Raw genomic sequence first — 66,935 nt, forward strand, 5'->3', positions numbered from 1 at the left:
CAATGAAGCAGGATTTGATAAAACAGCCAGCTTAGGATTGCATTAGATCAGGAATAAATGACCCACCAGTCTTAGATTTATTGACGATCAATAACATGTGGAAACACCTGTTATATACCTCCCAAAGAGCGATTGCGTGCCGGTTTGTGTACTGTCCCTATACTTACATATATAATTAATTTTAATGTCGCTTTTTATTTCCAATTCAAGGTTTTCACAATACCTGGACCTAAAAGATGAGCTGCTTTTGATGCTGAAATGCACTGACACGGCACTACTTTGTGACATCACACATCAGGTAAATCCTCACTGTTTTCACAAACTGACATGTACGCATGTGGAGTCAGTTCCTGAAAACCGTGTTATCAATAATTTCAGTTTCACAAATTGACATGGGGGTGTGTGCACGCACTTTAATAGTACACTGACTCGTAATAGAATAATGTAGTTTTTTTACCCAATGAAACACAAGCATGTGATGGAAATACAATATAAAATCGCTTTGAAGGGTTCGACACAAATTTACGGCATCCATTTACTTGTGGGCTTACACAAAAAATGAATTTGAAACCTTTTAACTGATGACATTAAGACCGGTTTCAGTTCGTAAAAAATGAGTGTCAGTTTGTGGTGTCTTTGACAACATTTCGATGCCTTTGGTTTGCTTAGTATGTAGTTTTAATTTTTTTTCAGAACTCAAGAACTAATAAATTTAAAGGATAAAATTAATGGTTGACTTCACATCCCTGCCTGCATCAGTGATCAGTTGCTTAAACTTTATTCAAAGTGGTTGTTGCATCAACTATTTACTTGAAATGGATCAGTAGAGGTTTTAGGCACCATTAATGGATCAGATCCTTGCTTGAACATTGTAGTAACCAAGTTGTTGTTAGTGCACCTTCTTCAGACGGCTCTGTGAACAAGTTCACTCATTCTGTAACTTTCCATTCTGTGTATGTGTGCTCACATGTCTTTTCAGCACATGTTTGTTATCTTGTTTATTTACCATTTCACTTGTTTCATAAAGTCAGGTATTTATTCCGGATAATAAAACTAAAAACGGTTTCAGCAAGTGTATACTCAGTGACATGCAACCAACCCCAGTTACTGGAGATCGCTTGAAGTAGATGCATGCAAGTTGTTTCTTCAGTCAAAATGTCCTACTTGTGATAGCGTCAAAATCAAACAGTTGGCTGAACTTGCAGACAGAATAATGGATGTTGCTGCTCCACAGCAGTCAGTCAGGGTCAACTCAGTCGCATCTACATGCACCCCTGCATCACTGACAGAAGTGCAACTTCTTCACACAGAAAAGCCAGCTGTCACTGCAAATACAACCATTGTCTGCAGGACGTCATCGTTCTTGCAGTCATTCAAGCAATCCACCACGCTCCCTGTGATGGTAAAACATCTGAGGGTCTTGGACCTGGATGACGGAAAACAACTCTGGAGACAAGCTGCTGGAGAAGAATCACTACACGGCCAATCTCCAACACTCGGCGAAGGAACACTCATCAGACGCCCCTTTGGGCAACAGTAAGGCGGATAAGGGGAGGATTCTGGCTCTGGCCCAACACTCTGGATGCATGCTTGAGAACCCCTAAGGGTAACCATATCACAGATGAGGGTGTGACCGGGAAAGTGCCCAACACTCCGTGGAGGAATGCTCAGGAACCCTAGGACAAGGGCCAGGCCAACGCCTGTACGTGGTACTCAAGATCATTCCTATGGCTTTTGGACTCCATCGTTACAGGCACGGGTCCATTTCAAATCCACAGCCTCCAATTAGATATTCAGACAATGAGACCAATCTTTTCCTATCCTGTCACTGGAATTGTGTCATGTGTCGGGAGAGCTACCACTTGCAGCAGACACTGACACAACACCAGCAGTACATTCTCTAGTTTCCTTTCACCTTGTATGTTTATCAGTGGGAGTTTGACTCAGACAGGCTAGCTGTTTCCAACCACTACCAAACTCACAAGTGCAGTGGGTCCATTTCACCGATTGTCTGGGCTCTCCTGCGGCCTCATGACACACCTTCCAAGCCTGTGGATATAACGCTCCCAGCCCATGGCTTGGTTGGTCAATTAATTACGACTGTACTGACATCAGCCTAACACTCTGTCTTCCAGGAGCACGAATCAGGGACTTCCCAGCCGGGACTGGGATCAAGTGAGATCTGGCCATTTCCCAACACTCCACGGATGAATGCTGGAGTTCCCTGCGGGGTTCTTCTAGCGTGGATGAGAGAGTTGCCCTGGTGCTCCAACACTCCGTTTGGGGCCCTTTGGTTTTTCATATCACAGATGAGGGTATGTACATGTATGTGCTGGGGGAGCAACCGAATCCATGTGACTGATGTGCGGCGCTGGAATTCCATCACAGCTAGGTGAGGGAGCAGGCCAGGTTGCTTTTGGACTTGGCCAGCAAGCTGCGGCTTACCTTCAAACCAATGAAGTGTGTCACTCTGTCCCTGGAGTGACGCAGAGGTTGGTGAGTGCTTCCCTCAGTCTACAAAGTGCAAGGCAGCGATATTCCAGCACTGACTGAGGAATTATATCGTTACTGTCACGTCCGTATCGGGTCGCAGAAGAAACGAGAACCTTGAGGCAGTGGTGGCCAAGATGACAGAAGATCTGGGCAAGGTGGAATCCTCTCTCCTGGCTTTCTGGCAAACGCTGGATGCACTACAAACTGCCATTGAATAGTGCACCTTGTATGTGTTGCCTGCCAGCAATTGCCAGAAGAAAAGTCTGAAGTGGCCAAGGGATGAGGTGGTGAGGTTGGTGCGGAAAGTTTGCATCCTTCCGACGAGGACCGCCACCAATGACATCTTTGCAGACAGAATGGTGGGCGGTCTGGGTCTGACGGATCCCATCCAGGATGCTGCAGTCAAACAGTCACGCAAGCTGTATGAATTTTGTCTTCACCTGGCAATACCGGTTGCAGTGTCTCCACCATGCAGCTGACTTCTGTCTTCTGCCGCACCATTCAGTTCATGAGCGAGTCTACAGAGGGGGACCTGGCCAACTTCAGCTGGAGCAGACAGATCTGTACCCTCTGGTCCCAGGCTATTATGGTGGTTGGCCTGTTGCGTATCTCTTTCAGTGGCTGCTGTTATGGCTCAGTAGTCGCACGTACGGACAAGGGGAAGGAGATACTCTCCAAGAGCATTACCACGGTTCTGCGGGCCGCCGCCCGAGAGTTTTACTCTGGTCAATTTCTCTTGTTAACAACCGACCGCAGCTGGTAATTTGAATCAGCCCTCTTTGGCACCCTCACTTACTTGGCTGCAAACACGTACACACCACTACCTGTCATTCAGAGCATGGTCCAACGATTACAATGCCAACTCAAGCTCTGTGATGAACACTCAAATTGTTCTGTAACTTTCCATTCTGTGTGCTCACGTGTATGAAATGTGTATCGTTTTGCTTGCCTCTAAAAGTCAATTATTTGTTTCGGATAATAATAACCAATGTCTACAGCCTCACAGGTAATTTACTCTACCATAACTTATCTATATTTCGTTTTTTTTTGCACAGTCTTTGATAAGACAGGACCTGAGTAACCTGAGTAAGTCATCAGGCGCCTGTTATCAGAACCACAAGAAGAGGAACGCATGTGTTTCAGGTGAGTTAAGAACTTGTTCAATATACTTGAGTACTTGCTTTTGCAACAATGTTTATGTGAATTATGGGTTGATGACAAATTCATGCTAAAATTTTGCTGTAGATGTGAACGCAAAGGGAGCTAAAATTCTAAACTCTATCTTCAAAACTCCTCCCTACCTATATTCTACCTATTATTATAGTTGTTCTCCCATTTTTGTGGAGCCTCAAAAGCCACAAAATCATGCAAAAATCTGAAAAAGAAATCATAATCTGCATGTATATATGTTACGTATATTCAATTTTCAATTTTTAATTGAATTTCAGGTTTTCCTGCTCTTACCAAGAAGACGTTGCTCTTGATGCTGGAATGCCCTGAAACTGCACCACTTTGTGATGACATCAAACATCAGAGAAACTACATTCAAGGTGCCTTGGGCCTATTTAGAATGTACTAGGCTGTTAAATGAGAAAAAAAGGTTATATGGGCAATTCCATGCTGGTGAAGACCAAACAATTATTCTACGGTTTGTTCAAGTTTGATTTGCTGAAGTGACACAATATATCTTGGCGTTTTTAAAACTGAAATAGTTTCGTCCCATGCGCGCACTATTTTGTGAGTTATGGTACACCATCACATCAAAGTCTGCAATGACGTCATGATGACTTATGGATGCACTGGTAAGGAATTTTGAATTGGTCTTTTACTATCTATTCAGTAATAATTTCTCTCAATTTTTTTATGTTACCATTTTGAAGGCATCTTTGTGAAAATGAATATTATTTTTTAGATGTCAATATAAGTCAGATTTTGCTTGAAAAATGAGATACAAATTTAATTATTTATAAGTCATAAAAAATTGATTTTTTTTTTGTAAATACCAACATTTTCTGAGCAATGAATTATTCTGTTCAAAAATTCTTAGCAGTTTGTTTACATTTTTGTTTGATGCTTAGGCCAGCCATGAAATATAGTAATGTCAGCCACATGTAATGTCATGTAACGTAGTGTCAGTCACATTATTGCACAGTCCGTAGTTGAGGAAAATACAAGTACACATGTTATTTAAGTCCATACACATACAAGTAGTAAACTCTTTGAACCAAAATGCAACTGAGTGCCAAGCCACTGTCTGAGCAACTTATATATTGTTCACAAAACAAGTGTTTTAAAAATTTAATTTGGACATCTGTAACCCTTTGATAAAATGAAAAATATATTTGTTTTGCTTTCGGGCACAAGTAGTCTATCATTGTCCATTCTGATGGGGTGGGGTGGGGGAAGTCTTCCCTGTGAGAACTGAATTATTGTTTGGCACCAAATAGTTTGATTTTCATAATTCCCTATTTATTACTAAACATTGGCTAACTTATTTCATTTGTTTTGTTGTTGGTACATTGGATAACTTTGGTATTGCTAGAAAAATAGCAAGTAAAATTGTGTTAATGTAAACATGTACAAATTATGATTAATTCTGTTGAATATTTTATATTTTTCAGGAAAGATGTAGAGCCAAGTTGCAACTTACTGCAGCAGAAAGAAAGACACAGCAGAAACAAAACTTGGAGGAAAAGGATTGTATGAAGACCACAAGAGGAACAAATGAAAGAGGAATACACAGAAAAGAACAGAACATGAGGAGTTTCATAAGTGAGCAGGAATAAAACTAGGAGAAAAAGTACTTAAAATTGAGCTGGAAATTGTATTCCACATTGAGACCTCAAATTGTTAGTAACAAAGAAATATGTATTAATTATGCAAGTCTATTTGTTTAACATGTCTATTAATTATGCAAATTTATTTACACGACTTTAATATTATTTAGGTCACTGCTTTATGTTCATTTACTTTTAGGTGTTGATGGTATGTACATGTAGGTTTTTATTACGTTTTTATTATTATTTTTTGTTTTTCTTATATTTTAATACTCTCTGAGTTTGGATATTGAAAAATTATTTTGTTCTTGTATACAGTCACTGTTGGAAATTATAAAGAAAATAAAACCTGAATCTGAACAGAAATTTTTCGATACACAATGTCTTATTTCTTAATTATCATGATTAATAAAAACTTTCATTTTACATCTCTGTACATGTAAACACTGTTATACTGGTTATGACATATATGATAAATAAAATGACATCCATTAAGCCTTTAACATGAAGAGAAATTTCAAATTTGATCTATCATTTGTTTCCTGTGTTACTTTTAATGTAATGTCAGTCACAATAAAAAAAGAGTTCTGTAAGCGAAGGACAGAAAAGATCAATGCGCTTACAGGTTGGAAAATGTAAAGAATTATATGATACGGCTGATTAGTGTACGCAAACATAATGGCGTGTTCAAATTTCTGTTTTCGGCATGGTGTCTCTACGTAAACCTATTGAGAAAGTCGCGTTATAATTTCTTATAATTTCTTGTCGCAAAAATGCTCAAAATTCACCGTACATCTTGAAAATATCACTATTCAGCTTCTAATTGCAAAATGAAAAATGAGAGGTGGTTATAATTTTAAGAGAAAAATTTGAATTAAAAACCTATGCCACTTTATCGATTAGCGTACGAGAAGAATTGAAGTGATGGCGTCACACGTAAAATGTTCTGAATCGTGATACTGATGCGAATTTGAAACCTGCGCCGAAACTCTGTCTGTCACCATGGAATTGCCCATATACTTGCTAAAACTGTAGATTTTCTGGTTTTGCCCAATAAGTTAATTGACATTATTGTATTTCTGTTCATTTGTGTAGTTATCATTTGTTTAAATTTAAAATTGAGGTTATGTTTGTATATCAATGAGAGAAATTTTAAAAATGTTGTACACAGTTGTGCACCCTAGTTATGGTAAATAAAAATTAGTCTCAATGAGGAGCGCCCTCTATTGCCCATGAATTGCTAATGACTGTTTAATGAATGAATTAATGTATAATAATAATAAAATAATAATGGACATTTCTATAGCGTTGAATCCATTTAAAAAATGCTCCCTTGTGCTTTACCATCGAACTATTGATATAAATAAAAGGAATATAAATACAATTTTACTAATGTGATTATTTAAAACTCAAAGTGTATGATCCACACTAACAAGTGGTTTAAACATGATGCATAGGAGTGCTTTGTTACAAGGTGTAAGATATGGTTGACATGAATGAAATCAAGCCAAATTTGTGTGATGTAAAAGATGTTATCAAACAAAGTTAAACATTAGTAACTTCTTTGCAATATACAATTGAAACTGTCTTTTTTGTAAAGTAACATTTTGAAACTACATTCCTAACAGAAAAAAGTTCTGGGAGGAAAAATCCATGTTTTAAGGAAACAAAATCCATAAATATTTGCTTTTTGAGATGTCCTTAAATTTATGGAAAGAAAAGGGAAATGGAAAGTGTTTTTGAAATAATTTGAGCATTCTAAAATGAATTGGCATAAAAATCTAGCCAGATAGACACAGTTAAAATATTTGGTCTATAGAGGGCAGTATGCATATATTATCTGGAACATGTTTGTAAATCAATGTTGAACTTATTTAAATTTAGTTGTACAAGCAATAATTCCTGAAATGAGGCGTTACTGTATTGGAACTGGTATTGCTAAGTGGTTAAAATATTTCAGAATTTGAATAAAATAGTATAAAATTTGAGGCAAAAATCACTGACAATTTTAAATAAAATCGAGATTATCAAATTTAAAAACTCCATTTCCACATTTAAACAAAAGTTTGGCCTTTTATAGTTAAAAACAACTTTGTGTGCCCCCCCCCCCCCCGGAAGAATAAAATTTGAACAAATTTAACGTAGGACTTGCTATTTAAATATTGAGCATTGACAAATTAGGTAAATTAATGGACATTTATTAAACAGAATTGTGTTTCTTGTTAAATACATGTACGCATAGTTTACAAACTGTAATATTAAATTTAAAAAAAAAAGAGTGTGAAATAGGTTTGTAAAAAGTGTACATAATGGCCAACAATAGAAAGTATATGGAATAAATGGCTAAATTTGAGAATCAGAATTTTGGATCTGTTGTTTCCTTCTGAATATTCAGTTTTCTGCTTTTTATTATTCAATTATTCAAATGAGCCAAGGCGGCCATCTTTTTTCTTTTTTTAATATTGCGCAATCTAACCTTTAAATATAAGTTCCGAGAACAAATTTTCGAAGAGGCCAGTGGCCTGGCGGTCTAGCTCGCTGACCGCCAGGCGCAGGGTCCCCGGTTCAAAACCCAGCCGGGAACCCGGGAGGAGAATTTTTCCTCACAGCAGTGATAAAATTTTAAAAATATATAAAATAGTAGCATGGAGCAGGGTTGAACCGCGTACCTTCTGCATGCCAGCTCTCTTTTTTCCTGCTCTGCCATGGCACTTTCTTGAAAAAATCTCCGGTTATCGTAATTAAAACCCTTAGGTTCTTGGACTTAGACAATTTTTCAGCTTTGGCCAGAATTTCAGAAATCAAGGGGTACCCCTTGAAATTTTTTCAGATCTGAGGGTCTGAGGCTGGGAGGTTGAAAAGTTGGGAGCTGAAGGGGTTTGGAGCTGGAGGGTAGGCTTTGGGACTTTGGGCTGACTGGTTGATGGTTGAGAGGGAACTGGACTATTAGTTGAAAGGCTTCCTGACTGATAGGTCTGCAAGTTGATAGGACTAGGGAGGGTCTTGGGAATTTTTGGACTTAGGGTTTATTTGGCTGGACTTAGATTTGGGAACATAATTTCCTCATATTAGTTGGACTAAATTTTTGACTGAATTTTCAGACTTCTTTTTTGAAGCCCTACCCTGTCTTGTAAGTTCAGATCTGTCTTCGCAGCCAATCATCAGTCAGACTGGTAGTTAGCCTTTTCCTTTTTTGGGGATTGCTACACTTGTTGAAGCCTGCTAGAGACCACATAAGACTGCTGGAATGCTGGTTACCAGAGGTGTGTGAGGTGGAGGTAGACTTCTTAGCCTGAGGGTCTCGATACAACCTGGTTGAAGGGCCTTCCTCACTTGACCATGTAGCGTGCCGTCAAAATGGGTTTTCATGCTTCAATGATTTTGTATGGCTTATCGTACTCTCTTGTCAAGGTGTTTAGAGGTCACATGATAGTCTGGTGCCGGTAAAAATTTCAGGATTTTTAAACAGGAGTAATTTTTACACTTAATTTTTAGAGGTATGCCTAAATGTTTGCAAATCTTAGATTTGTTTCTCAGTGCAACAGTATAATGCAACGTTTTTACGGCTTTGATTATATTTTACATTAGTACTTTTCTAAATGTTTAATCATTTTTTAATTGTTACACGATTCCTCTTGAAATTTTATGGAGTTCTTAATTGAAGACTTTACTTTATGAACAATCGATGGACACATTTTTAATTAAGCTCAGCATATATTTCCAGAATTGTCGTCCACACAAATGTTTTGTTGTTGTTGCGTATTAGGAATATTTTTCATTCCGATTTAAATTTTCACACAGAACACACTTCGTTGTTTTTGTGATATTAATTGAATTAATTTGCTGTAGAAATTAAATAGGATTTTTAAAGACATCATCTCAAAAACCAGTGTGTGGGTTTTTATGGGGACTTATATTTTTGCATTATTTTGCATTGCAATTTTCTCGCTAGAAACAGACTATAATTGTTTTAGTAACATTAACTGTATTGTTTGATATTCCTGTTAAAATTTTTCAGGCTTCACAAAAACGTCATGATCAGTTTATAACGGAGGAAATTTCACTTTAATACAATAGGTATTTCTCATGATATCCTCTAGACAACGAGTACGTTCTGTTTCATTAGGTCGAGTTAAAAAAAAAACATGTTTCTCGTCTGGGTTTTTGAAAAAAAGGAGGAAGCGGGGCTTTTTATTTTTTTTTGTTTCAAGATGGCCGCCATATTAAAATTTCCTGCAACTGTTCGTGTTTCCACTGTTCAAAGACGCTTTTAAAATGAAAGATAAGTTAGACAAGAGAAATGAACATATTTACAGTGTCATTTAGACTTGTATTGGTCTACAATTTATTTTCCGATAAATTTGTGGACTCTTTCGGTGTTTTTGTACTGCATTTTTCAAAAATAAAAAATAATAAAAAAAAAATCCAGGTGGCCTCTAAAAAAGGAAGCGGGCGGGGACGAGAAACTTTTTTTTTTTTACTTTGCCATAATGGTTGATTTAATTCGCATTGTGCTTGTTTTCCTGCTGAATTAACACACTCTACAATATTAAATTTGACAATTCCTCTTCAAATTTGGGCTGTTTAAGATGCAAATTTTCGTGACGGGCATCGGCTGCGCTGTATTTTGGAGACATTCCAAGCAACAGGAGCGCATGTTTAGAACATTTTGCACACTACGCGCACATGGTGTTGAACACGCAGTTGTAATTTTCCTACAAAGATGGCGTCCTATGAGAGAGATCTATTGGAGAATCCGGGCCTCGTCATCACAACCAACCAACAAACAAAATTTCAATTGACTTGCATTCTGATTGTACTTTTTCCACTGAACACACTCCATTGTGTTTTGTTTTATTGTTGCAAGAAAAACTATTGCAATAAATTGTTACGCACTCCCTGTTATTCTAGATTTGTATCTGCACATGTGCACTTAATCAGGCCATAGAGCTATAGTAAATTATTAGAGAGCTTATTCATATTTGAATAGGATGAAGCTTGCTGGACGCATGCATCCATGTTTGTGCTTAAGTCATCAGAAATTAGCTTAAATGTTGTATGTTTATACATTTCAAAGCTGTTATTACAACTTTCATTTCATTCTGTGCTGCACGGATTTTAGAAATTGCTTTTTTTTTCATTGTAGATCACGTGCCTGCTCAGCCATATCTGTTATATTTTGGCAACACATTCAGCATACAAAACTCAAAAGAATTGATGTCATATTCGCGACGTGACTTGCACATTGATCTCGCTACATGTACATTCTTCAAGCACTGTGTTGAGCTCGGACAACTTTGAAGTGTGCAAGGGAATGAGGAGTAAATGCTCTCATAATTTACTACAGCTCTACGGAAATGAAATTTTAACTGATAAACTACTATTGAGACAACAGAGGTCAAAGGTCACCCAGGTTCACTGACCTTTAATGTTGTAATGTACATGTCAACAAAACATATCTTTAACTGACAGTTTCCAAGATCGGTTTCAATTAACTTCAAATATTTAACATTAGTAGCCTATCATCTTTTTACATACAAAATTAAGGCAACAAAGAAGCAAAGGATTTTTCAATTGTTTTACAGTAAGGGCAAAAAAAAAAAAATTAGTCAGTCTCTGGTCAGACCAAAGTTCCGGAATTGATGAGGCAACACGGCTTTTTTATTTTGCTTTTTTTTTTCGAAAAAAAAAGACAAGGTGGGATACTATTTTGCTTTTTTTTGGTGTCCTCATGTACATTGGTGTCCCCCATAATTTGCCTTGGTGCCCTTGATCATTTGCCTTGGTGCAATTTCCCATTTCTTGGTGCAATTTCCCATTCCTTGGTGCTCTTTGGTAAAAATTTTGAGGTGCGGCAATAGAAGGCGCTGTTGGAGCTACCGCAGAACATTTTGGAAAAAAAAAAGATTGACGCGCATGATTAAAATCGACACCCGCACTGACCAGAGACCTTGGCCTAACATAAATAAAGTTAAATACAAACTACTCCCAGTTTACAATAATCTTAAATTTCACAGAATTGATACAATTTTTTTTATTCCAAGGCCTAATTATTTCGTTTTCATTCTTTTCTCTGAATTATGCCGTCAGCAATTTTTTGGCAGGTAAGGCAACAAACCCACAGACATATAAATGCATAGACCGCCAGGTCCTATTCAAAACTACATGAGCATTTTATGATTTGCCTAGCGCCCGACTAAAATCAAAACTATGGGCAAATTCACCTCTCGGTATAGGATTTTACACACAGTTGACGAATTCCAGTCAAACATGCAAAAAAAAAAAAAATTGTGAAGTTAGTTTTTGATTGTAAACCAATCCCTAGTGAACTAAATATGATTTCCGTAGAATAAAAACAATACGGTACCAAACATTTTCTTGCAAAGTTTGAGTAATACAGCCTTTACCAAAATAATTTATGAACTGAATTTAAATGTATGTACTGTACAAAGCACGTTGGCGCATTGAGTGGCATCGCAGTTATGCGCGCTGTCAACAAACATTTTGCCCAATTATTAAATCACGGTTTCATGCGCACTACTGGCAGTCTATGTGTTTATATGTCTGTGAACAAACCAGATAGTATTATGGCGCCCTCTACTGGCCATTGAAGAAAAATTATTTAACTTAAATATCGCTTGTGGATGCTGCGGCTATGACGAACAGCGCCCTCTATAGGAATGGACAGAGAGGTGTTCTCATGTCACATGACTGACTGGCTCCTTGATGCTCCCCACACCTGGGAAAATAGAAGACAAAATTGCAAATTTAATAAATTTAACAAATTTAAATTAAAAAACATTAAAAGTCAAAAAATGAGGATTGTTTTGTTGGGTGACTGAGGGTAGTTGATCCCAACTACATGTAATGCTGTTGTGCAAATTTTAGTTCGGAACGTGTAGTTCATGTCAACAAACTTTTTTAGGGCCCCTCCCTGCAAAATAAAAAGTGGTATTCATGGGAATATTTAATTTTTTTGTTTCTGAATCAACACGCCTTAACACTTCTGTTTCTCTGGGAATATTTGAGTTTTCTGAGCAGCCACTTTAGACCTTTAATGTTTAACAACTTCAAAGATTGGGCATTCACTACATCAGGAACACATTGAACTTGGCCTGAAGAAGGATTAAGCAGTAAATAATCAAGGAATTTATGTTTAGAAATAAGGACAGATTTTCAGACTGTCTCCCAATTGCTGCAGCTAGCAATAATGCGCCGATATGAAAGCGGCTGATAGACACGTGTTACTGACGACCATATATGTGAGGCGTTCTGGCAAAATGAGACAGAACTGGGCAGAGGTTGAAATGAGGGTTTGCAGGTATTAGGAAAGAGAATAAACTTCTCCTTACAATACTGTTTGTTGCACTTCAATCGGACATTCCATTGACAAGTTATGGCTCACTTTAAAGTTTGCATTTATCGACATGTCAACAAAACAAAATACTAAGAAAAAGGCCTGTAAAGTTTCAAGTTTTGTATTCGTGAAAATGAAAGATGCCAATTATCTTTCCTTAAAAACTCTTGTATTCCATGATTTTTAGACTAAATGTTTTACTTACTTATAAGAATATCAATTAATCTGACAGTCGAAAAACAAAAATCACCCCCTATCATTTTGTTGCATTTTCCCTCCACTACGGCCTGTGCCCAGATCCGTCTCATTTTGCCAGAATGCCTCACATATATAGCCTGATAATATTGACACGGACTTAAGCTTTGAGACAGGACCCACCTTTGGATTGGTGCCATGAAGTTGCATGGTGGCTACAGGGTTCCAGACCGCTCCTGCCATTCCATGAGCTGTCACCCCTCCCCCATCTCCCATGGCCATGTTATGATGCATGCCAGACACTGGCTCATGTTGCTCACCAAACCGGCTGACAGGTGTCTGTAGGAAATAACCAGGGCAATAAAGTTAGAGCTCGCAAGCATGACGACATTTCAGTAATGTCTTGAGATACACAATTACATCTTGATGAGGTTTTGATTTCTCTATTTGATTTTCTCAATGATCGCTGTTCAGTTTGTGCTGGTCCCAAAGGGCCAGCCTACAGTCCTCTTTGTACCTCACGGATCGACTCACTGTCACTTGTGAGCTGGGCAGTGCTGTTGTATAGGATTACCCTGTACACCAATAAATGGGCTAAATCAATTGAATAGGACTGTGTGTACTCTGGAACCAACTTGAATTGCCTTGTGTTGTTGTAAACTGTTTTCAAGTCCTGAACTCATGCTGATTGAGTGTAGTGGGGGTGGTGGAGGGGTGAGATGCTTACTTGTTCATTTGGAAGCCATCCTCTCTTGACAGTGTCTTGATGGGGGAAGTTAGGCATCCTGTTAGCTGCTGTGCCTGGTATGTCCTCTAAGTTGCTACTTGGGATCCAGTCACCGCTGCTCCCTGGGGGAAAAATTCAGAAAAAAAACAAGAACTTTATTAAAAATCAGCCATTTATAGGAAAATATTCTCTTGAATGGATGACGACTAATATTTTGCTAATCAGCATGTCTTGTATGTCCATTGGGTTTAGAAATCACAGTTGTCTATTTTTAAATTCTATTTTCATGGCCTGAACTGAAATGTTATCGTATCCTTCTGAGTTGATGCTCCAGATATAGTCAGTTTTCATGCATCTAATGAAAGTGTGTGGTAAATGAAAACTGAGCTTACCTGGTGTATAAGCCCAGATGCTACTCCCTGGTGAACCAACAGGGTAACCCAGATCACTGACAGGTACAACAACAAAGCTGACAGGTGTCTTGCGTTGCCCTCAACTACGCTCATTGCTGATTGGAATTGGTAAGCGACGATCTTGACCAATGGCTGCTGGAGGCGGGGCCTGAGGCTGTTCAGTTGCCACGGTGACCGGTCTGGGCAAGGTGGTTGGTCAAATTTTATGAAGCAAGGCTCCAAGAGATGGAGTGAGCTGCTCAAAATGAAATTGAAATTATAAAAACTCAAAATTAATGAGAAAGATACATGTAATGTATGCCATAAATGATAGACTGTTTGGAAGGAACAAGTATGCACAGGTACATGTATTAACACCTCAAGATGAAACAAGTTTGGAATGACATGTACAATGCACATATGTATGGACACTGATGGTTGCAGGCCAGTAAATAGGCCCAACATTGCCTACGTCGGCCAAATCACGATTTGTACGCCCTCATATTTTTGCTATCATCATTTTGTGGGCGATGAAATTGAAGGTTTGTAAAAAAAAAAAGAAGAAGGGTGGAAGCCGTGAACAGGACTGCCAGCTTGTATTTCTGTGTAAATTGGATGAATTAAGCCCTAAAATTGCTCTACTTTGCAATGCAGCATAGGCATCAGTTTTCAAAATGGCGATGGGCTTCAGGATATACTTTCAGGGGTGCTCATCTTTGGATATAAATTTCTCACAAAAGTCAACTGATTACCAAAACAAAATTGAACACAAAATGAAAGTTAATGAAATCAGTTTTAATTTGAGAGTTGCGCGAGTATTTTCCCCTGAATTTTGGAAATGGGTGTATCTATCACTGGGGTCTATGGCAGTTTATTTAAGTAGTCTGCAACCTGATGGTGTACGTGTACATGTTCACGTATGCAAGTACAAAATTAACCTAACTCAGGTCCAAGGTACAAACTCAAGTGTAGAGTAAACATGTCAGCAAACAAACAAGATAATGAACTGTACATGACTCAGATCTGGGATCTGCCCACTCTAAAGGTTGCGACTATTCACACTCGTTGCATCAAAGTGGAACAATTCTAACAATTTCTCACAAAATTGGCTTTCAGTTATTTGGCTTCTAAATCCCTTCAAGGATGTCACACCTGGGAATAAACAGGAATCGAACCATGGGTCAATAGAAAAGAAAACAAGCAGTAGGATCTGAAGCAAAGATTCACCAGATTCAAACCAGACAGCCCTAACATGAAGCTTCCAAGACATTAAGTACATGTAGGATCACTAGTCATCAAATCTAGCTGATGCAGTGATTATTTCCAGACAACTTTCATTCTTACTTGACTTGAGACGTTTACCGGCCGTCATCTTCTTGACTCCTCATTGTCTTTCAGCCAACATTCTCTCAAGATCAATCTTAACTCGAAGTTGATTTTATTTTGGTTGGTTAAATGATAACTTCAAATAGACTGAAAATTCTTTATCAGTATTTATAGCACAAGATAAAAGAAATTTTAGTACATGTATGCGAAATATGAAAGAATTGAGGAAGAAATATTTTTATATATTTTTTATTTGATGGTTAAAAAAAACCTGGTGGGATTAAATGTATGGTGAGGTGTATGCGATTGAAATTTAACAAAGTACATCATGTACATGTAGATAGAATGCATGAACCTATCTAAGGTCCAAAACACAAGTGTCAAGTAAATATGTACACAGATAAGCAGATATACAGATTGTACGTGTGTGACGTACATGTACGTGTATGCAGCAAAACAAAAATCCCAAGCTCTATATATAAACCATGTCACGCGACTTGATGACGATGCTGTGTTTGCCCAGCGCCATCTTTACCAGAACCGCCCCATCAAAAGCCTCATACTGTTTGTGCTCTCTATGTCAAATTGGAAAGAAAATTTGTATTCAAGTGATTTGACTGGGAATTTAAAAGAGGTAAGGAAATATTGTCAATTATTTTGAGTGAGGTTAAAGGCTAGCTTTCAAGCGTAGGAATCACAGTTTGCTTTAGACTTCAAAACGTGAAGTGTACGCGCGAGTAACGTTCCAACAAAAACCCAATCAGTAATATTAGTGGAAAAAATATGGCGACTTGCATACAGTTTGTCCATTACAATATCTGAAATCATTTCAGAAGAGAATTAAAGATGAACTCTCAGTGCTCTTCAAAACTTGAACAGGAATTCCAAAAGGAAATAAAAGAGAGATTTTTTATTTGATATCTCGTTCAAAAGTGGATATCTTTTGTCTGGCTACAAAATAGCAATTCACAAGAAACGTTATACATGTACATGTACTTTTTATCCAGATGAAACTCGGACGGACATGTACATCTTTAATGTACATAGAAGTCACTTGTTTTGCTCAAGTTTTTTTCATTGCTCTTATAGTAACTGTTCCATTTTCTTTTTGAATACTATTTGAATACAGATAAAAATGGCTGCAGCTCTACAGAACATCAGCTCCCATCTTAACTGTGGCATCTGCCGAGATAGGTACACACAGCCCAAGATACTGGATTGCGTCCACAGCTTCTGCCAGAAATGTCTGGAGCAATACTACACTAGCAGGTATGGAGGTCAGCCTAAGATTCCTTGCCCTGTATGTCGTCGGGAGACGGTACTTCCAGAGACACGCATTCAAGGCCTAAAAACAAATTTCCATTTGATGGGAATAGTTGAGGAGGTCTCACTCCAAGAAAAGGTGGCTTGTTCAGAAAACACAAAGGTCATCTGTGAGATTTGTGATGAGGGAAATGAGGCTATGCATCGTTGCCTGGACTGTGCACAGAATATCTGCCCAAACTGTCGCAAGACACACTTGCGATTTGCTGCTACATCAAACCACACAGTGGCTACTTTGGAGGACATTCGTCAGGGGAAGGTAACAGTGAAAAAAACACCAGAAGAAGATGAGTCTAAATGCCACAAACACAAGGGGGAAGTGAAACGCTTTTACTGTGAGACATGTGAAGAGTTAATTTGCCGAGATTGTACTGTAGTAGACCACCGTGAACCGAAACATCACTACATTGACTCTGGAGAGGCTTCTTGCAAATACAAACAGTCACTGAAAGAAACGTTGCCAAATGTCACCACCGGCATAAAAATACTTCAAAAAGCTTTGGCCACTTCATCACAAGCTAAGCAGAAGTTTACACAGAACGTCACAAAGACTGTGAAAGCTGTGAAAGACAAAGCAGATAAAATGAGAGCTGAGATAACAACTCAAGAGACAAAGATGATTGAAGAAATCAAACAACTCCAGCAGGATCGCAGCAGAACATACGATAAGCATCAGGAAACAGTGACAATGATGCTACAAAGTAAACAACATTCCTTCAGTACAGCTCAGGATGTCATAAACACTGCATCTGACAGTGATCTGCTTTCCCTCTATCCTATCATCAGCAAAGACTTGAAATCACTCAAGAGTCAAAACACTCCCCAGATTGATCCCAAGCTTTCATATCTGAGCTTCGTCCCGGGTCAGAAGATTGGTGACATCAATCTGGGCAAGCTTGAGGTGGAAGCAGTCAAGTGGGAGATGTGTCGTGAGATTGGTAAAATGGGAAGTGGTCGAGGAGAGTTCAAGTTGGCTCGAGATATTACTGCTACTCAACCTGGTGAGATTGCTGTGGCAGACAGTTTGAACAGGCGAGTGGTCATCTGCAGCAATGAGGGACAACACAAGGGAACCATTCCCCTAAAATTACGTAAGTTTCTTTCATGCACATGTTCATCAACACAAACTTTCAATAATTGTGTGGAAATTATAAGTCAGTCTTCCATGTGCACATGCAGATCTGACAACTGAGAATGAAAACCAATAAAATACTGGCAAGGAATTGATGTGCTGGCAGTGCTCCCCAACATATTTGATTTTGTTCTCCCAACAAATATTCAGGGTTTTTTTACATGAAGGCCTATATCAAATTAAAAGTGATTTAAAGGGACACTACATCCTGGAAAGCACCCAATAGGGCTACAAAGAGCATTTAAAAGTAGGATATTATACAAATATATTGATGAGTGGCTCAGAGTGAAATAGGAGGAATATTATCGCAAGATAAAATCTGGACTTTAATTCGCCTCGTAAAATGGAAATGTCCAGATTTTACCAAGCGATATTATTCCTCCGATTTCACAATTTTAAGCCACTCAATATTTGTTTTATATACCTGACATATAGATCCTGACATATTTGATACATTGGAACCTTTATTTCAACATAAAATTGGTGGAAAATGTATTTCTCTTCCAAACCACCCCTTCACGAAAATGTTTGAACCTAACTCTGCAGCGCTGGCTCTTTGGAACAATACGCGATACGCTACACTGAACGCGCACACCAGCATGCATTTGCATACACATACCACATCATGGAACAAGAATGATCTTAACTGTTGAATAGTACAATGTATTTCCCATTCCTCATGGGCGAATGGGACTTTTTGAGCCCCGGTGTGAATGGGAGCAATAACGCATGTCACGTGATGTGAGTTCCACCAATCAAATGACAAGGATCTGTATGGCAATATAAAAACGTCTACACAACCATCCTTGACAAATTGGCCGTTTGTGTTATTCTTGCAAGAACAAATTTTTGGGGTCAAAATTTTGACTCTCAAAAATGTGTCATTCCGTGTCAATTCAACACGATTTTGGACCTGACTCTCACAGATTGAAACGATGTTTGGTGTGACAATTGACCTGTATGAGAAACCCCCAGAACTGATTTTTTTTGTAGTTTGTTAGATTCTGAGATACGGGTCAACAAACTTTTGACTAATTAGCATGACCTCCGAACTTTCAACACTTGTATCTCCAAAACTATAGCAAATACAAAGCCAAATTGTACATCATATTAAAGCGCTTTGATTGGCCTCCATTTCATTATATAAAACCAAAATCATACCGTGAAGCACAGAGAAAATGCGCTACGAAATGACCTTTGACCTTAAATTACCACACACAAAAACAATATGCTTCAAGTTTCTTTTTTTTTCACTTGTTAGTTTATGATGTAAGCACCAATCTTGGAACATTTTGTGAAAGGTGTCTTAAAGTCTGCAAGAACTAAATTGTTATTATACAGTTTGTTATTATACAATTATTTGATGACTAAAAATGGGGTTTATGTCAATTAATGCTTCATTTGAAAATTGAACAACCTTATTATTGCTAAAAAAAACAACAATACGGGTAAATATAAGACTAATCTATTTTGATGTTTGAACAATGAGAATAGCACAGAGAGTGCATCAACTTTATAAAAGACTTTGCAAAACTGTATCTCCAAGACACTGCAGTTATTCACAATTATACATGTATGGTGGTTGAAGACTGCACAATGTTCATGTAGGCCTATTAATTCTACATGACCAGGCTTTAAGGCACGCCATGTATTCATTGTTATATAGGTAGGTTATCATAGGTATTAGATTGAGAATATATAGTGATAGTGCATTTATATACTGTGCATATGTTACATTTGAGTTCTTCTTTACCCACAGATCCACGGGCAGTTGCAGCCATCCACAATCCTGAGCAACGCTTGCTTGTGTTGGAAGAGGGAAGCAAGTATGTCAAGGTGTTCAACATGAAGGACAACACTCTTGTAAAGCAGTTCCCAACGGTGCCCAAGCATCAGGTAGACAAGACAGAAATGAACCTACAGAGTCTAGCCGTGAAAAATAGTACATGTACAATCGTAGTGGGTGATATCAAGAGAATGGTGTGGACTGAACACAAACCCACGGATGGTGAGATCCTACGCACCATACCAGTGCAGACTCCACCTTGGTACCTGGCTGTTGATGACGACACTGATAGAGTTGTGATCAGTGGAGGTGACACAAAGAAAGTGGACATTGCTGATAGCAAAGGTAAAACAAATGCCACCATCCGGCCAAACATTAATGGTAAGCCAGTGAAGTGCCTTGGTGTATGCTGTGACAGCTCAGGCATCTACCTTGCAGTGCAACAAGGTGTGTTTGGCACTGGTCATATTCACCACTATGACCTAGATGGCAGGTTTCTTGATTGCCTGGCTCAGGGTCTGTGTGACCTATGTGGAATCACATTCACATCCAATGGCCAGCTGGCAGTGGCTGACAACATCTCAATCAAGATGTACAACAAGGTGTGATGTCATCCAACATGACATTGACTAGCAATCATCATCATCCCAACAGCAAATGTTGAGGATGAAATTGTCCAGTCATTACAGCACCAATCAACATTCATGTCCCACTCATATCACATCTCTCCTCAAAAAGCCAAACTGCCAGATCCCTCTGATGTGAATCATTTTACCATACAAATTCTTAAATAAACAGTGCATCAATTACATTATGTTACTATACACAGTCTTATATAAACAGTGTATTGACTAGTTACATTTGATTTGATTGGGATAATTTGTTTTAATCTTATATGTACAAGGACTGGAATCTGAATTAAATGGTAAATTTGAAAGGAGAGGGGAGTTTAGTGGGTGTTGAGGTGTTTGAATGTAATGACCCCCGCCTCCTCAACCCAACACCCCTCCCTCACCCAGTACATGGATCGCCATCAATCTATCCAATACTTACCAACTCTTTGTGATGTTTATGAAAACCCGGCTTTGTTGTGGCTTCCACTTCATCTCTGGCACTAGATTTCTAAGAATCCTACCACGTTCAAACTCAGTGAAAATGCACCAACCATCCATTGGCCTTGTGTGACAGGATTTGGTGTCTCTGAAGAAGAAAATGGACCAATATAAAGTTTACATCAGTGTACAAAAATCATGAAGCTAAAAGCCAAAGCCAGGGACTTAGCCAAGATTTCATAAACACAATTAAGATTCTTAACTTGTTGATGATGGAAGTTGCTGTATATATTCTGCTTGTACAACAAAGATTTGAGAAATGTTTAGGATCTTTTCATTCTTGAGATTCAACATTCTGCATCACTCAGTTCAAATATGCGCATATTAGTGTTCAAGATAAGCCTTTATTCACTCAGTTAATTTTGTGTTACTTTTTTGCAGTTTCATGTACAGATTTAATTAATAAAACGCTGCTTTCAAGTCAATTGACTTGTCCAAATACATCCTAAAGATGAGCGACAAAGCTCATTCTATTAATGTGGGTTCAGATCTTCATTCACAGAATGGAGAATTGTGTTGACAGTGTTCATGAGGTTTATATCTTGACCTCATCAAAGGCTTTTAGTTGTAGAAGCCAAAGCTAGAGACAAAGCCAAGATTTAGTAAACTCCCTGAGATTCTGAAATTTGTTCCTAATGGAAAATCTACATGTAATCCATTATGTATTTTTACTTTTAACAGAACTTTTGAGACAGTTTTACAACCACTTCATCCTTCAGATGCAACCATACTACAAGTATTTTGTGAAATACAGGTTGTTTAAGTTCATTTTAGGCATGTACTCTCACCACGATAGTTAGTACTCAGATTACTGTCCAATAAGCCTTTATTTACTCAGTTTTTATATTAATTTGTGCAGTTTCTGTTTACGCATTTGAATTTACGATACGCTTACATGTTTATTGAAGGTAATTCAGTCATTGAAATGTTTGCTAAAGATGAGTAAAAATTAATTTGGTTTCCTGTCTTAATTCACAGAATTAAGACTCATGTTTATAAGAATGTTTTTATCTTGATTTGAAATTGTGTTGACATTTTTTCTCAGACTGTCAAATGTCCCATCAGTTTGAATGATTAGAAATCAGCTCGACTGAAGCTGAATTTTCAGAAAGCTATACGGCCTCAGTTGCCTTGAAAAGGTCCCACACAAATAGCACATTTCTATTCCAAGAATTTTCCTTACAAACCAAACAGATTGCCTCATCTTTTCAAGAATTTAATTGCACACCTCTGTTTTCAGTGTTTTGGGATTTGTTGTTGCCATTTCAGAAAACTTGAAAGTGAAAAAAAAAATCACTTCAGTTTGGGTTTTAGCAAAAATTATTAATTTGTTTGCAAAGTATCAATGTTATTGTAAAAATTAAATGTTCAAGTAGACTTTTAGTTTTAAGTGTTTAACAATTCACCACTGTATGTAGATCTTAGTAGTCACAACAAGACTTTGTTAACTCCCTTTATGTATATTCTTCAATTTGTTCCTCATAGAACTAGAACTTACATCTACTCATTGTATTCTGTGCTATCTCTACATTACATTTTCTGATAATAGAAATTACAGCCTGTACAATTTTAATTATTCTGTTTTTCTGTTAACTTCACTTTCTAAAGCCATGTAAGATCATTTGCAATTACCCAGATATGCACCTACCGATTTAATGACAGAAACCTCAAAGTGAAGATAGGACTGGTAACAAATACCCTGTGAAATAATTCCACCTGAAATGGTATTGTCAGAAAACAAAACATTGAAGGTGGTTTCAAAATGGGGTGCCTACAGAATCCAGTTATGAGATCCAAAGACTTGTGCATTATGTTTTCTCCCAAATGTATAGTAGCCACTCAGCTAAGACTTGAACAGAATGCTTGTTATGCACCCTACTTAAAAGAGTGAGCACTTTTGTTGCTTTGGAGAAAAAAACCTGCAAACAGCAAATGATCCTATGTAAAATGTACCTGAAAGCATACACATCACTATGAAAGTTAATCAAGATTACTTTAAAAATTAGTCTTAATATTCACTCACTTTTGTTTAAAAAAAGGTTTAGTAGTTTTGTTTTCATTTTTGTAGTTTTTCCATAGAAATCAAGTTTACTGTTATTATTTCGAAGCTTTGTACATTTGCATTTTATATCAATGAAACACTAATGTGGATGATCATTTAGTCATCAAAATGTCTGCTAAAGATGAGCACAAATACTTATCCTATTAATTTGGTTTCCTGTCTGAATTCACAGAATAAAGACTTGTGTAAACTTTACTCCCAAGGGATTATCTTGATGGACATTTTTATTGTTTTTCTTTGAAGGTTAAACAAATTCTTCAAGTGTAAAAGGTTGCCAACCATTTTAAGAAATCTTCAAATCAATGGTATTGAATTTCAGGAAGCTATGGCCTCCGTTGCCTTGATTTTGGCCTGACTGCCTCCTTGAAATTTCCTTGCCTTTTCAAGAATTGAATTCCAGACCTCTGTTTTCATTGTTGTACACATTTGGTTGCCATTTCAACTTGAATTTAATGAAATAAATTATCCCCATCACTGCAGTTTTTAGTTTCAGCAAAGATTTGTTGATTTTCATGAAACCTTTCAAACTCTACTGTAATAAATTCTATTCAAATTTACTTGTAAAATCTGAGGTTTTGAAATGAGCAGAAATAAATGCATTCATCCTTTTTAGTCCCTGGGATAAGGCCATTTATTAGCATGCAATTGTATGATTCATCTTTTAAATATTACTTTGTTGAACTAAACCTTAGGACATCCGAAACTCTGACTTGCACAGCTGGTATTTGTGCCTTCCAGCTCAAACAACTGTAATTTCTGATGCTAAATTTGTGGAAAACAGATAAAATAATGTTTTGGGCCACTGTGCTCACCAAAAAACGGCTACATCGTGACCTGTTTTCTCTTTTTACCATCTTGATAGGATGGTAAACAAGCACAAACATGGTTGGTCCCTATTGTATCCGCCTTCGTGGTTTCTGAAGGCATATTGCTTTAAGGACACCCACGAAACTCTGTGACTTTAATACCCAATTTGGGGACATTTGTAATGAGTTCAAAACACATACACATGTAGTTATTCTTTATTCTAAACATGCCAGATAGCTTGGTGAACAAAGTGGATTTTCATTAGTCTTGCGGGAAAGGGTCCAAAAGTAGGCTTGCGACGATGGTTTCTCTCTATTAAAGTGAAGCCCTTTTCACACTAGACAAATCTCAGGGTTGATGTAGGGTTGAAAACATGCATCGTTTCACACTTAAAGACTTTCAACCCTGCGTCGACCTTGAGATTGATTTCGCCCCGGTTTGAACTCAAGCCTGTCCGACCAGGGTTGAGATTTTCAACCCGGGTTGAAATTCTGGCCAGGCCGGGTTCAAATAGTAGTAACTGAGAATGATAAGCTTGATTTGCCTGAAACAAGTGAGAAACAATGCGGGGTTGAACGTGGGGTTGAAATTTAAAAAAACTCACCCCAGGGCGGCACTGGGTTCACCCAGGGTTGATTTCAACCCAGGTTGAGAGGCTCTAGTGTGAAAAGGGCTTAAGATTTGGTTCTAGTTGCCCTATCTCCCCTCCCTCCAAAAACGTCTACCCCTCCCCCTCCCCATGAATGGGGCGACTTAAATTAATAAAAGATCATGTTCGGCTTACCAAGAAGTGACTGCTTGTAGTGACGGCCATCCCACACGGTTGCATCCTTTCCACACGACCGCCATACAGGACTGCTTTGGCTGATTCCCAATTTTCAGAGGTCAAATAACATCAGTCAAAGTCTGTTGGTTAACAAAAATCAGAGTCTAAATATTTCTTTGAGTGTTCCAACACAGCATGAAGTCGTTGAGTATTTTTCAATGAAATAATTGATTTGGATTACCCATAAAAAACCACAAATGAAATCAAGGCTGGAAAGGACGTCCGCGCACAAAGTTTAAAAAGAGAGGCCAAAGCATGTTTGCGCCGCTGCGATATAGCGGGTTGTTCCACTCAGATATAGGGGTGTTTCTACTGCGCCAAATACACAATGTATGTGCTAGTCTATATAATAGACCATGGCAATCTAAGCCATGCTCTATAATTTTTGAACAGATTTGCTGATTAGTTATGCAAGACAACTGCATCTTGACCTCTAGATTGTTACCAATCAGTGGGTGCTTTCTATATATCGGGTCTTCGGTCATTCACCCGTTGTCACGTCTAGACATGGATAAAATAAACTCAGCTATAGACACAGCAACAAAGGCCTTGGTCACGCGCTCCATATAGACCGCTTGCAGACGCGTTCGATAATTGACGCGCTAAGGTGAGCGACGCCATGTTATGGGACAAAATGTGCGTGAATTGATATACGCCTGTCCCACAACATGGCGTCGCGCGCCTTCGCGCGTCGATTATCGAACGCGTCTGCAAGCGGTCTATTGGGGAATGGACATGCGTTCTAATTGACTGTTTCATGCATTAGACTGCGAGTGCCTTCGGCGTGAACGCGCAACACATGAAACAGTCGTCTTGCTTTCCACGACAAGGCACCAGACGCAAATTTAACCAGCTGTACCTGGAAGTGGTGGTATGGTACCCACATACATGGCGCACACAGATTTTTGAAAAGAATGTCGCAACCTGACGCTCTTTCTCTATATATCAATTCAATGAAGGTCATTTGTTCCAAAAATGATGATAAGTGTTAAGGACATGAATCTGGGACTGAGAAATATTTCCAATTTTGTTAGGAAATACTTAGAAAATGTCCTTAGTCTCCATAGACATTGTACACAAGCGTGGAATTGGAAGTGGCTGCAGCCTCAGGTTGCAACATTTTTTCCAGATTTTTCAATTGTCATCACGTGATAAATTACAATTAATTTGCATAATTAACTACACACAGTCAGTCTATGGAGAGTTCAGTTTCTCAGTCCAGATTCATGTTTTTCAACCTTTAACTGACCTTATCTGATGACGTCGTCAGACCTCCTAAAACGACACGATCATGCCATGTGGCGGCGTTATAAGCTGCGTCGAATATGGAGGGTAGAGCTCGAGGATACACGTTATGAATTCAGGACGCAATTGACATTCTTTCGAAGGCTTCTAGTACTAAACTAGTTATCCTGTAAATGCTAATCAAAACTTTATGAGTCTGTGTGTAAAATCACGGCCAACAATAGCTCCACGGGCAAAACAATTTTTATCTGACACCACGACGATCGACGCCGCGTGCCGCATGCGCGACCGATGGTGCGATCGCGTCGAGGGATGTATCAAATACTGAACAACAGGTGGCGCAAGCTACATACTGTGGGCAACCAAATCGGAAAATACGTTCGCCGGCGCCCGGGGAAGGTTGTGAAGATAAATCTGATTTTCCCATTTTCGTTTTCCGTGCCTTTTTTTCTACAAAAGATATTTTAAAAACTCATCGAATTTACAATGAAATAATTATTAAACCGAATTTTTCCAAGCAAGTAAAATCCGTGGCAAGCATCTCTATAAAGAGCTCTGATAATAAATTCACGGTCTTGACGAAAGCATAAAAGTCACAAAATGATTGGCAATGATATTCTGATATGGCCGGGTATGGGTAAAGAAAACATCTGCAAATATCTTTAAAAGAACAATGACCAAACCTTTTGCGTGCCTCCAATGAGACTCATAGAACCCTCCCCTCTCCTTCAAGCAAGGGCGGATCCAGGGGGGGGGCCAAAGGGGGCCATGGCCCCCCCCCCCCCAAAACGAAATCAATTTTTTTTTTTTTTATGTGACATCGCAATAACGGCAGGCAATGAGTACACCACCATCTTTTCCTCAAAAAAAAACATTGGTTAAAGTGGTCAGAAATTGCTTCAGATCGCACCACAGAGCATCTAGAATCCAAAAATTTTTCGGGGCCCTTAAGCGGGCCCCGAACCCCACGCCGTAATTTTGTTGACCCACTTTTTGACATCGCAATAAAGGCAGGCAATGAGTACACCACCATGTTTTCCTCAAAAAAAACATTGGTTAAAGTGGTCAGAAATCGCCTCAGATCACACCACAGAGCATCTAGAATCCAAAAATTTTTCGGGGCCCTTAAGCGGGCCCCGAACCCCACGCCGTAATTTTTTTGACCCACTTTTTGGGGGAAACCAAAAAAATTTTTGGCCCCCCCCCAAAAAAAATTGTGTTCTGGATCCGCCCTTGCCTTCAAGGGACCCCAGTTACTACTGTTGGCTGTTGAGATGTCGCTTCTTTCTAATTAAAATTTACCAGCACGATCGATTCCATACAATCTCAGCACTGCAGTCATGAAACTGTCGTCGTGTGACCCGTACTGACGCACAATACAAAGCATTGACCTCTGACTCGGGCTTTTCCCGAAGAATTATGCAAATAGCTATTGTCATCCAAATTCCACACCTGGCACGCGACATGCCATATGCAAATTATGTATCTTGGCCAATCCCAGCCAACCCCAGAATATCCTGTTGACTTTCGACCAATCAGAACCGCTTTACACCTTTTTTCAGCGAACATTGAGACTAGTGCGTGTTAGTCCGCGGATAAAGAAAAATAGAACCCCATTTTCTGATAAAATGGTTTAATATGGTTTGATAGTTTCCTATTCAGCAGCATGATCCGGCCATTATATCGTTGTGATAAATAAAAACAAGTCATGACCCGAGACACAAGTAAAACATAAATAGAAAAAAAAATCATTTTGTGATGTGCGGCGAGATAAACAAGTGATAGGGTTTTTGAACCGCATTACGCCTTGAACCTAACCCGTCGTCTGCCCTTTCGCCCGCTCATCTGCTGCTTGCATTTCAAGATGGATGCCGGACATTTACACCTTGTGAGTATTTTTGTTTTAAACTTCCTTTCTTTTTTTCTGCGATAAAATATTTCCAAAATTGATGCCCATGAGAATAGTGACGATGTAAACTAATTCTATGTAACCCAGACGACTTTGAAGCTGTCGCCGTGTTCGTTTTGCTCCGTAATTCACGGCAACATTCGAGGTGAAATGAACTGAATCGCAAACGATACGAAATGAAACCACTAATGTAAAGAATTCAACCTCCACTACTTTCCGCGCACGAGGCAAACCTTAAAATTACAGGAGACCGAATTTCATAAGTTTATCGCGAGGAGTGCTAGGCCTGTATTCGTAAACAACCATAAAGACGTGGACATTATGAGGGAAAAGGTAAGCCTAATTCTTAAAGTCACTGTTTATAATTATACTTCATCAGTAACGGAAAGGGGATTTTACATGTAGGCCTACTGGACAAGAGAAACCTAACATTTTACCAGCCATGGGAAGTTGAAAAGGGGGAGCTTGCAAAGTGAGATTGAAACAATAACATTCGCCAAAGAATATCCAAAGAAAAATTGATTAAGATGCATATAATTAGGCACGTCACAAAATAATAAGGATATTTTCCAAGAAATTATGGAAATTAGTCTCAGGCTATGATGGACTGCATGGAGACAGATGTGATACAATACCCTTGCCAATTAAGGCAGTTACATCTTGGAAGAGAAATATAATAATTATTCCTTAAGACTGCGACGACGACTGAAATAGTTATGAGGAGCCATGATTAGATCAGGGATATCTAAAATCTAAGGTCAAGGGTCAGAGATCTGAGTATCCTGAATGCGATCTAAGATAAGAATCCCACCAGATCAATGGTCATGAACTTGTAGACTACAAGCCTACAAGCAAAAAAAATAATGTGACGTATGTAGTCATGACGTTAAAGAACACAATCACAATGTAATTACATCGGGCGTATGCATGTGTTTATTGCTCGTTAATGTAGGCATGTAAATTATCATGATTTTCTGTCATGTAAAATAAGTAGCCATATCTTTTTGAAAGACGTACATGACGTAGCAGTGACGTCGACTGATGTCACGATGAAGATCAAGGTCAAGATCACGATCCTCTGATCAGCGCACACAATAAGACCGTTACATGCTGCACACTGATGTATTTCGCGACTGAGGTCAACATCATGACAGACTTAGGGTGAAATTGATGAAATTATTACACCAATTAACGAAAACAAAACAACTTATATAGGCCAACTACTAGGAAGAATTTTGTCATCATGTAGGCCTAGAAGTAATATCAACAATTATTGCTGCCTAAATATTCCACATTAACTTTACAAATGCATGAGTAATCAAATTGATTGACTTGTTGTCAGAATATTATTGTATGCCACAGAATCAATGTTTTCTTTTCTTTTCGTTGCAGTGTTGATTCAGGCAGTGCTAGCTCCATGGTGCTAGTGATGACTTCAGATGATACATTTGAAGAGCGCCATCTTGCAGTAAAACATTGCCGAAGATGCAATGGCTTAGAATTTAAGAAATGGGACAAAAATGAGAGTTGACACTGACGGTTTGGAAATAAATGGTTGCGTTGCTGTCGGGATAAGGGTTTTGGTTTTTGGTGTCCAAAAACGGAAATGGAATATGGACTTTTTGTAATGGCTTTTGTTGTCGCTTTAATACAGGGGGATAAGATTATTTCAGTTGAATATTCAAGAAATTGAAAGATTAAGGACAAGTCGTGAAATTTCGCCTTTTTGGTCATTACTAGTAAAACAAGCCTAGGACTCAGTAAGACAAACAATTGTCGTTGCCAAAAATTACCAATGAAACTGAATATTTTCCCGGCCACTCTATTGCTTTAAGTTTAAGTCAATGGTGCACCCAGGATTTGGCTGGGGGGGGGGGGGGGGCTCACAATTGTTTTGCAATTTTGTTATAGAAGTTTGGATATTTTACAAATTTTTGCCCTAAATGTATGGGTGCAGAAAAATATTTTTATTGGTGGGAAAACTTTGACTTTCATGGCTGTCAATGTTTTTAACATTTAAAATGTAGGCCTATAGTCTTATTTCAAAGCCTAAAATTGGCATTGTCGAGACAATAATCACGTGGCAGTGACGTCGACTGATGTCATGATGAAGATCAAGGTCAAGATCACGATCCTCTGTCAGCGTAAGACACAATGAGACCGTTCCAGGCTGCACATGATGTATTTCGCGACTGAGGTCAACATCATGACAGACTTAGGGTGAAACTGATGAAATTATTACCAACGAAAACAAAACAACGTAATTGAGATAGGCCTACCGATTAGAAGAATTTTGTCGTCATATTTTTTTTTTTAAATCAACAATTATTGCTGACTTATTATTCCACGTTTACTTTGCAAATGAGTTGTCTTCTTCGAATTGTATAATATGTTTTCACAATGTATGGCAGAGATTCAAAGTTTTCTTTTCTATTCTGTTGATTCAGGCAACCGACTTCAGATGATTTGAAGAGCGCCATCTTGTGGTCGCACATTGCTGAAGATACAAACATGGCATAGAATCTAAATGACACTGACGGTTAGGAAATGAGATATTGTGGTTTTTTTTTTTTTTTTTTTGCAGTCGATGTCCGAAACAGAAAGTGGGTATGGGCTTCTTTGTTTTTTTCTTTTTGTCGCTTTTCGGCAGGTGAGCTTGTTTTGCTGTGAATATTTTTTACTGACAATGCAATTGGATGGCCATCAAAAAGAAATTAAGATGAAAGTCAAGACAAATATTTTTCTTTGAGAAACACCAGTGGTGCGGCGGCTTGTATGTTGAATTAATGTTTCGGCACTCGAAAAAAACACCATAAATTTAACATAAAATAAAACGTCATTAAGTAAAACATTCTTAATGGTTTGATCATTCTGCAAAGGAAACAAAAAACACTGAAATGTGTTTTCACATATCTTTATTGTTTTCCTACTCTTTTTGATATGTCAAATAATTATTTAAGACATTTAGGACCAGCAACAGACGCAATTTCAATTTAATGTAGAATTTGACACATGTATTTTTTAGTTATCGTGACCACATGATCGTCGGATTTGACCAGCGCCCCAAAAATGTCTTTCTTGTTTTGTTCTTATTTGTTTTCAAATGTTGACAACAATATTACGGCCCTATTAATTTGAGCAATTTGAAGTATATCTCAAATGTTAAACCTCTTACTAGCCATCTCTTAATCTCTCTCCTCAATAACATTGGTTTTAATCACTGTTTAATATTTAAAATAATTGGTTGTGATGTTCACTCGTTCTCTTGGCCAATGAAGAGTTTTGAACCTCCCCCCCCCTAAAAAAATATCAAGAAGATATTTTCTTATACTTAAAATTGTGTTTAAGTCAAAACTTGGGCGGGATTCGAACCCGTGCCTGGGCGCTCCAAAGTCTACGCCTTTGAAGCGCCCGGGCACGGGTTCGAATCCCGCAGGTGGCTTAGACCGCTAGGCCATCTGACTAAGAGGTTTAGCTACAGTAATAAGTAGATTATCTGGATTTGCGAGCCAAGGTGGGGGCGGGGCAGCGCGGGAGTGTGGGAGGGTGCGTGGACGATTGACAATGAGTGTTGGAGTAATGGTGTTAGGCTTCCGGACGCCTTGTACAAGTTGTAGTACAGGAAAATGGACGTGCCACAAAATATTCAAAATCTGCAATTTTATTTGGTATTGTTTCTTCAGAAACTCACCTTTGAAAATAGCTTTGCAAAAAGCATTTTATTTTGAAATTGAAAAATTACATGACGCAAAAGAGAAATATTAATTGATACTCATTTGTACCTTCAAAGGAAATTCTGTTTTGTTTGGAGAAAAGTCACTTTTTTGCCTAATTTAAATATATATATTTTAACATCTTTTGCATGAAACGATTGTTGACAAAAGTGTGGGGACGCCGCGCGCGCGCTCTGTCTGTTCCTTGCTCTCTGCTCTTTAAGTGCATGAAATATAGTATGAGATTTCCCCTGAATATTGAAAAGTAATGGTCTTTATGACATCACATATTAACCCAAATTTCAGCTTATCGCAAGATAATTTTATTGAGTTATTGTGCATACAACGATTGTTGTTTTCGCTCCAATAAAGTTGACTTTGGATTTGTTCTATAGGCCTATAGACTGTGATTGCGGATGGGCGCGTTTTTTCTCCGGTGTTGACAAATTTCTATAATATTTACGGGGAGAACAACAATTACTTTGTGTATTTTTTTTTCTATTTGTTATGACTCTCCTGGCTGTAATTGAATTCAATGTATCAGTTAATTTATGAGTAAGTGTGTCCGTCCATAATGCCTGTGTCGGTGGTGCATGTACAATGGTAAAATCCTTAACGGTGGTTGTAAAACGCGCCCTCCTTTGAAATAAAAATAAAATATTAGTGGGCAAAATTAAAAATGTGCGGAAATGTCCTTTCGCACCACTCTACTGCTTGAGAATTGTTTTGATATAAAGTGTTTGATGTTCCCTTTTAATTGTAATTTAATGGACCTCCTCTTGACATCACGACCAATTATTGAGGCAATGAGTTCATCACACTTGGCACTTTTGGAATTATCGTGCCTCAACCAGTGTGTTGTGTTTTAATTCGGATTGATTTGTCGCGCTGACACCACTCTACTGCTCTATGTGTATTATAATAGTGTTTGATGTTACCTGTTGAAATGTAATGCCCTTGTGACACAAGCCTATTAAAGTGTGAGGGTTCGCTCATACGCCCCCCCCCCCCCCCCCCCCCCCCCCCGCCCTGCAAACAGTTTGCAGGGCGGGGGTAGGCGAGCGAAATTTGAGGGTAGTTGTCTATAATAAATCTAATATGATAAAATAAATAGTGTGTTCATGAGAAAGCGTCGAACAATACAAATAATACGACCGAATAGTGTTAAATGTTTCTTTGAAAAATGCAATCCGAATTAATTTTGATATAAGCAACATAATCCTCTTAAGAAATATGTACCCGTTTCCTTTATTGAAAGTCGTTTGTTTCGATAAGTTTACCAGGGCATTACCCCATACATTTCACCTTCACACTTTTGTCAACTAAAGGTTTCTGCTGAAAAAGGGCGCGCTCGGCGCGCCTGACAAAATAGTAGTCTAGCACGGAGACAAATTTATGTGCCAAACGGTTTACTTTAATCCCCTCCCCCCCCCCCGCCGTTAATTGAGAAGGGCGCCCTCAGAATGTAAGATTTCTACGTCCAACTAGAACTAGAGAGGGCGCCTGTCCCCCGGTCGATCGTAAACAAAAGTCATGAAAGTTGGTGAAACTCCTGAAGTTCAGCAAGAAAGGAACGTTTTTAGAGAGACGTTACAACCTGACGCCACATTGTCTTCATACATCATCTCAATAAAGGTCAGTCATTGTAAAAATATTAAAAAGACATGAATCTAGGGCTGAAAATCATTTCCAATTTGGTTAAAAAATACTTTGAGAATCTTCTTGAATTTCCATAGACTTTGTGCACAAACGCTGAATACTGGCGGCACTGCATTCTTTCCTTTTTGTTTAGTATTTTGTGGAAAGACATGAAAGAGGGCCTGTCTTTGATTTATGAAGGAAATTATGGGGTGAAAGGGGACGACAATAACCAGAAAACAGGTTCAAAAACAAGATGGCAACTTTGAAAGCTTGATGCAATCATGGAGCTATAATGTAGGCTCAATGCTAATCATGCTGATTGGCTGATAATTTTTTTAAAATTTTGTTATTTATTAATATCGGCCAATCAGCATCAGGCTTTCATTCTGTCTGGCTTGCACGCTTGTGAGAAGTGCAACGTGCATGTCGTCTCTGATTGCAAAAAACAAGATAGGAAAGTCACATGAGTTTATAATCTGAAGACAAAAGACTGGCCCTCAAAAGTCACTTCGGTACTGAACAGTCATGCAAAAGTCAGTTTTGAACGGAACTCGTAAAAAATAGAGGTGTCCTGAAGATAACGATTACCCAAGTCTCAGTACACAATGTAAGCCCCATCGGAGTTACAACTGCGCGTGTGCACATCACATGACAACAATGGTCTGTGGATAAACAAAGCAGAAAGACTTCCATACCCCACCTGGACATCACTTGACACCCTGTGCACAAACCCTATGAGACTGGGCTGAACAATTCCAAGTGTTTCTCAGTAAATGCTTCAATATTTCCCTGCTAAATTGGACTTTTTAGGGCATTTTATCGGAAATATTAGTGATGTCCATGTATGGAACTCTTTCCTATTGTATTTGTAGTAAAAAAGAAGATGGAAAATTTTGTTTGCACAAAAGTTGCAGCATACACATGATCAATACAAACCATCTTAAACCATGGTGCTGTTAAACAATCAACATTTTGTATCTACTTCAAAACAAGAACTTTCTTTGATTTTGTTGGTACCCGCTATGATTTTGTATGCGTACGGTGAACTGTCCATCCACAGACCCTAATCCTTGTCATGTGATGTGCGCACATGCAGTTGTGCGAAGGACATTTACTATTAGGTCAGGGAGCCAGACGATGCTGTAACGATAGCAATTGCCGCAACAGTAGCCCCTGCATTATTTTTAACATTTGGACATGATCTGGCGATAGTACTTACATGGCGTATCAAATAATGAACATGTTTTTGTTGGCAAATGGTTGCAACCATTTGCCAACATAAAACATCAGATTTCACCCTCAAAACGGCCACAGAATAACTACATATGCCACCTAAGATACAATTACAGATCTATGATTTGAAGATCGAGATACTAAGCTTTACTTTCAATCTGGATGAAAAGTGAAATTTACCGTTTATCGGTGAGGGCTGCGTTGCGAATATCGCGTGGACGCCATTTTCAAAATTTTGCTCCCTTCTTTTTCAATTTCAGTAAAGTATGGCGACAGGCGTCCAACATGACCCGATGAAGCAGGCACAGTGCTTTTGGTCAATGCTGGATGAGCTTGCAGAGACCGATGAAGATGCATACAGGAAGTTCATGGCCACAAACCTCCAAAGAGGACAGCAAGAATTGACACCGGCCAAGCCATGGATGTGTGTCAAGACCCGTATCATGGTAGGTTCACTTAGGCTGACAATATGTGTGTGTTTACGGTAACATCCTAACAATTATCCAGGTTGATAGGTAGGAAAATTACTTTGTTTTTAACTTTCCTTGGGTTTATTTGTCAGTCTGTCATACTTTTACTTTTTTACTTTTTATCGGTAACCCACGTTAGGCCTACAAGAAAAGAACCTGGCAAATTTGAAACCCTGCATTGTGTAGGGTGGATTCTCTCACAGAAGATCCCTTGACATGAAATGACTATAAACTACAAAAAGAGGTCAACCACTTCACCCACAGATTCTGCTTGATTTTAATATTTTAAATTATCTAAATCTGAACACAGTTGAAATAAACTTCAATTTCAATACAAAATTGGTGGAAAATGTATTTCTCTCTTCCAAACTACCCCTTCACGAAATGTTTGAACCCAAGTCTACGGCGCACTCTCTTTGGAACAATACGAGCTACACGCAACGCGCACACCAGCATCCATTTGCACACAAATACCCAAAAAAAAAAGCTCCGGTTTCTGGTATGCGCGCGCGTCGCCGTAGCCATGCGCGTCGGCAAAATGAAAAAGTGTTTTTTTCAATGAAAGATGATGTCTCAAAACCGCCAAACTCACTGGTTTAACTGGAATCCTGCTGCTGCACAATTTTAACGTGTTTTTAGATTGGGTTATGGTCGAGTTTAAGCTAAATGTGGCAAAGATAGCAAAATTAGAAAGTAACATGTGACTCGCTCTCGGCCAATCAAGACACAGAATCTGTGGGTGAGGTGTTATAAATTCTTTTATATAACCGACATACAGATCCTAGTCATTCGACTGGTGGAACTCACATCACGTGACATTTGTTATTGCTCCTATTCACGCCGCCGCTCAAAAAGTACTATCCGCCCATGGGGAATGGGAAATACTATTCAACAGTTAGGATCATGACGCGGTGTATGCTTGTATGCACGTTCAGCGTTGCGCGTAGCGCGTATTGTTCCAAAGAGCAAGCGCTACAGCGTTGGATTCAAACATTTTCGTGAAGGGGTGGTTTCAAAGAGAGAAATACATTTTCCTCCAGTTTTGTATTGAAATAAAAGTTCAAATATCAAATGACAAGGATCTATATGTCAGTTATATAAAACAAATATTGAGTGGCTTTAAATTGAGAAATGGGAGGAATATTATCGCTCGGTCAAATCTGGACTTTTCCATTTCACTCGGCAAAAGTCCAGATTTTACCTCTTCTAAATCAACCTCGTCCCCAGGGTGTCGAGCAGTACGCGCCCACCACTGCCTGCTCTCTCACCCTGGTATCGGATCATTTGCATGTGCAAAATTTTTGAAAACGTATGCAAATTAGGAGTAGTCTGGTGCCTGCCTGTGCGTTACATTTGTGTTTGTTTTTGTATGCGGTGTCTGGGGTAAAACATAATCAATTCGTCGCAGCGCGAGCATGGTGTGAGTTACAAAAACATGATTTTATTTTAATTAAACTGTTACGATCTTAACGAGACAACATGTAGTATCACATTTCATATTAATATTAACAAACTGGAAAGGAAATGAATATTTTCGAGAAGGCGTGGACGAATGATCGTGAAAACATGTACTGCACGTTGTGAATACCAACACAAAGTACACGATATAAATCCATTTCTAGCCAATTGCGGTATCGAATCAGGATGCAGGAATGAAGTTTCCTATCCAGGGTTTACTATTGGAAACAACGTTGGAAATAAAGTAAGCACTGGGGACGAGGTTGCTTCCAAATATCTTCTCTAGGGCTATAAGAATCTATCTGCCAAGTTTGGTGTTTTGGACCAGTCAGTCACGATCTTGTCAAAAATTCGATCTAAGCCACCTGACTATTAATATTCACTGATCGTTGGGATTCACCTACAATAAACTTCACGGGATGTATGGTACTAGTCTATAATCCAAGACTTAGTAAGCTTGTCGATAATTAGTCGGTATTTACTTTTCGGATAAATGCAATGATATATGCCTTTAACAAACGATATTGGTAATATATGAGACATTTCGATGTACGGTACTTCATCACGGATAATTATGAGGGGGAAAAAAAGACATTTGGAGAGGACCAAGTGTGGGTAAAATAAACGGAAAAAAGTTTTGATGTGTTCGATGTTTCCCCTTAAATTCTGTTTGTGTCATTACTGACCTCTTTTCGGCTGGTTTTGTATGAGAAAACAAAACTGTAGAAAGGACCAAGTGTGGGTTAAATAAACGGAAATAAGTTTTGATGTGTTTGATGTTTCCCCTTAAATTCTGTTTGTATCATTACTGACCTCTTTGCGGCTGGTTTTGTATGAGAAAACAAAACTGTAGAAAAGACCAAGGGTGGGTTAAATAAATGGAAATAAGTTTTGATGTGTTTGATGTTTCCCCTTAAATTCTGTTTGTATCATTACTGACCTCTTTACGGCTGGTTTTGTATGAGAAAACAAAACTGTAGAAAGACCAAGGGTGGGTTAAATAAATGGAAATAAGTTTTGATGTGTTTGATGTTTCCCCTTAAATTCTGTTTGTATCATTACTGACCTCTTGGCGGCTGGCTTTGTATGAGAAAACAAAACTGTAGAAAGGACCAAGTGCATGGGTAAAATAAATGGAAATAAATTTGGATGTGTTTGATGTTTCCTCTTAAATTCCGTTCCTGTCATGTAACTAATTCCGTATGTCATGTAACTCCCATCTTTGCTGCTTTTTTTAAATAAGTATTATCGATACATGTCACATGCCTCCCCTCAGCCTTGAAGTGGCATCATCATCATTGAATTATGTCCACACATACGAGGAAACAAAATGAAAACAAATATCTGTACCGTATGTGCCAACTTGCACAGATGAGGGTGGACCAACTTCATTATGTACAGAGGCGTAGCCGGGGGGGGGGGGGGGGGGGGGGACAGCCCCCCATGAAATCTTGTCGCCCCCCAGTCGCGTTGCCCCCCCCCCCCCCCCACTGAGATTTTGAGTTTCTAAAAAATATATCATTGATCTACATGACGCCCCCCCCCCCCCATGATATGTTCCAGCCCTCCCCGCCCCCCTCATGAAAAATTCCTGGCTACGCCACTGATTATGTATTACACATTAGGGATTAACGATTTATGCAAATTAGGCACCCTTCCCAAAGAACTTCAGGTGTCACCCCTTCAAAATATCTTCTCTAAGGCTATAACAACATATTTGCTAAGTTTGTTGCTTTGGACCAGTTGGTCACGATCTTGTCAAATATTGGGTCTAAGCCACCTGACTAAAATAAGTTGAAGTTGTCTTGAATTATTCATTGTTTCAATACATTGTTTTGTTGTGGACCTGCAGTGTTTTGCTGTTGTGGGCTTATATAGCGACTCTTATTTGAAAACAAAAAGCCTTTTTAAATATTTTTTTGCACCCAATTAATAACAAAAAATGGAACTTGTAAACTATATCGGCTATAAAAATTCCCCCCCCCCACCCCCAATTCATCCCCTTTCATGAATCAACGATAGGCGAATGAACAGAACCTGTGCAAGAACATCAAAGAACTAAATCTGAAATCAAATTTATGTTTCGCGATAGACACACTACGTTGCTTTGGTCATTTCAACGATTCTTTTGGCGTCCCAACAAATGAGTCAGCCTGAGTATTTCTTCCATGAAAGTTGACATTCTAGACTTTTTTTTTTTTATTGGGGGGGTGTTAAATTATTGGTAATTACATTCATTGTTAAAAGTCTTCCCGCACAAACATTAATCCCACCCCCGGCCCACCGTTAATTAACAAGGGCGCCCTCAGAATATTAGATTTCTACGTGAACTAGAGAGGGCGCCCGCCAATGCAACTTTTCGAGACAAAAAAGAGGCCGGATTGTCTACAGGCCATACAAGAGTTGTTGTCACCGATTTCACGCCAAAAGTAAGAACAAACGAACATAACAAAGTTTTAGCAGTGACTGACAAAAAGTGACATGCACACTCAGTGTGACTGCTGGCGTCTGTTGCTTTAGTCATGTTAGTTAAGGAGTCCGGCGAATTTCATTTTGTATCACTGAGAAGAGACTTACACAACAAAATCAATGGCGTTTGAATCAGCTTCATAGGTGTTTGCATTTTGGAGATACAACAATTTAAGTGGCCGAATTTGGAGTTTTTCAATTCAGTAAGATTTACATTATGTACTTTAGTTTTAGCATCTTATAAATCTTAGATAGTGGATATTTTGCCGGAGGTAATGACGGCAAACTAACGTTTACTAAAGGTTTGCCGGCGGCAATCCATATCAACTCCAAATAAATATGTGCTCGGTCGGTATTTATCACTCTGTTTAATACCGCTTAGAGTCTGGGTGCTGATATTTACCCTCGCCTCTGGCTCGGGTAATTTTCAGCACCCAGACTCTAAGCGGTATTAAACAGAGTGATAAAAACCTCTCGAGCACACATTTATTCCCTTATTAAATAAGTAATAATTTGATTTTTGAATCTGCTTTGTATAGTCTCTCATTGCCAATAAGTTATGATTTTGTTCATATGTACATTGTATTGCCCTTATTATAGAGTTTACTCCAGTGCGTGGTCATAGAATAGGGCTAGTGCAAACTGTATGGCGATACAGTGTTTCTATAGCGAGTTACAGCCTTTGAAGTTTCAAAGTTCCTAGACATTTCTGCCGGGTATTTTGCTGTGACAGGCAGATCTAAGTAAAGTTCCGGTTGTTTACTTCTATTCACCAAGTTGAACTCGACATACTGACTGTATTCTCAACTGCCTAACTTTGCCTTCTACATGTACAAAGGCGATGCTGAAATGCAGGTACCCGGATGTACACATGTCAGCTGAGTCACGTGTGTCAATGAGAGAGCCCTTTCAGAATCCTGTTTGGAAGCTTGAGAGTGCACATGTACTTCTTGAAGCTTTGTTGATGCTGATTGTGTTTAGGCCGCATCTCGATAATGAATGCCCGCAGTCTGCAGTTGTCAAGGAGGGCGGGAATCTGCAGACTGGATGGGTGTGTGCGTTCAAGCACGGCAACTTTAATGAGCTAGACCAGCCGTGCGCTTTTGTTATCTCAACAATGATGCAATGAATAAACATGAGTCACCATAGACCTCATGAATACACACGGTCGGTACGCAGAAAGACGTTCCGTTTGTTATCAAGCAAAACATTGTACATGATTGTGTGAGCAGGAACCGGCCTTTTTAAATACAATTGAATATAATTGACACTAAATAGCATGACCGGGTACAACCACTCATTACTGAATGACCAATTTCTTTGTTTGCCTTGTTTCACCAATTTCAGTAAAGTATGGCGACAGGCGTCCAACATGACCTGATGAAGCAGGCACAGTGCTTTTGGTCAATGCTGGATGAGCTTGCAGAGACCGATGAAGATGCATACAGGAAGTTCATGGCCACAAACCTCCAAAGAGGACAGCAAGAATTGACACTGGCCAAGCCATGGATGTGTGTCAAGACCCGTATCATGGTAGGTTCACTTAATCCCCAAATATGTGTGCGTTTACTCTAACATCCTAACAATTATCCAGGTTGGTACAATGTAGGTAGGAAAATTACTGTGTTTTTAACTTTCCCTAGGTTTATTTGTCAGTCTGTCATACTTCTACTTGCCAATAACTTTTTTATCGGTCACCCATGATACAAGACACGTATGTTTCAGCCGCTCATTTAGTTTGCGCGCATGCGCACTCAAAATATGAAATACAGATAATCAGCAAAAATGGATATCTGCAGTCGCAGTTTGACCCAGTGGAAGTATCGGTCAACATCACGCTCGAATTAAAGTACTTTGATAAATTTTTCTTTCCACGTGGACAGGAATCTAAGGCAATCAAAGTCACTTTTGCAAACCTTAGCGCAAAAAAACAGAGAGTATTTGATGCATTTTTTTTGTTTTTCAGTGTCGTGTAGTACGAAAGTATTGGGTCACAAAGTCAAAACAGGCGACAGTTTAGGGGATAGTTTTTCAGTTTTGCCGAGTAATTGTAAACTTGGCTTCACTGAAAAATGGTAAAGGATGCCACGGAAAGTGCGATGTATAAATATCATTTAAGTCGGAAACCGTTTCAATGAGAAAAGTAAGGTCTCACGTTATACGTTTTTTTTCGTTGAATGTAACGTTATTGTGCACGTACCTGTACTGTACACAGACCCTGGAATCTGGCCCGTAAACATGGCTAGCCAGGTGCCGCGGCGCTCTGTTTGTAATCTTTCGACGCGTTGGAAATGTATACATTTAACTGAAACGATTTACAACTGACTGGTTCCCGGCCCTGAAATGGGACCAGTTTATTTGTGCACGAAGCTTTCAAAATGGGTTTACTCGAAAAATGACGATTTTTATAAGCTACAGGTTTCCTTCTTACATCAAATCACCTGTAAAATGATAATAATCTATCATCCTTTCCGATGGTACTACGGCTGATCTAAGGTAAACCCGGCAAATTTTCCAAATGTGTAAACCAAACTCAAAAGCGAACGATGTTTTTCCTTTTCATTTTGTACGTTTTTTTCCATAATTATTGGGTTTTTTTTATATATTTGAAAAGGTTTTTAGTACCATACCACACTGTGGAGACAATTTATATCTTTGTTCACTTGGTCTACTGATAATTTTTGGTTTGAATCATCTTTTAAGTACGTTTGAGAAGGATAAAAAAAGACATGAAAACCAGACAATCGTTCAGTGTGTCGTCTGCTACTGCTGTTTGCAAGCTGACGATGCGGAGGAAACCATTGCGCATGCGTGAGAAGACAACTAAATGCACGCACGGTCTATGGGGCTGAAACATACGTGAAGAAAAGAACATGGCAAATTTGAAAACCCTGCATTGTGTAGGGTGGATTCTCTCACAGAAGATCCCTTGCCATGAAATGACTATAAACTACAAAAAGAGGTCAACAAATTAACATTCTGTTGGTTTGCTAATAAGTTTGTTTAAGCTCTGGCAGGAGCTTCTACATGTCACTTGGTGGTTGGTCAGTCTGTCTGTCTGTCTGTCTTTCAGTCGGTCGGTCTGTCTGTCTTTCGGTCGGTTGGTCGGTCTGTTCCCAAAAATTGACCAAAATTATTTCACCCAAAAAATTGACTAATTGACCAAATGCCATGCCGTGGTCATAAAATGCACTCTTGCCAAAAGTTTTCAGAACACCGGTTTTGTTTCAATCGATGCGCATGCATGTTAATTTTGCATTAAGTCTGTCCCCGAAAATTGATCAAAATAAGCCCCTAAGTTTCCCATAAAAAAATAACTTCCAAATTGAAATTAAAAAAAGGCGAATAAAATACTTAACAAAAACTGTTTGTAACAATTTGGAAAGATGTTTATAAAAAAAGTTTGTAAATGGAGGCAAAGTATGTGCAGTAATGTTATAGTCACGTAGTATTTTGTGTAGCGGTTGGACAGTGTCCAGAAGGAGGAAATGTCAAAATTGACCAAATGTGTGGTCACATTTGTTGCCAGAGTTTGCACTTGCACTTGTTATTGGTAACGCAGCAGGGGTGGATCCAGGAATTATTACATAATGCTGAACTGTTCGGTTTACGTGTTCTGATTCTCCAGGACTGTATGACAATCTCGATTGTTTCCTCTGATAGTCCTTTCTCAATGAGAGAATTCCTGACAAGTGTGCCACACACAGCACTAGGCTGGTTGCTAGTGGATGTTGACACTGTGGGTCGTGAGGTAGACGCAGAAGTGTCTTGGTCTTGGTCAGTCCAACTGGCTCTGTTGTCAATAGACGTAGTAGCCGTGGAAACCAATGCTGTGTTTTCCAGAAGGGGAGGATGAGCACTCCTGGCCATTTCTATCTTCTGTAAGATTCTGTCGATCAGAGAAAATGGCGGAAAACAATCAATTAGTTCATTTCCCCATGGCACTGAAAGGCATCACAAGTTCCTGCCTGTGGATCTGGCAGCTAAGATACGAAAGATTTGTTTTGGCAGTTTATTCTAGAAGCAAACAGATCTACGATCGGTTTAAAATCCCAAAAGACATAATGTGGCAAAACACATGAAGGTTGAGTTGCCTCTCAAGATTGTCATTAAATGACTGTGATAAGGAATCAGCCATGGTGTTATTGACACCTGGAATATGATGTGAAATTAGCCATAGTCATGTTCTACACACCACAGCCATATTCTCTTAGTCAACTGATTTAGTTTCAATGAATGGCATCCATCCATATGATTTTACTGCAGTGGTATCCAGTGATATACGGATATGGTTTTATACCGTCCACGTGTGATACAAACGAACAAATAGCCACACTAGAAAACAGCCAACAGCTCAAGGTGCCGTAATTGATATGAAATTTGGTTTCATTTGCAGTCCATCTTCCATTAGTTTTAAGATTAATTGCGAGGCATTAGGCTCCCCATGCACTATTGGATGCATCTGTTTCTATTGCAAGTTACTCACTTGAGGCAAAATAGAACGAGACGCAGCGGGAAAATTGGAAACCCACCACTGTAATTCAATTCTTGCTTCTTTATCAATGACATTTTTGTGTGAAAATTCCTCCGTTTTCCTTAACCCTAAAAGGGAGGGGAGGGGCAGAATCCACCCCCCGCCCCCTTTAAAGGTAGAGTCCATCATTTGTAATTTGTGCATTTTGTTCGTTTGAAGCAACAAAAGAGTTCAAAATCTAATGAAGGATACTGAGCAACTAACCCGATGAAGTTTCAGCTAAGCTTCAGCTGTACATTCCGAGAAAAACAGCATTCTAAGATCTCAATTTCAAATCAAAAGTTGCTGAATCATGTTTTGAATTGTTTTGAATTGCAACTATACGCGACGTCGCGCACTGATCCGATGAATTATAACAACCGCGTGCGCGTGTGCGTCGTTCGAATACTTGTGCGCGCTGCGCTGAATAACAAAACGAACTACTAATTTAAATTTTCCTACGGTGCTTCTTAAGAATCACCGTTGGAAATGCCTTCTTTCGTTGATTACTTCAAAATGACAGCTTCCCAGAAAGAATAATTTCACAGGGAGTTTAGTCTCCTTACTATCTTTCAACCAAGTTAGTTTTTCAACAATAATTACGCCAGTTACTTTTCGGATGGCTGCAAATGATGGACTCTACCTTTAACTTTTTCCGCGATAGCCTTGAAAAAAAATGTTTTCCATGACCCGAGCTGTTATGACTTTTTAGCCTCGAGCCTTGAGCATCTTTTAATACCAAAAACATAAAAATCGGACGACGGGTTAAGTGCTGCATCTAATACTGATTTTAAGGTTCCTGTAAGACAAGGGACCCAATTGTACTCCTGGAAAGCAAGAAACCAGTTTCCAAATTACTTGAGCGACAAACTGCACAGTCGGCCATGTTTGGGTAACTAAGGAACGACATAACTTCACAATTGGTTCAATAGGAAGCCAGACTTCCATTTCATTTGAATTGATGGTGAACCCTAGAAACTGCAATTCATGTGTTGGGTTCAAGCAAGATTTTTACAATATTATAGGGTATTTATTTGAGGGTTAAAAAACAAAAGTGGATTAGTGGAATTAAATGGATGCTGAGGTGTATGCCATTGAAATTCAACAAAGTGCATTTTGTATGTAGATAGAATGCATGAACCTACGGTATCCTAAGGTCCAAAACTCAAGTGTGAAATAAATATGTACACAGATGCTGACTGCTGAGGTGTGTGCGATTGAAATGTAACAAAGTACACCTGTAGATAGAACCAGTGCATGGAGCTACCTGTCTCTAAGGTCCAAATTAAAACTCAAGTGTCAAGTAAATATGTACACAGATAAACCGATATACAGACTGTCCATGTGTGACGTACATGTACATGTATGCAGCAAAACAAAAATCCCAAGCTCTAAATATAAACCATGTCACGCGACTTGATGACGATGCTGTGTTTGCCCAGCGCCATCTTTACCAAATCCGCCCCATCAAAAGCCTCAACTGTTTGTGCGCTTTACATGAAAGTAGAAAACTTTGTCTTCAGGTGATTTGATTGGGAATTTAAAAGAGGTAAGAAAATATGGTCAGTTACTTTGAATGAGGTTAAATGCTAGCTTACAAACGTAGGAATCACAGTTTATTTTAGACTGCAAAATGTGAAGTGTACATACATTAAGTAATGTTCCAACAAAAACTACATGCGGTAATAAGATCGGGCAGACTACAGTGATCTATATAAGACATTTTGTCCATTTCAATATTTCAGAAGATAATTAAAGATGTACTGAATAATTCTTCAAAATTTGAACAAGAATTTCAAAAAGAAACCAGAGGTCTTTTTATGTCTGTTTACAAACGGAGTGTAGGTTTCTCCCCGCATTACAATTTTTTTATGAGGTTTTTTTTGGGTGGGTGGGGGGGGGGGGGGGGGGCAATGCGTAGTCATGTAATTGATATGTCATTGTATTAAATGCATTTACTTTAAAGTTTTGCTGGTAGCCATAAAGAACAGTTAAAACATTTATTAAGAATAAGTTGATGACGTCATCTTCACGTCATTTCGAATTGTGCATACTAGTAACATTATCTACCTTCCACCAAGTTCATGACAATCGGACCTACACTGTTGTTTCTTTTAGAACTTCACATTTTTCATGATGGTACCTGTTCATACATGTATCTATGACCGAACAAACCTATTACCAAAAGATTTTTGAAATTAGCATTTTGTGTTGGGGAGATATGGTGATAATCTTCAAAATTCGAAGAAATCATATATAAAATCATGTGATGATGGCACCATAACGTCATCTTTTTTCATCTATAAAACATTCCTATCTTATTGACAAACACAGTTCAATGCTACATTCATGATGAAAAACGCACATTGACGATGACGTCACATGGCCCATGATGACGTCATGCTAACGGTACTTGTCAATGCAAAAGTGATCTTATTCTGTGTCGATTCGGAGTCAATCTGAGCAAAGACAGAGTCCAATTTTGTGAGTAGAATCTCCCAAATCTGCATGGATTTTCAAATTTTTGACAAAATCTTGACCAACTGGTCCAAAGCACCAAACTTGGCAGATTGATTCTTATAGCCCTAGAGAAGATACTTAGAAGAAGTGACACCTACAATTCTTTTGGGAAGGATGCATAATTTGCATAAATCGTAAATAGCCGCCATATATTTTCCCCAAATTTTGGAATATGTTTATTTTAAAGTTTTTTTTTAAGTATATTTTTTACACGGATATGGAGTGGAATTGAGTTGGGAGGGGCGCAAGAGGGCGCTATTTTCCCTTTAAAAAAATCCTCCCTTTAAAAAAATTTTTCCTCCAGTACTTACTGCGTCAATTGAATGGGAAAGATGAAAAACAGTCCAAAGTAGGTCACCTGGAGTGGCTACGCGGAAACAGGGATACGGAGTGGGAAGTGCATGCGTATTGTGGATGAGCAGTCAAGCGTGACTTTGTATCCTCATACCCGGCTACAAGGTTGGATAGATGAGTGGTGGTCACAAAATAACTACATGTAGATAGGCCCTACACAACCTGAGATACAAGTACAGATCGATGGTTAAGATCGAGGTACGTGGTTAACTTGCGATGCGGATGAAAAGTGAAATTTCCCGTTCAATTCCAGGAGCTCCCCTTGTGTTCATGGACACTTTTAACTTCTGACTTGTTTGAACATTTACTGCGCGGTCATGCGCAGTCACGGTTACATGTATGTCCCCCCCCCCCCATCCCCCCCCCCCCCCCCACTTTTTAAAGTTGGGGTATCAAATCATTTGCCCCACCCCATCACTCGTCCCCGAATAAAACTTGTAGGCCTGCATTTGATTTTATAGCTCAGAATAGCTGATTTAATTACTCCGAACTCGAAAATGAAAATCTTTTGCTGAAACGAATTTGTTAACATCAAGTAATTGCCTCAGATTTTCCGGTTTGTCCTCCCCCCCCCCCCACCCACTTTTGAGAAGCGATTGATGCCCTTGCCAGTGCGTAAAGTCTTTCGAATCGGAACAATATTTATTAACAATTGGCCAATTGAATCATTTAAGTGCAGATTTTTCCTGTTGTCTTATATACATGTAGCTTGTAATATTTAACTGAGCACTGCAATAAGAACACGGACCAACCAATCGACTGAATGACAGATCGACCGACTGACACAGTGACCAACCGTTTGACCAATTGACCGACCGACCGACCGACCAACAGCATCCCTTATGTGATTTTACCTGATTGTACTTTGCACTCACAGGATTATGCCGGGTTGAACTACCGAAGCTGTCTGAATTAAACTGTGCCCACGTACATCACCAGCGCTAAATGGCAGAACCACCGGCTAAGAGAGCCCGAAGACGAAATGAGACACAAACTAACCCTGGTCCAAGCACAGCACCAGACAGTCAGCAGCTGCAACCCAACAACTACCGGCTGGTAACAAACAACCTTCCCAGCAGGAACCAACACCACAACCACCGCCACAACTACAGCCAAGACCGGGTGAGACACAAACTAACCCTGGTCCAAGCACAGCTGCGACCCAACAACTACCGACTGATGGAGTGAGGGGTGATCAACAAACGACTCAGTCTGGCAGCGGACATCCTTCCCAGCAGGAACCAATGCCACAACCACCACCGCAACTACAGACAAGACCGGGTGAGACACAAACTAACCCTGGTCCAAGCACAGCTGCGACCCAACAACTACCAACTGATGGAGTGAGGGGTGATCAACAAACGACTCAGTCTGGCAGCAGACAGCCTTCCCAGCAGGAACCAATGCCACAACCACCACCGCAACTACAGACAAGACCGGGTGAGACACAAACTAACCCTGGTCCAAGCACAGCTGCGACCCAACAACTACCGACTGATGGAGTGAGGGGTGATCAACAACGACTCAGTCTGGCAGCAGACATCCTTCCCAGCAGGAACCAACACAACAATCACCGCCACAACCACAGCCAGGACCGGGTGAGACACAAACATTTGTCTGTAAACCCTGCATGTTATGACTCCCCTGGCCCTGATATCGGTTCCCTGACAGCATCCTTCCCCTCCATCCTTTGCATTGACGCTATTAGGCACAATATATAGCATAGCAGAGACCCTGAAACAAGGGGGACGGCACTGGTGACCTGCCCCCCCCCCTCACCCCATGGTGAATTACTCCGAGCATCCGTACTACACAATACCACAACCAATAGTGACTCATTACAATTCTTCTAACAGTTAACGCTTAAATCCTTGCCACCTAAAAGAAATAAAGATCCACCCCGTTGAAGTTTGGACCGATGTTCAAAACCGAGGGCCTCAGTACTGAAAGAAATAAAAAAGAAAAGGTCCTCCGACCTGGAAATGCAAACGAGGATCACTCAGAGAGGATACGGCTTTTTGTTACAAATATTCAAATGAACCACAAAGGGAAACTGACTAGGTGCATTATAATCAGGTTATTATTATTAACTTTGGGTTTATCTCTTTTCCCCAAAATCGTGCACTTGTGTTTTCAAAACATTTAGTTATGATAAATTTTAATCGGATTATATATTTCATTGAACTCTGTGTTGTGTATCAATTATTTCTATTTAGAAAAATAAATGGCAAAAAGGAACACTTAAATCGAAAATGAAAACACATTTTATTTATCCATTCTGGACAATGGCAGCACCTTACGCTGAGAGGTGTCCAGTAAAATACGACCCACGTGTGCGGCATACACACGGTCAAAACTATTAATAGACAGCAGCTATCAAACATTTCCTGACCTTGTTAAATTACCATTTTTTTTATGCTGGTAAAAGCAGGTATATATAAAAAAAAATCACTCTAGAAAGATGTAAACTGAAGTAAATGAATTATTATGTCCTGTGTCCTTTTTCAATTTGTCAGTACCTCTTTTCACAATGCAGTGGTATTTACACTGTAAAGGCAAATGCATAAAACATTTCATACTATTTTATTTCAGAAAGAAAATTGGATGTTGAGCCTCCCCACGCTTCTGGTGAGTGACACAGCCTTTTTTCAGACAATGGATTTGTCATAGTTTCCAGATTTAATGGTCGTGTCTCGCTTGGAGGCATTCATTCCAGCTTGCAGTAATAAAAAGTGTTTAAAGCTGGCAGTGGTTGGGTTGGAGACCAACCTGTTTTTCATTTTTTTTTTTCCATTTTAGAAGGGACATTTTCACCAGCAGTTGAAGACATTCCTGCTTCCATCCTCTGATGGGTCAGCATATTTCTAATTTTGATCTGAGACACAGCAATCAATCGCAATCAGAATGAGTTTTTAATTTTATTAGTTTTTTCGGTGCTTTCTGCCCAGCAACGTTGACGAAAAAGTCGTATCTCTTTTTTTTATATTTGAATTTTTTTTAAGCAGATTGGTTAAGAAATTCACTAAAATAAGATTTGAACAGAGAACCTCTGAATCACCGTTCCAGTGCTCTATTAAAGCTATAGTCCATCATTTGTAATTTGTGCATTTTGTTCGTTTGAAGCAACAAAAGTGTTCAAATTCTAATGAAGGATACTGAACAACTTACTTGATGAAGTTTCAGCTCAGCTTCAGCTTTATATTCTGAGAAAAAACAGCATTCTAGGATTTCAATTTCAAATCAAAAGTTGCTAAATCATGTTTCAAATTGTTTTGAATAGCAGCTTGACGCGATGTCGCGCACTGATCCGACGAATTATAGCAACCGCGCACGCCTTTGCGTCGTTCCAATGCTGGTCTTAGGTTTAACGGGGGATTATACTGTAGAAAACTCTGTCCTTTTATGTGTTACGTGCGATCGACTTTATTTTCAGATAATGTCATGAGAGCCCAGGAAGCAGACGCCAACGAGCGCGCAGAGAAGCGTAAAGCAGAGGCGACGGTTCTGAAAGATCAGGGGAACCAAGCATTCAAGAAGAGCGATTACACACGAGCCGTTAAACTCTACACGCAGGGCCTGGAACGTCTAAAAGACTTTGTGGTGCTGTACACCAACAGGGCACAGGTAAGCAAGTCAAGTCAAGTCTGTTATGAGCTAGTCCGAGTAACTAGGACTCCACGGATCGCTTTTTTAACATTTGGACATGGTCGGGCAATAATGTTAAGAAAGCGATCTGTTGAGTCCTAGTTACTCGGACTAGTTTTAATATGAGCCAAGATCTCCCGTATTCATGAAATGACTGAGAATATTTCTATTCCCCCCTGGATCAGTCCATTGTAGGTTGCTCCCCAAGTAATACCCTTACCCATTTACATGTGTACTCCTGGTGGAGAGAGGCAAGTGGAGGTGAAGTGGCTTGCCCAAGGACACACCATATGACCAGCAGCTGGATTGGACCCCTTACCCTCTGATCATGAGTCACTATAACCCTAACCACTACGCCACACTCCCCCAAAGGTAGACAAATGAACAATTGTTGACTGCTGTGATGTGGGATATGACACCTGAGAGGGGCATAGCACCTGCAGGTAAAGCAGAGGGTGCTAAACATGACATATCCCACATCACAGCAGTCAACAATTGTTTTGAAGGTTTTTAACTCGCTCGTGCCAGACATGATATTGAAAAGCTGCAGTATTCTGTTGCGAGTCACATGTACCCTTCACGCAAATGTAATATAGACATTGTGGTGTATATGAGATAATTTGCAACGCGTTGTATTTATATGCAATGCAGGGTTCATGAAGTAAACAACCATTATTGTAGAACTGCACATGCTGCCATTCTCAAGGGGGGGGGGGGGGGGGGGCGTAACCATTTGTTTTTGGGGGGGGGGGGGGGGGGGGGGTGGGGGGGGGCCAAGAGGGCTTGATTTTCTGAAAAGGGGAAAGGGATTAAGTTTATAGTACTGTGCACTAGTTGCACATTGCTGATGGCTTGTGAGAGAGATATGCAACGTTTTTAAGTTATTTCCTGAAAAGTTTTCTTAAAAAGAAGGGGAAAAAAGAAAGTAAAACATATCATTTTGGGAGGGGGGCCAACTCATCTTACTGTACATGTATGTTTTTGTAGTACTGCACGTAAGGCAGACGATTAATCCGAGGCAAACACACCTGTTATCCTGTTTGAGACACACAACGCTTCGTTGTTCACTATGTGGCAAATCTGAATCCCCTCTTTTCACTTATTCCCCCCCCCCCCCAGGCTTACAACAAATTGGAAAAGTTTTCAGAGGCAATGGAGGACTGCCGGACTGCCTTGCAGTTGGAACCCAACAACGTCAAGGCATTGGTGCACCTTGGCAAGGCCCAGCAGGGACTGAAGGATTATGAGGCGGCTGTTAGGACTTACCAAGAAATCCTCAAGATTGACGAGAAGTACGAGAAAATGGTGGCAGGTGGGTCAGCAGTCTTCAGGCCAAATGCACAACATGAGATACGATCATTCTAAATGAGTCATTTGTCGGCCCTTATCGAATTTTGTAGTTTTTTTTTTTTTACATTTTTGAATAGAGCTGTATCTCAGTTTATATTTGGTGAAAACCCCATGTGAATAGGACCTTCCGTTCAGAAATTATGGGACTCAGAACACAGGCAGATTTGAAACAAGAAAACAGAGACTCAAACAGAGAAATCAACGATTCAAATTGAAGTGTTTATTACACAACAATAAACATGCTTTATTTTAGGTTATTGACATAAACTTGTTACTCCTTAGCAAAAAATGTCATGTTTTGAATACTTTATCGTGATATTTTCTCGGGAAAAAATGTTGACATGAAAGAGGACATATGTAGCCTTCTGATTTTACAAAAAAGTCAATTTTGAAATTTTCACCCTGACTGAACTATTTTGGGCTGTATCTTAAAATCGTAATTGCCGACAAACGACTCATTTAGTTTGATCGCATCACACATTGAATGTGAACGCGAATCTGAAGTTAATTTGAAGTCATTCAGGACACGTATTTAAATGAGTTGAAATGTTTGCAGATCCACAGTGCATTTATTTGCTGATAATTTTTGTGGATTTTTTTCATTTTCCAACAATCTCACCCCTGCACTAGGCTACATTGCAGCTGTGAATCTAGCCAAGTCCACAGCCAAGTCTGATATGGAGGCTGAGAGGCTGTTCAGTGAGGGCGACGTCAAGGCAACAGGCGTTCAGGAGATCGGACTCAGTGAGGGTAAGCAAAAACTCTGCCATAATTTAAGAAATATGCAAATGTAGGTATGTAAATTGAATGTTTCTTATCCCCAAAATGTCCGTTTGTTAGCATTTCAAATAATCTTGAATTTTGGTTTAATATAGACCCTTTGTTGGTTGTGCCATGACAGTGGGCAGGAGCTGATTTCATAAAAAAAAAGGTGCAGCTTGTGCCATGTGTAAGACTTACGCAACAAATTTGTTGCGCAGCTGCGCAATAAACTTACGATCAATCTTACGAAACTTGGCGTAGCTGCACAACGCTTTGAATAATTGGACGAGGATAAAAGTGGCATTTACGATGGCTGTTTGTGTGTGAATTTTTTTCGTTCGCGAAACAGTCGTTGGATCACCTCAGCCAGCCATTTTGAAAATCATTTTGTCCATCTTGTATCAACCTTGATAAGTTGTGCAATGAGCTCTATGACAGTCTTGAATTTGAATTATGGTTTGTGGGTTGTTCTGAATAGTCTTAACAAGCCTATTAATTTTAGGGTTGACAGGTCAAAGGTCAAGGTCACTACTGCTAAAACAAAAGAAATCTTGTCAACGCAATTACTTGAGAATAATTACTTAGGAGCTTGAAATTTGGTTTGTGGGTTGTCCTTTGTTTTTGATAGTCTTAAGAGGCCTTTTGCTTTTGGGGCCGACAGGTCAAAGGTCAAGGTCACTAATATTGCTAAAACAATTAAAAAATACATGTATTGTCAGCACGAATGCTTGAGAAATACTTAGGAACTTCATGTTTGGTTTGTGGGTTGCTCTTACCGTAAACACAGTAGCAGACAGTCAAGCAGCTCTGACCCAACAACTACCAGATGATCAACAAACGACTCAGTCTGGCAGTGGACAGCCTTCCCAGCAGGAACCAACGCAACAACCACTGCCACAACTACAGCCAAGACCGGGTGAGACACAAACTAACCCTGGTCCAAGCACCGCTCCGACCCAACAACTACCGACTGATGGAGCGAGGGATGATCAACAAACAACTCAGTCTGGCAGCGGACAGCCTTCCCAGCAGGAACCAACGCCACAACCACCACCGCAACTACAGCCAAGACCGGGTGAGACACAAACATTTGTCTGTAAACCCTGCATTTTATGACTCCCCTGGCCCTGATATCGGTTCCCTGACATCATCCTTCCCTCCCATCCTTTGCATTGACGCTTTTACGCACAATATATAGGGTAGCAGAGTCCCTGAAACAAAGGGGACCGCACTGCCGACCAGCCCCCTGTCATCACATGGCAAGGCAGAGACGAGGGGAGCTCTTGGGATTGATGAGGAAATGTCACTTTTCATCAAGATCGTTAGTAAACCTTACTTCGATCTTAATCCTCAATCTCCACTTTAAGTACTTGTATCTGAGGTGGGTTACCTGATCATTTTGTGGCTGTTTTGAGGGTGAATATGAAGTTTTTGTTGAGTCATTAGTTTAATATGTGTCACACGGTGGCTGCCATTTTGCTTGGACACTAATTCTAGATCATGTCCAAATGCTAAATGTGTATTGTTCTTCAGGTTAGTTGCTCAGCACTTGTCAGGTTAGTTGTTCAGCACCCTTCTTTAGATTTTGAGCACTTTTGTTGCTTCAAAGTTCAAACGAACATAATGCACAAATTACAAATGATGGACTTAACAGCAGCCATCCCCCAACACGGTCATTGTCACTCAGTGAAGACCGGGTCCTCAGACTGTTACTCCCTAATTATTGAATCGAATTAAATTGAAGGATATTTTAATTCTTGCTTTTGATTGTAGATTACCCACAACAAAGTGGAGCCAGCATAGTAAACACCGGCCCAATCAGCGGTAGCCAGAACCCTGTCATTGTTGGTTCAAGTCAAGTTAATATCACTTACAACTCGCCATTGAAAGGACCAGGTAAATATAATCTTGTTCAATACGATAAAGTATTTTGGTATCTAAATTAAGTGTTAATGTATTGGGGGGGAGCGGGCATGGGAAGGATGGTGTACTGTTTTAGCATATTATATGTTGAACATAGTTCCATGACTTACTAAGCTGTACTTGTAGTTCTCGAGAGGTAGGACTTGAAAATATGCACCTTAATAGGGGAAGAGATCAAAAACATTTTTCAAAGTAAATTTTCTTTGGATATTCGTTGTTGTGTCATTACATGCCAGTAAGCCAATGAGCTTCTCAAAATGTTTTCAATGACTGAATAATGGGTGCCTAATTGAACAGAGAACCCCTTAAGTGAACAGTGTCTTCCTAAAATGACATCACAGCAACAGCACCCTCAGTTGTCCGGAAAAGCATGGAACATTTTAAGTGTTTAAAGAAGTACACTTTTCAATCAAAAGGGATGTCAAATAGTTTTCATACATTTAAGGGAGTAGAAAGTTGCACAAATTGTGTGCCTAAGAAATAAGAAAAAATCACCACATAGACCCTTTAAAAACGAAATCTGGATACGTAAATGTAAATCCCAGGCAACATTTCTCAGTGTACATTTTACTGCATGTAATTGGAAACGTCAAAGTCAACCAATGGATATGTTACGGCATATAGGTAAAAAATAAACCTGTTTACAGAAGAAAAGTGATAGGTTGAAAACTGGGCATGCAGATTGTTCGGTTTGGATGAATTGCAGCTTGAAAGAATTGTTATGAATCATGTTCATGTATGCCTAATAAGTAGTTTATTCATACTAATTTTATGATTTCTTTTAGTACTCACTGGACTCCAGGGGCGGGGTACCTTCGAGGATTTGCAGCAGGAAATTATCGACAACTACAAGCAAACTGCAACGACTATTCCTGCACACCCTACACTGCAGTCACGTCAAGTGGGTATTGAGGAATTCTTTATTCCTCTACATTTGCAAAAGAACATTCCAGGCAAAACAAAATCAGTGAGGTCAGTGAGATTACCAGAAGGAAAATTATTCTTGGATGAAGCACTCTATGACATTCTCAATTCCTTGGATGATTTGTTCAATCAGGAAAAAGTTAAGGAAATCAAGATTCTTCTTATTGGTGGGGCCGGGACGGGTAAATCAACTCTGTTAGTGAAGGTTGCAAACTCCTCCATCACACTTAGATCAAAACCCCTTCTTGGTAGATTCGATCTTGTGCTTTGGATAAAGCTGAGGCAAATGCAGCAATCTAGTTGTGTCTTGGATGCCATATTTGACCAAATTCTAGCTCAAGACACCAAATTGACGAAATCCATAGTGAAAGGGTTTATTGCTGATCATGAATCACACATTGCTATGCTGTTGGATGGATTAGATGAAATTCCGTCTCATGTGTTGCAATCTAAGGAGGGCGTGTACAGGGTTCAGGATATCTTACACAACAGAGTCCTTACTAAAAGTTTTGTGCTGATCACCACCCGACCACACATGGTCGAATCAGTACTCAGGTGTCACCCAAAATTTGCCCTGGTGGAGACAACTGGCTTCAATCCACAAGACAGAGATCAGTACATCAGATTAAACCTTCCTGATGATGTTGACATGGGAGAGGCATTGGTTTCACATCTGAAAACCAATCAACATCTCTGGGAAATGTCGAAAGTTCCAATCATTTCCCAGATGATGTGCCTTGTTTGGAAGAATCAAAAGTCATTGCCTGAGAGAATTACCAAACTTTTTACAAAGTTTGCAGAGGTTCTTTTCATTCGCCGCAATGAAGAAATGGGTGATCAGCACATGATGTCCATCATGATGTCCATCATTGATGACTTGGGGCGTGTTGCATTGCAAGGGTTACTAGACTCAAGAGGGGAAGACTCATGTTCGATAAATCTGAATTTCAGAATTGTCAGTCTTCCTTAGCTGAGGGTTGTCATGTGGGTTTCGTTCAACATGAAACATTCACAATTGGTCTGGATGTAAAAGTGTTGGTCACTTTCCCCCACAAGTCCATCCAAGAATACTTTGCAGCCTGTCACCTGGTGAAATTGCTTGAAGATGATGAAAACAATTTCCATCATCAGTTGAAGCAGATTGGAGAACGCAATATTCTTGTGATGGAATACCTGCTGAGATTTTGTTGCGGTAGATCAGGACAGGCTGCTGGTCTCATTCTGGATCACATACAAGAGATGCAAGGTGATGAGGAGAAACTTCAGAGATTGGCTCGGTCGTTGTTATTCGAGTCTGGTTCAGAAGAGTTGGCAACCAAACTAGCCAGACCAACTTGGGTAGACTGCAAGAGTAACGAAGACCTGAAATCACTGAGGTACTACATACTGCATGTCACTCCACCACTTGAAGGTACAGTTTTTTACATGCATGTAAGAAAGCAGGAGCTTACCCTTCTCAATCGAATTCTTCTGAGTGACAGCATGAAGTCAGCTGGGGCGATAAATGTTAACTTCTACTTGTCTGAGCAGCAGGAGGAGGAGGAGCTAAGCCTCCTTGAGGAAACACTTGGTGTGGTGGATGTGAAGCACCCTGATCAATTACACCTTGTGGTTTTCATTGAGGCAAAGTCATGGTTTGATGTGGGGTGTGTATCACACAGCTTTTTCTGCATGCATGAACAAATTGACGGGCTTGGTTTGGTTATGCACCAACGATCCCCGGATGAAGTTGTTGATCTATTGAAGGCACTGGAAGGATGCAGGTTGAATATGTTCGCACTGTATGGCACCAACCTGCATGCACGGGTGCGACATGTCAGCCACATACTGTCATCCCTTGCATTCTTGCACCTCAGTGCATGCCGGTTGGTAGATGATGATGTGAAGGACCTGATCAGCATCTTTCCTGCTGGACATGGCTTAGAATCGCTTTACCTTAATGACAATGCATTCAGTTTGGATGCAGTGAGGGCTCTCACCGATCATCTCCAAGGTCTCCCTAAGTTATATTACTTGTCACTTCTTAACATCGGCCTCGATCCTGAGCTCGTCAGACAAGTTGTCAGTCAAGACCTCCCTCACCTGACGGAAACATAAGAGGGAAAATTCCGAGCCTAAATAATCTCCCACCAAGTCATAACTCTCACCCTGTTCCCTATGAATGCACCACGCTCACGAGCAAGTAGCATGTATGATGGGTCATTTTATGTGAAGTCAATGCTCTGCAACCCCCTCCCCCCCCTAAAAAAAAGAATCAGTTAAAAAAAACAACAACAACAACAATCAATAACAACAACTTTATTTTCAGAGGACAATAAGGGGCTCGATAATAATGAAAATGTCAACAAAACAGTTTCAATACAAATAGAGTATTCGGAATCCTCTTACATTATGAATACAAATATACCAAGCATAGTTCTTCATTCTACTGAACCTCCATCCCCCAAAAATTCAATTGATCAAATCAATCAATGTGAAAAGTCAATCAACAATTCCTGTACAAAATGATTCATTGAAATCTTCAAACATAATAGCACTGTACTAAGCATTCTGGGTGTCACTTGAAAGTAATATTAAATTGACCTTGTATCTTGGGTGACCTCTGAGTACTATTATAAATCTACAATGTAATCGTCAATTAAACAGGAGAATCCACCTCTCCTTTCCATTTCTTGTGAGAAAATATCTTGTATCGCATCATCTTAGGTAAAAGTTGTGTGAGATGTCTTCAACTTTTGTGACAAAGGCCTCCTCCTACCCTGTTATCCGATCAATGTAGTAATATGACATTCAAACAAACTAATGTGACCACACGCAAATAGCTGCACGACACCCTTCCATAGACCAGTGCTGTGCAAAACTTAGTATACAGAATAATACCCCAAACCTCGGGTACTTTTGAATTGTTTTGCGTTTGCCTTATGTACAAATTCGGATTGCAACTTCATGCCTTTCAAACAGACGTTTATTTTGAGTGTTTGTGCTTCATTCTTTATCAAGTGGTTTGTGTAAATTAATGTAAATTACGGATAAAATGGCAAAAATTATGATTCCAGTTTGCTAACTTTTGTAAGATCTTTAACCTTGACTGTTTAAGTAATATACCTTTAAAGTGGTGCAGTTGTGTAAGGACAGTATAACGTGGATTTTGTTTACTATTCAACTATAGGCCTATGTGCATATTGAGAGTTACTAAACCAGTGTTCATACTGTCAAACAATTCATGTATAATATATACATGTAGAATGTTGCATTGCCAAATGACGCATTTTTGTCAGTGGACTGTCATGTTTGCTCATTCAGGACCAATCGTTGCATTTTGTTGTACACCAGAAAAAATGTTTCTGTGTTTCTGATTATGTTGAAATAGGTACAAGTGGACAATTTGCTTGTTTTTATCATTGCAAGCCTCTTCAAAGTATTGATTGACACTAGATTTGTTTGTTCCAAGTATGATCAATATTCTGTACAAAAACTGACATTTTTGTTTCTAACAGTTTTGATATTTTGCAGTTGCCCAGGTGATAATAGTCGTTTATAACATGCCCAAATGCAACCATTCAATTTGGTAAAAGCAGTTCTGCAGGAGAGAAAAAGTATACTTTGAATCAACATTTTGATTTATTCACATTGGAAATGTAAACTGAATGTAAATAATGTTTAACTGTTGTTGCTGGCATGTCACATGAAAGAAGATTTCAATTAAAATGAAATTTACACACTGTAACTGCAAAGCCGAACTGATTGCAATTTTAAATGATGGGGATTTTTGTACTCATTAATTTACACATTTACAGGGATATGGGATGGGATCATTTGCATTTATCCCAAAAGTAACCTACCGAATTGTAATCAAAAAGCTCTCTTGGATTAAAGATCGTACTGGTACTAAACACCCTGTGAAATTATTCCATCTGGCTTGCTGTCATTAAGAAGAAATCAAGAAATGTAGGTGATTTCCAATGATAAGTCAATAGACTGATTTTTGGAAATAAAAGTTCTATGGACAAAATCCCGTTCATCGATCAAAAGTTTGTGCATGGATATTTCACTCTTTTCTTAAAAAGTGTAATATCCAAAGCTTCAACATGTTAGGTTTAGAGTATTCTTCTGTGGAACAGTGATGATATTACATGTATTGGAAACGAACAAATTGCATGAACTACAAATGTTCCTATGTGCCTTTAAGCCATGGTTTACAAACTACATCATTGTGATTTTCATCTTGTGATCATTAATGTGCAACTCTGTAAGTTAAGGTCATCACTCGGGCACGGACTCCAAGTCAGGATAATCTGCTGACTTCTGGATAGTTTGGTTTCAGTCATAAAAATAAACCACAAAGGAGAACTGACTTGGTGCATTATAATAACTTGAAAGTTGAACAAAGAAATTGACTGGAGCTGGTTTGACCATGTGACCTCCGGATTCCTGTTCCGGTACGGTAATCCGGAACGGTAATCCTGCTACAGTCAATTTGTTTATTTAACTTGAAAATAAGATTTGAAGGTTTGCACGGTGGAAAGATACTAAGACAAGATAAGTTCGCGGTAGCACCATGTGAATAAATCAGTCAACTTGCATCCTTCTCAGCTTCACCGGTTTGGAGCTTCACCAGTTTGCATCCTTCTCACGCCTCACCCTACCCATCCTTATAACATCGCATCGTCGTTGGAATCCTCATTCTCCTGACGACGGGCAGAGAATACTGTTCGAAACATTAAGTCCCTCCGGTTCTTTTCAGAACCACACATACTCACAAAAGAGATTTATTCACATGGTGCTACCGTAAACTTATCTTGTCTTAACTTGAAAATAAAAATTTAATATCTGATATTTGCACCGCTTGGCGGAAGTAAGTTTATTGGTTAACTGTGAGTAGAGATATGTTGGAATTTGTAAGTCATTTGTATTATTTGTTATTGGTGCAGAAACATTTCTGATCTCTTCTTTTGTTTTTCCAGATATTTTGGGCAAAGTTTAAGACGTCCGGGATTGTTATTTGACATTGTGTACTTTGTATGATAATTATTGTGTAATAAATCATTGCATGCAATGAATAGAGTCAATCAAGGAGAAATCTTTGAGGTTAGATGATTGTTGTGTTATGCCTCCGTTCCTCCCTCAGTGATGGACCTATCTCCCGCCTCTGAATTCTACAGCTGGGTCACCACTTGGGTTTTGTAATCAGGCATGCAGGCTTCATAATGAGGATATCAAAAGAAATTCCTTGGAAAATATATCAACACAAATTTACTTCATGCAATTAAAAAAAATGATTAGACAGCTAAATCACTGATGGATCCAGAAGCATTTATTGTTGGGGGATCAAGAAAGGGGTCACCGACAGGCCAGTTGTTGCCAATTCCTTATGTGGAGGGGCGGAGCTAGATTGCATTTTATAAGAGGGGTGCAGTGTTTCCTTTCTTTTCTTTCTTTGTATTATAAAGTGGCAACGGGGATTAATAGACTACAATTTCGTATTAAAAACAGTCGTCTTCACTTGTTCCCTGGTGGATTTATCTCAAAAGGCATTTCTGGTGGCCCCCCCCTTACAGAAATGTCCCATGAGCATCCCATGGGATTCCCATGGGGTCCCATGGGATTCCCATGGGACCCCATGGGAAACCCATGGGGTCATCAAGAACACCATGTAAGTTAAAATGATCATCATGGGAAACCCATGGGAACACCATGGAGATTGCATGGACAACATGGGAACACCATGGGGATTTTACGAGCTCCATGGGAATACCATGGGGATTTTATGAGCTCCATGGGAACACCATGGGGATATTACGGACACCATGGGAACACCACGGGGATTTTATGGACATCATGGGAACACCATGTGGAATTAATGAACACCATGGGAACATCATGGGAATTTATGGACACCATGGGAACACCATGGGAACCCCATGGCGATTTTATGGACACCATGGGAACACCATGGGGATTTTATGAACACCATGGGAACACCATTGGGATTGTATGTCACCATGGGAACACCATGGGGATTTACTGGACACCATGGGAACATCATGGGGATTTTAGACACATGGGTACACCATGAGGATATGGGGATTTTAGACACATGGGTACACCATGAGGATTCGGACGCCATGGGAACACCATAATGTGGGTGATATAAATTATGGATACAATGGGAACACCATGGAGATTTAAAAGGCAGCACGGGGACACTGCCGGGTTATACTGGAGAACATGCATGTGCCATGAAAAACCATCATAGACCCAATTGCACTTCCAAGTTATAGGCAAACCTTTCTTTGATTTAATTACTTATTCGCCTAGCTGTAAATTTGAATTCAATTAAAAATATTTCCCTTGTGGCCATAGAGGTTATCAAGAATACTATTTGTTAAGCTGACCATGGGAAATTCCTGTGGATGTTCACCAATTGAACACAATGGGATAAACACCATGGGACACCATGGGACCACCATGGGACATTTTTGTGAGAATCTCTTACAATAACGAGTGTTGTAATTGCACATTTTTGAATTTTTCTGTTGATAAGTGAAGTTAAATGATGCATACAGTATTTTTTTATGTGGACAATGTGTCATTCAAACTTTGGATAATATTAATTCATTTATTTTTATGGTTGGAAACATTTATGAGAAAATAAATTGGGAACACTGTGATAATATGGTACAACTTGAAAAGTGGTATGGGAGCAATAATGTGGACTTCAGTCATAGAGTGCACAAGCCACTGGAACAACCCCAATCGGAATTCTGTGAAGTGCTTTACCTATTTGGTGAATAGCACTTAACACACAGGGTTAAAATGTATAGGAAGTTTTTATTGAAAAATACCATGGAGCAATAATTTTTTTTTTTAAAAATGAAAGGAAACCATACATGGGAAAAAGCCCATACAAAATTTCCCATGGGAAAAAGCCCAGACAAAATTTCCCATGGGAAAAAGCCAATGGGAAAACTCCCATGGGAAAAATCCCATGCTACATGTGTCCAATTCACCATGCAATTCCCATGGGGTCCCATGGGAAAATTTCCCATGGGAATTACATGGGACATTTCTGTAAGGGCCACTTCGGTCTGCAAGACAAAAGCTTCTTTTATGACTTCAAGACAACTTGATATAAATTGAAGTTGTCTTGAATGAATCATTGTGTCAGCTTTGCGACACCATAGTGACTCTTACATTTGAAAACAAACAGCATTTTAAAATATTTATCTAGCACCCAATGAACACCAAAAATTGGAACTTGTACAAATTACTGTCCCCCCCCCCCCCCCCCCCCCCCATTCTTCCCCTTTCGTGAATGAACGATAATTTTGTTGTCTGGGCCCCACTAATAATCAACTCCACTTTAAAAGAACAAAATGCGCATTTTGTTTGACCCCCTTCCATATTCCCGTAAAAAGATGTTTTTGTACAATTTAATTCAGCTGTCTACATTATTTATGGGGGGTTATCAGAGGACAAGTTAATTTGGCCGCACTAATCGAAAGCCCGCCCTCTACGGCTAAATTTATTAAATAGAGGAATATTAGATATTAAATACATATCGAATAGAGGAACATTATTAAAATAGAGGAATATTATTAAAATAGAGGAATAATTAGAAAATCGCGGCACTCTGGAAATATGCGTAGTTATCACGTGATGAAAGAAAAGACCAATTGCACATGTACAATTTGCATATACATTCCGCACTGTCCCGGCTATACCAAATTAATGGTAGGGGTGAGCCATCCATCAATACAAAAATAAGGGAACTCAGTTCAAAATAAAACAAAGCAAACAATCTTTTCTTAGATGCACGTCTCCAATATTGTTTTATAGAAATTGTGAGAATTTAAAAAGATGGGTATGCAAAAATTGTGAATTACAAAAAAAACCCATCTTTTACCCCAAACTAAAAGAAACTGAAAACTTCCCCACAAAAAATTGCCTGATAGTTTTCAGTGATAAGGAAGGCGCCGCACAAATAACTGGTTCGCGTTCCCCAATACCTTCGAAATCATTGCAATAGTACAGGGACCAGGGATTTGTTCACAAACCAATCTCACGTGGTTCGTTGCGCGTTCGGAAATTGGCGGGGCACGTATGGTGGAGGACTTCGAAAAAACGTCACAACAGTCAAAGTAAGTTTGCCAATTTTGGCCTGAAAAGTTAACCATTTGGCCTTGGAAAGCTAGGTAGAAGTGACTGAACTACTGTAGATTCTTCTGAAGTTGATGCAGTGGAAAACACGGTTCGAAATCCTAAGTTTTTAAAGAAGGAATTCCGTCAGTTATTTTCTCCATTTTCTGAGAATCTGGAAATGGGCGTGGTTTCAGAAATTTGACTGCGGAGGGGGGGGGGGGGGGGACCAACCGAACGGTTTATATGGAGGGGGCAGGAGGGGCAAAAGGATAAAATAAACATTTGTGACATTTCCAATGCATGCTGGGCGTGGATAAAAACAGGAATTTTGATGCAAAAACTTGTCTTATTTATTGAAGTTCAAATTTGGCAGTGGGAGTATATTTAGCCGTAGCCCCATAAATGTGGCCTATTTACTGGACTGCCTCCGTAAACATAGGCCACACATCCACATGTACAAAAATCATGTCGACTTTGCCAAATTTCGATTTCCACATTTAGGCTTAGTTTGTAGGGTTTTTTTGCTTTTGAAGCATACTCACCCTCTTTATAGGCTAATCAGAAAGTGCTGCCTTTTTCAGATGTATATTTTTCGTGAAATTTCCAGATTCATTTTTACATGTTTGTGTATCAAAATTGCAACATGAAATTTCACAAAAATTAGACATCTGAAAAAGGCAGCACTTTCTGACTAGCCTATAAAGTGGGTGAGTATGCTTCTAAAGCAAAAAATCCTACAAACTAAGCCTAAATGTGAAAATCAAAATTTGGCAAAGTCGACACGATTTTTGTACATGTGGACGTGTGGCCTATGTTTACGGAGGCAGTCCAGTAAATAGGCCACATTTATGGGGCTATGAACATGCACAGTGACTTAGACATTTTTACCGTGATAAATGTTAGTCTGGTTCCACGCCAACATTGTCATTGTGACTTCGTATTCACGAGACGGACTCTGACCATTTTACAATTTCGGACTTTATTTCCCTTTAATTAAAAAAAATCCTCCAGAGCCAAGAATCAGCAAAAGAAAATGCGATACTCGGTAATTAAATGTTGGAATTCAAGTCAATTTAAAATAAATAAAAGGATATTTTTAATTGTTTGGGATGAAAAAAAAATGAAAATGTCGAGAGCTGGGAATCGAACCCTGCTGTGCTGGGGATCTGTCACTCATAAGATTCACATGCTATCCACTAGGCCACAGGTCTTGCACATGCACAAACAATGTTGGTAATTCAATACATTTTATAAAGTAGGCCTACTCTTATACGTGTCCAAAGGGGGCGCTGTATAATCTATCTGGCTAAATATCGTTCACTGAAAGAAAGCCAGCTCAATCTAGTCAGCAAATTAATTATACACTTCCTTCAAATGTCTATTTTATTTGTCTGCATGTCTCTTGAATGTTCAGTACTGAATGGTAGCTCTCACAAGTCTGCCATTGAAAACTGATCAGTTGCACTCTTGTTATTTACAGGTGGTTATCATGACAGTCAGACTCAGAGCCAATGAAGTGGATGCTGTCAAGAATGCTTATGTGAACCACACAAAGCTGATCTTCAACTAAAGGAATGCCCAACTTTCAAAGTCCTTGCCATTCGGTTTGTCATGGTTAAACTCTGTTCATTGAACTAATATGCTCTAGAACAAAGCTCCAGTAAAGTCTTTCGGGCCAACTTCTTAGGGCATGGAAATAATCTTATGAGTTATGTAGTTAAACTGAAATCTGAAATGAGTGATATGATTCCAAATACATTAACAAATGGACTCAATCTTCATGATGTTTAGACCTCGAGCACGTAGATGCTTGGAACTAATTAAGTCCAATTTTCAAATAATTTGAAAATAAGTTGCACAGTGAACCTAACCTAAACATTAGGTTAGTGCTCATAAAAGTAAATTTAAACTTCAACTACATTTAACAATTCACTTTGATAAATGAAATCAATATTTGTTTAGATTTAAGAATGTTCTGTGCCTATAACTAAGTCTTCCACTTGATTTTAAGTTAAGTTAGAAAGCATCAGCAGAACCATAGATGTAACAAAACCTAAGGACAAAACTCATAAAAGTCAAATTTAGCTTTAGATGTGAGGCAGCTCACTTGGGTGGCAATCCAGTTTTGACTACAATGTGGTAGCATTCAAGTATGCCAAAGTCATTTTTGTTTCCACTATTCTGTGTAAAACTGTGGACCCTTGCAGCATTTGTTAGGTCATTCAATCATCTGCATGCATCCATTGACAGACAGTCATATTAACCACTGGCACTGACACTGACGACATAAACCACCTAATTAACCACTAACCAGACCTGTCCAAATGTTGCAAGGACTGGGCAAATATTCCACGCTTCTTGGGAACTTGAGTTCACTTGCGCATTTTCTTCTTAGTTTTTCAAAGCTGGATTGCCAGTAAAAACAGTTCTTAGCATTTACACAATTTATTGAAAAGCAAACAATTCGAGTTAACTTTTACATTTGGCTGAAATAATGAGCACAAACAAGAAAGGAAATGAAAAAGCTTTAAACAAATTCTTTCAGAGCATAATCTAAAAAAAGGACATTTAAAAACAATCTTAATATTAAAAATGGACACATTTTTATAGTGAAATTAAATTGTATTCTCTATGAAAATGGTATAAATGATTAATAGCCAAACAATAAAGGAGGTGTTCATCTAAAAATGCAATTTAAAAACTACATTCATAAAAAGAAATGTTTAAAAGGATTAGTTAGTATAAGGCATAAACCTGAAAGACGTTTATTTTAAAACTATAATTACAAACATTGAACTCCTTTCTTTTTTGCCATAACCACATGATTTAAACATTGAGGTATATGACATTTACTCAAGTTGGCCCTTGACATACTTGGGACAATGTTCAGTACGGAGCAGTAACATGTGAGAGTCATTCTGGAGAAACTCTGAAAATCGCCTCCAATTATAAGTTGCCCCTGGATGAACTTTGGACATTAACAGTACAGGCAATACTGCTGCACATCTGACCAGTTTGGAACAAAGGATGGACATGACTGTTTTGTTGAGTATTGCCTTTCTCCAGTGCGGACTCGTTGCAAACTGCAACATAACTGGATACAATCGTCTTGGAAGCAAAACTGAATTGGAAGTTTGTTTGGATACTTGTTTTGAAGGACGATGCTTGTTTAGAAGGACGATGCTTGTTTAGAAGGACGATGCTTGTTTAGAAGGACGATGCGTGTTTGGAAGGACGATGCGTGTTTTGGAAGGACGATGCTTGTTTGGAAGGACGATGCGTGTTTGGAAGGACGATGCTTGTTTGGAAGGACGATGCGTGTTTGGAAGGACGATACTTGTTTGGAAGGACGATGCGTGTTTGGAAGGACGATGCTTGTTTGGAAGGACGATGCTTGTTTGGAAGGACGATGCATGTTTGGAAGGACGATGCTTGTTTGGAAGGACGATGCGTGTTTGGAAGGACGATGCGTGTTTGGAAGGACGATGCGTGTTTGGAAGGACGATGCGTGTTTGGAAGTACGATGCGTGTTTGGAAGGACGATGCTTGTTTGGAAGGACGATGCGTGTTTGGAAGGACGATGCGTGTTTGGAAGGACGATGCTTGTTTGGAAGGACGATGTGTGTTTGGAAGGACGATGCTTGTTTGGAAGGACGATGCTTGTTTGGAAGGACGATGCTTGTTTGGAAGGACGATGCTTGTTTGGAAGGACGATGCTTGTTTGGAAGGACCAACTGGAACTTTGAGGATCACTGCCTATTCTGATGTGGGAGACGTAGAATTCTGGTGACTTTCTGATGTTGGGACAAGTGGAATGATTCTGGTGACTTTCTGGTGACTTTCTGATGTTGGGAGAAGTGGAATTCGCCATCCTCGCTACCTGTGGATGCCTGTATCACTCGGAAACCTCGGAGGTAACCCCCCCCTAAAAAAAATCATTGTTAATCATCAGATACTTAAAAAGGATTTTGCTGATGCTATAGCAATGCATCATTTAACTAGCTTTGGGTTTGTTTCACAAATTAACACATGTTATGGGGCATGACACTATAGGTCATTCTAAAAACAGATTGGTTAAATAACCAATGTTGGTTAAAATGTATCCAACCAACCCGATTAGTTCAACACATAGTTAACAATTGTTGGTTAATTCAACCAATGTTTGGTTATGATAACCAATCTGTTTTTAGAGTGTAACAATGGCAGATATAATGAATCTGGTATTTTATAAATTTCAGCTTTTTATTATTTGACCAAAGGCAATACAAGGAAAATACTTCAAATTAAATGAACATTAATTTATATGCATTGATTTTCTGCAGACGTGAACATGCACAAGAGACCCCCGG

The 66,935-nt window shown here is 39.2% G+C and overlaps 2 protein-coding genes, 3 long non-coding RNA genes and 1 pseudogene across 15 annotated transcripts in view; 5 read left to right on the forward strand and 1 right to left on the reverse strand.

Annotated features, from left to right (window-relative positions):
* Window positions 1-5,056, forward strand: part of LOC119733282 — a 9,068-nt gene extending 4,012 nt beyond the window's left edge. For all 9 annotated transcript variants that reach the window (XR_005271741.1, XR_005271740.1, XR_005271744.1 and 6 more), the window contains 3 exons: window positions 211-298; window positions 3,549-3,636; window positions 3,942-5,056. This is a non-coding gene — a long non-coding RNA (uncharacterized LOC119733282). The remainder of the gene's footprint in view (window positions 1-210; window positions 299-3,548; window positions 3,637-3,941) is intronic.
* Window positions 5,057-11,221: 6,165 nt separating this feature from the next.
* Window positions 11,222-25,839, reverse strand: LOC119733324. Of its 3 annotated transcripts, XR_005271778.1 has the most exons (7): window positions 25,565-25,826; window positions 24,274-24,395; window positions 20,562-20,708; window positions 13,942-14,197; window positions 13,550-13,671; window positions 13,006-13,161; window positions 11,222-12,009 (listed from the first exon to the last, which is right to left on the reverse strand). XR_005271778.1 is itself a non-coding variant. In XM_038206915.1 (6 exons), exons 3-6 carry the CDS (start codon window positions 20,678-20,680, stop codon window positions 11,974-11,976), a joined length of 567 nt encoding a protein of 188 aa, XP_038062843.1. In that variant the 5' UTR covers window positions 20,681-20,708; window positions 24,274-24,395; window positions 25,565-25,839; the 3' UTR covers window positions 11,222-11,973. The 3 variants fall into 3 exon arrangements, 1 of the variants encoding a protein (XP_038062843.1); XM_038206915.1 differs by lacking the exon at window positions 13,550-13,671 and having other exon boundaries at window positions 25,565-25,839; XR_005271779.1 differs by lacking the exons at window positions 20,562-20,708; window positions 24,274-24,395; window positions 25,565-25,826 and adding an exon at window positions 15,286-15,367.
* On the forward strand, window positions 16,126-20,405 carry LOC119733325 (E3 ubiquitin-protein ligase TRIM56-like). Its single transcript, XM_038206916.1, has 2 exons — window positions 16,126-17,681; window positions 19,482-20,405. Exons 1-2 carry the CDS (start codon window positions 16,403-16,405, stop codon window positions 20,114-20,116), a joined length of 1,914 nt encoding a protein of 637 aa, XP_038062844.1. The 5' UTR covers window positions 16,126-16,402; the 3' UTR covers window positions 20,117-20,405.
* Window positions 25,840-32,689: 6,850 nt separating the features above from the next.
* LOC119732948 lies at window positions 32,690-46,873 on the forward strand. The gene is made up of 3 exons (XR_005271652.1): window positions 32,690-32,817; window positions 39,801-39,986; window positions 46,718-46,873. It is a non-coding gene; the product is annotated as an uncharacterized LOC119732948 (long non-coding RNA).
* Window positions 46,874-47,353: 480 nt separating this feature from the next.
* LOC119732986 lies at window positions 47,354-55,983 on the forward strand (annotated as a pseudogene).
* A 10,246-nt stretch (window positions 55,984-66,229) lies between these two features.
* The window catches only part of LOC119732950, a 727-nt gene continuing 21 nt past the window's right edge, over window positions 66,230-66,935 (forward strand). The window contains exons 1-2 of the long non-coding RNA XR_005271658.1: window positions 66,230-66,500; window positions 66,909-66,935. The exon at window positions 66,909-66,935 is cut by the window's right edge and continues 21 nt beyond it. This is a non-coding gene — a long non-coding RNA (uncharacterized LOC119732950). The remainder of the gene's footprint in view (window positions 66,501-66,908) is intronic.

Source organism: Patiria miniata, unplaced genomic scaffold (assembly GCF_015706575.1).
Source record: "Patiria miniata isolate m_02_andy unplaced genomic scaffold, ASM1570657v1 HiC_scaffold_25, whole genome shotgun sequence".
Classification (NCBI taxonomy): Eukaryota; Metazoa; Echinodermata; class Asteroidea; order Valvatida; family Asterinidae; genus Patiria; species Patiria miniata.

Bases quoted from the DNA above. Each gene is read 5' to 3' on its own strand.
- LOC119733324 (XM_038206915.1), bottom strand. From the start codon at position 20,680: ATGGATGGTTGGTGCATTTTCACTGAGTTTGAACGTGGTAGGATTCTT. The intron at 14,198-20,561 runs GTAAGTATTGGA...CATTTTGAGCAG, and splicing joins ATAAACATCACAAAGAGTTG to CTCACTCCATCTCTTGGAGC. The intron at 13,162-13,941 runs GTAAGCTCAGTT...TATTTCCTACAG, and splicing joins CATCTGGGCTTATACACCAG to ACACCTGTCAGCCGGTTTGG.
- LOC119733325 (XM_038206916.1), top strand. From the start codon at position 16,403: ATGGCTGCAGCTCTACAGAACATCAGCTCCCATCTTAACTGTGGCATC. The intron at 17,682-19,481 runs GTAAGTTTCTTT...CTTTACCCACAG, and splicing joins AACCATTCCCCTAAAATTAC to ATCCACGGGCAGTTGCAGCC.